This window comes from Apostichopus japonicus, chromosome 16, assembly GCF_037975245.1.
Source record: "Apostichopus japonicus isolate 1M-3 chromosome 16, ASM3797524v1, whole genome shotgun sequence".
Lineage (NCBI taxonomy): Eukaryota > Metazoa > Echinodermata > Holothuroidea > Aspidochirotida > Stichopodidae > Apostichopus > Apostichopus japonicus.
The window spans coordinates 18,446,114-18,505,520 of NC_092576.1; the positions used below are offsets into that span (position 1 = coordinate 18,446,114).

Here is a 59,407-nt window from a genome sequence, read left to right on the forward strand (position 1 = left end):
CAAGGACTCGTTTCGGACAAGAGTAGCGTATGCTCTTACGGAAATAACGACGCTCCTCTCAGACATCTCCCGGAGTCCAGTAAGAAGTTTTTTAGTCCTTTGGACGACGACTTCCTTACCTCTACTGGCGCGCATATCGAGCCTTCTGGGGAAGTCCTCTCGGAGGAGGAGGGCTACGAAAATTTGGTCTGTTAGCTACATGTAACTTCTGGGGTAGCTCACTTCCCGTCGTAGCTAAGCCCGCTAGGTGCTACTGGCTCAGAATTCAGGCTCCGGGGGACGAGGCACGACCTCAGCCTCCCCTTTTCTACACGTAGACGGAGAGTCTTGGGATCGGTTGACCCGCTTGGCGGAACAAACTTGCTCAGTGTATCTGCGTGACCTCTGCAATCTGGTACGATTGAAAAGAACAATACGACACCCTTATTCGGTGCCCCAGTGGGCTTCAAAACGCCTGATCCTTCGGGACAAGCTTGCATTTCTAATACGGGGTAGGGCGCTGCTCCGGCTTGTCGTTTATTGCCGCATTTGCTAAATGGTCAGAGGAGGACCTCAGAAGCTTCGCTTGTGCGGCCCTGTTTGGCCTTAAGATTTCGACACTTCAACTCTTTATCTCGGTGTTGCTCTTGCAAGCCCCTACATCCCGATATCCCTCTATGATGCAACTGATGCATGGAACACTGGCCCTCCTTGCGCACCGTTCGAGTGATCAGTTTTCTCCTGTGGCGCTCCGAACAGCTGCTCTACTACAACGGAACGTCTTTTCTTTGTTGTGATTGTCGAATATCGCCTGCGGCGCTCTTATGGGTGCCCATCTTTCCGGATCAGACCTCCTCGGAGGCTCATTACAGTCGGTTGTTAAGCAGGACGTAGTGAGAGCACGGAACCTATGCCCACGACCAAAGAACGCACCACAGAGTTGGTTTCAGCCTGGTAAGCGCTATGCCAAAAAAATCGTCTTCTTCTTCTTCTTCTTCTAGTACAGACGGAGACCGGGGAGGGATCATCTCTTTCGCAAATGACTAAACGCAGGGTGGGAAGAACCCGAGCGTTTGCCGACCTTCACATAACTCAGAAGAACCCAATTCTCAATATATGGCCGCGTAACCACTTCATCCGCCCATTGCGGTTCAGTGCAGGTTCTGTGGGCCTGCTCATTTGGACTTCGGGACGCATATCTTCATGTCCCGGTCTTCGTGGATCACAACCCATCCTTGAATTTCCGTTACAACAGGGCTTCTTACCGAATCATGGAACTTCAATTCGGCCTGTTCATGGCTCCCCGAGCCACCATCAGATTTTTTCGCGCAGTAGCAGCTTTCTTGTGGTTACTGGGAGTAGAGATTTTGGTGTATTTAGACGATTGGTTGATTGTGACGGAGTAACCAGAAGACCTTCTTTCCGACACCCAGAAAGCCGTGAATGTGACTTCAATATTAAGGTGGTTGATCAAACAAAGCGAAGTCCTCTTTGGTCCCGTCACAGCGACAGTGACATACCTGGGTGCGGACATAGACTACTGCCGTGGTTGGTTCTTTCCGACCCACGTTATGGTGCATGCAGTGCGGAAAGATCGGTCCATCCTACGCCGCCTACGCTGATTACCTGCCCGCGGGTGACAGGTTTTGTTAGTATAACTGACGAGCTTGGTGGAGCTAGTAACTCTTTGCCGGTTCTAACTTCTTGCCTGTTTTACGCCCGTCGTCACGAGCTCTGACGGTCCTAGTACGTCCCGCTCCACACTTGTAACATATCTTTCAACGGTGGTGCGACAAACCAACCTGTACAAAGGCGTAACGTTTCCAACCTACTCACCCTCCTTAACGCTCATGACGGACGAGGGCCTCTTAGGGTTTGGAATACATGTACAAGACGTGTCACTGGCCAATGTGTGGCAAGAGGAGTGAATAGGGACCCACATTGACGCCTTGGAGCTGCTAGAGGTGTTCCGCGCTTTGAAGTTCCTGGAGCACAGGATTTCCGATGCGAAAACACCTTGTCTTTATCTTACATCCGTCTCACTCTGGAGAGTGACATGGGACCTCATCGAAGAGTGCAGGATCCATCAGGTCTCGCTGAGGGCAATCCACTCTCCAAATCGATCGCAGACGCACTGTTACGACTCTCGAAGGTGCCAACAGAGTTATCCCTCGACACGCGGGTCGTCTCCGCATTCTTCTAGGCTTTCGGCGTCCCCGAGATAGAAATATTCGTGTCTGCTCTCAATTGCAGGTTGGCTCGCTTTGTAGCTTATGTCCGGAGCACCGGGGAGTGAGTCGAGGACGCACTGGCCATCAACTGGACCAATCTTTACGGGTACAATTTTTCCCTGTTTGTTATGGTGGGTAAAGCGTTGGAAAAGGCTTGGGTTCTTGCTGCCTGGTGATTCTGATCGCGCCCTTCTGGTCCTCACAACTATTGTTCCGCCCGCTGTTGAACCTTCTGGTGGAGTTCCCTAGAATCTGTCTCCCCTCACGTTCCTTCTGATCCTCACCAACGGAAGCATGTTCCATGATATTACAGTGTATCTTTACCTGGTTACGTGTAAATTGTCAGGCATGTTGGAGGAGGCTGCCTCGTTGGCGACCCATGACAGGCAACATTCCACTTTTCGCCTGTACGATTTCAGATTTCGAGTGTACCAAAAAAGGTGTGCCGATCGCCATTTTTCTCCGACTACGGCGGATGTCGGGTATGTGGCAATTTTTAACGGCATTGATTTAGGCGAGGCAGCAGGTCAATACCGTCAGGCGTTTTCGGACCGGTCTCATCCGTTACAACCCTGGATCTCCCGGTCTGTGCCATGGCCACGGCTTACGTTCCTGGTCCATTCATGGTATACGACCTTCATCCTCACTTATGAACTCTTGAAAAAGCCATCGTCAATAAAGGACACTCAAAAATCTACATGACTTATGAAATAATACTTTTGCACAGCATCCAAGTGGTTCCATATAGGATATCTTGACTTTTATACCCAGCAAGCCAAGTGCTGTTCTAGTAAATGACTGTTACACCCAGCAAGCCGGTGCTGTTCTAAGATATGACTGTCACACCCAGCAAGCCATATGCTGTGCTAAGACATGGCTGTAACATCCAGCAAGTCAATTTCTGTTCTAGTAAATGACTGCTACTCCCATCAAGCCAGGTGATGTTTTATTAAATAACTGTTACATCCAGCAAGACACTATGCTGGATCCAAAAAAACACGATCGACTCTACTAGATCTATTTTGCATGATCAATATACAGGAACGCTATGCTGGATTCACAACGCAAAATCCAGTATACATGATCGCTTATAAATGATCTTCTTTGCAGGATCAATATATACGATTCAATATGATAGATCCACGTTACATGATCCACTATGATAGATCCAATTTTCATGATCAACTATGCTGGATCTAATTAACACGATCCACTTTACTGTATCCACTATACAACCTATATAATGAACCATTATACACAATCCACTATACAGGATTCAATATGTACGATCCACTATACGTAATCCAGTATGATTTACTATACAGGATTGACTAAACACTACCCACTATACGTGACCCACTATACACGATCCAATCTACAACTAGGGCAAGGTGTTGAGGTTTAACCTAGTAATGTATATTGGTCATATTTAAGTCTTCATCTGAGACATCATCTGCCATCAGATAATTTATTCCAATGAAAATAGTTTCAAACACGTAGAATTGAATACATTCAAAATTTTATCTTTCCGATGCAAATTTTATTCCACATCAACCAATATGGTGACAGTTTCAAGTTTAAAAATCTAAAAACCATGTTTAAGCTTCAAACAATTGTTGTGCTTAAACGAAATCAACGGGGACGTTTGGATTGACAATGTCGTTACTTCCACAGCTCAAGAAAAATCAGCGAAATCACTGATGGAGGTTTACTTATTGGGGAATGTTATTTTTAACTACACTAAACCTTCCCAACACCAACACCTTATTTACTAAGTTCGTAAATAGCGACTCAAAGCCAATCGCAATCTCACTTTCATTTTGTGCAAATACCTGATTTTAAACTTGAATGATAATGTTCATGATGTATCCATTAGTATTAAAGGAACTTCTCTTTAGTTTCGGAGTACAATGTTTAGAGAGAGCTCAATAATAAATTGATATTAGTCCTCCCTAGTTGACAATTTTTTGGGAACATTTTTCATCGTTCGTTTTCCTCATTTTAAGTTATGTGAAGACTTTTATGATCATCTTGATATGCACAGAACTGGCCTAGATATTCAGATTACCGAAGAAAAGAAACTTACCTTCACTAATGCAAGCTTCCTGTATATCCTTTGATGAGAGTTATTAAACACTGTGTAATGTAATTTTCTCTTCAATCTCGTTGATCCACGATCATGAGAAGATCCCGGTATTGTAAGATATAACGAGTTAGTGTTTGTAAAATATCGGATTTTATAAGTATCCAACTGACGATGACGAATTCAAACGGAATATAAAAGTCATATAATCGTTTTCCAATAATGTCTTTAATATTGGGTATGCACTACCACAATATCTCAACTACTCGTATCGGCTCATGAAGACATTCTGCTGAATATCCGTGGTCATTTTACTAAGTTACATCTAAGAGTGTCTCAATTAATGTTATACTTACATATCCCAAAGCAAATAAAATCGTTTGTCAACCTGTACAAATTTATATGTTTAGGCAAAGGAAGGCGAAAACGAACAGAATTATTGTTAACAAGTAGGCTCACCGAGTTTCCAAAAAAGTTCCAAACATATAGAAACTAATGAAGTTTTTTGAGGTATATAAATATCTTGAGAATAGCAAATTTGACCGAATGAAGTTACGAGACAGATCCAGGTAGTGACTTGAGTCTCACCCTTACTGCCTTTCTGTTAAATAAGTTTCCTTCTATTCTAAATTCTGAGCACTACGAAAAGTACTATGGTTGTGTACGGTATATGATTTGCTACTAAAAAGATGCCAAGTATTGTTGTTATGCAATGGCGTGTGAACATTTTTATCATAAAAGGTGACCTTTTGTATTGCTCAGTGTAATGACACATATGGAATCTACCATTTGTTGCTTAGGGCACGTTAATATTCTCGTCGAATACTCCTAAGATTTACGATCACGAAATTGTTTGATATGACTACATCTAAATATCATTAACTGCCTCACGTGCGACCTCCAACAGTGATGCAGTAATTTTGTTGACAGTACAATAAAAACAGTTGAATACTTAAATTACCAATACACCTTTACTCGATCATTTGCTAATGGTGAGAACTGATTGAAACTATGCAAGAACTAGTCAATCGTAACGTTGATCTTTGTTAGGACTCGCAAACCTTAGTAGGACAGCTAAACCAAAGGCAGTTGTTGGTTCACCAGTGACCGCGATCTTTTTCACATACTCCATTTGCTTCTCTCTTACAAGTAGTGAAATAATTAAATCATATGAACTTCACAGCTGGATTTCAATAACACACAACCATAAGTTATTGAATTTTTATGTGGTCAAGTGCCTTACGTATCACATAACATACTGTGCGATGTGTTTGTTGCATACGGAGGGTTTTGTTACTTTTTTTAGAGGTGTTTGATCCAAGGTATCCCTGCCATATATCCCAGGTATTTACCAATACATACATAGATTAAGTTATAGTACACTGGTGCGAGACGTAGACTTTTAGATATAGCGCACATACAACAAACTATGAAACTGCGCTACCACCCTGCCTCCTCCCACACCTACAAGTGTCACTTTCAATTATATACCAGAAAGTTGGAATCGATTTGAAGTAACAACCTTACCCAAATTTTTTCTGTCTATTCTGAGTAGAGCGCTAAAGTGGAAGAGAACAGTTTCTAGGGGTTTAACACATACATCTAGTCAAACCAGGGCAGTATCTGGATACAAATGAAATCGGTCCTTGCAAGCACGACATTTTGATGCTGAACATCATGTAAACAAACTTCACGTGTGCAAACTTAATTGTTTTACCTACGAACACCTAGATAATCATTGTTCTTGCAATTGCACGATCCGAGAAAATATGACTATATCGGAGAGGGAACAATATATACAAATAGATACTAAAAATCTTTCAATTTATGTTATTCATTAAACATGTACAAATAAAATACCAAATGTTTTCAACTGAAAGAAGAGTTACGATATTCTATTTATTTAAATGATACATAATTTCTAATTACTGCCAGGTAATTGCTGACATCACTCATATCGAAAAACGTATGAGGGTGCCAATACTAGCAGAATGTTGGAAAGTTGCAACGAAGCAAAACTTAGCAAAACGAACTACTTTTTGTAGCTTCAATTGTAAGTACGATGGTTGTAGTGTTTAGCGAAGACAACATCAACGTATAATGGCAGTTATAAGTCATCATAGTTTTAGTTTAACCAACATTAACACAACACGTATATCTCCATTTTAATCTTACCATTTTCATTCATTTTAATTGGTAGATCGATGATAAGAGTAAATTCACGACTAACACGAATCACATATTACGTCCATAGACCAATAAAGAACGGTAAAAGTGCTCTATTCAAAACTTCCACCAGTTAAATAGGGTTCCTAGAGTGAGCGGAATCCTAATTGTACAGTAATATTTGTCCCACAGTTAAGCAGTAATGTGTACAGCAGGGACGTAGCCAGAAATTGGAAATATGAGGGAGTGGGGGCAGAATTTTAAAAGGGGAACTTCTCAAAAAAGGAACATTATTAACTTCTAAGCGCTATGAGGTACAAAGAAAATAGTTGCCCAAAATGCTTCCCATGTTGCAGGAACTGAACAATGATGAGAGTATTGTATTACGTATATACGCTGACTTAGCAGGAACCAAGGTGAGAAAAAAGGTGTCACAAAATCTCACAATTTTGAATTGCTATCGAATTGGTCGTGGTTAGCTGGGTTGTATGCATTTTTCGGTTTTCGCCGGGAGCGATCGCTGGGTAGGTCCATGTTAAACACTAAAGTATAGGAATATGTTAGGGTGGCATGTCTTACTATAGCTTGATGAATATTAATGGAAGCGATGATATAACCTATTGACAACGTCTTAACTAATGTACATCTGCTTTAACAATTCAGTGCATAGTTCTGTAATATTTTTAAATAGATTGAATAACAGCCAACGGGGAAAATATTGGTTTCAGAAATGTAACAGTAAATTTGTCCTTTAAAACTAATATTGCTTAAATCCAACCTCCACCTCTACCCGTCATAGTCATTTGAACTTCCTCTTTTAGTTCATACTATTAGTTTTACTTTGGAGAACCGCAACAATTCATACAACTTTGCTAACCACAATCAATTCCTTCATAGCAAGTACAGTTTGTCTAAGTCAATGATGTATGACGGCAGCAAGCAACAATGGTATTGAGGTGTTATTTATAAATCGGTTAGTTAAATAAAGCAGCACTGGCATTCATCGCCCAGGGTAACGGAGACAATCACATATAAATTATGTTATAATTATTCATTCGGTTGTGACGGTTTGGTAGATGTTACTTTGGCTGATATGGTTCCAAACTTGAACGTTATAAACAGCAATCCAGTACACGTATATATTGTTCATCGATAGTTAACATATAGTACACACATCACACACTGTGTGCTTCATTACACTGAACACCGATACGATTACATCAAGAAAACGATATATGCCAAGTCAGATTAATATAGTCATGAATCATAGAAAAAATTGGTTGTACTATGCTCTAGTAATTATGTGGTATTAAATAATCGTATCCATCAGTGATATTTACGTGATATAAGAACCATGATGCCCCTATGTTCGTAATAACTGTTTAACTTAATTCAATAGTTGTTTTGCATTATTTGATACTACCACCATGTTTGTTGCTAATTCATGCAAAGTGCCTGACAAGCCATATGCCCTCTGATGCTATATCGGTCATTTACCCACATAGGTACCAGAACTGTGAAAAGAATTTTGAGCACATTGTTAAAGCAATTGGTGATGAAATCGTGTACAGAATACTGTAAATATATGGGTAGCACTTAGAAAGTAGTAATTATCTGTAGAAAATTGGTAGAAAGCAGGAAAAAACATTTTTTACTGACTGTTATTGTTGACTGGCATGATGATTGGTTAGTTTCATTTGTTCTGCATTTTAAATTGCGTCGCCGTCTGACCTGAAATGCCATTGTAGGAATGTAGAGATTACTATACCACTGAAGAGTGCTTATTCAACTAGCCCATCAGTAATACATTATCCACAAGTCTATTATCATGCCTGTGGTTTCTCCATGTAAAAATACATGATTTGAGGTTAGGGGGGGGGGGTCATTAAGAAAGGTGAAGGTACCATATGTTGATAATATGAATATATATATATTATATTATATATATTATATATGTGATATATAAGATAATATATGCTTCACAACATACATTGGTGGCAAACTAATTGTGTGTTTGTCGTTTCCAAAACTGTGTTATCATCTAAAGGTTCAAACAATCCTAACAATATGTTTATACTTGAGCTTGCAGCAACGATTCAGTGTAATAAAACAAGACGCATATAAGTGTAAACACACTCTTTTTAGCAAAACGATTTCGAGCGGATCCGTCTCCTTTGTCTTGGTTTATTTCATTACCTCAGTGCTACGTGTGTCTTTGAATTTCAGTTGTTGTTTAGGCATGATGCGGTTCAGTAGCCAATCATAGTAACACATTGACGGTTATGACTACGGATTTCTTTTTACTGATTACACATATGTACAGTCTGCTGTTTTCAAACGTTCAACGGATAGTGTTACACCTCACCGTTGTCCCAAGTATTTTGTTTGCTATCACTCTTCTGAAGATCAAACCAGTTTATTTTGAAAACTAAATCACATCAAAAATCAAAGTTTAGAGTTCAAGTTCATACACTGAATACGTTCAAAACAGTTACAAATACCTTTTATTTACCAAAGATCAATTGAAGATGAAAGATTTACGAGACATTCTGATCTCTTTTTTTTTTAATTCACGAAACGAGTGGTCTGTGACTGGAATGTAGTCAAAATGGCCACACGAATAGTAGCATTGTATCCTAGTCACTAGATAATGAAATACATTGTAACATGACATTGTAACATGATATTTGACAACAATAGAGGGCTTCTAACAGTCTGATATTCTTGTTGTACAGTAGATTTAACAAACATAATCCGCTCTATAATCTGCAAACCAATTACAACCTCGTCTTAGGAGCCGAGAGGGGCACTACGATGTATGATAAATGTTGTCTAACTTACGTACCCTCAAGTTAAATGTATCACTGATTGATTATATTGATAATAATTGGTCTACTTGTACACTATGTGAAAAGAATGTTACCATATACCATTAAAACAAAACAAAACGTTTACTCCAAATTCAGCATGTTGTAGTGTTTTGTAGGTTAACGTTTAAAATACATAGTTCTACGTTCATTGAAATAGTGAGATGTACATCTTTTTTAGCAATAATTAGTTGTGTAGCCTTAGGTGAATATAAAACAACAGTATTGTGATGCTCTACAAAGTCATATATATATATATATATATATAAATGAAAATCGTAATGAGTTGGAAAATCAAGAACAGTGAAAAAACTTTCAGCCTCCACCGGGATTCGAACCACGGGCCTCCCGCTCTGTACGCGGACACCCTAACCACTAGGCTATGGACGCTGATTGTGTGTCCAGAGGTTCGAAACCGGTAAGGAAGATCGTAATTCCACTGTAGGCGTTTGTCACCTATATCGAACAATACTAGTTCTGTTTTTGGTGACATATTTTGCCCTACTCTAGAGATCAAATATATATATATATATATATATATATATATATATATATATATATATATATATATATATATATATATATATATGTATATATATATATATATGTATATATGTATATACATATATATATATATATAAATATATATATATATATATATATATATACATAGTTCTGTTATATTTTTAAATAGCTTGAATTGTAGCCGACAGGGTAGATATTGGTTTTCAGAAATTTCACATTAAATTTGTCCTTAAAGTCTAATACTGATGGAATCCAACCTTCACCTCTACCCGTCATAGTCATTTGAACTTCCTCTTTTAGTCCACACTATTAATTCATTTTTGAGAACCGCAATAATGAATACAACCCTGCTAACCGAGACTGATTCCTTCATAGTACGTGCAGGCTTTCTTAGTCAATGATGTGTGACGATAGCGACCAACAATATGTTGTATGTGTTATTTCTAAATCAGTTAGTTAAACAAAGCAGCAGTGGTATTCATCGCCCAGGGTAACGGAGACAATCGCATATTAATTATGTTATACTTATTCATTCAGTTGTGGCGACTTGGTAGATTGTAGGCTACTTTAGCTGAAATGGTTCCAAACTTGAACGTTATAAACAGCTATCCAGTACACGTATCTATTGTACATCGAAAGTAAACATATAGTACACACATCACACGCTGTGTGCTTCATTGCACTGAACACCGATACGATTACATCAAAGAAAACGATATTCACTATTACGGGTAGTGACATATCACATAATAAGTTAGTGTAATGCAGTATGAAGTTATATCCCCATTGGATCACTTTAAGCATGAATATTACTTTGTCTTAAGAGTGACTAGTACTTACCGTTCTCAAGTTTATTCACCCCTCGCCCACTTCATAGTCATACAAGATCCCGCTGTATTAATTCTCTGACATCCTCATGCTTGACTACAGATGACAACTTGTTGCATCTCATGTGTATTCAAATGTGGTTTGTAATATCTTTCTATTAAGTGGTTAGTAAATTATAAAAAAATATTTCAGACAAAGAGTCTATGTCTCAAAGAGGTTTTTGCCCCATCTCAGGAAACTAAATGACTTAAACACTGCATTATTTTTTAGAATGAGAGAAAGGCTAACATTCCAGACTTCAGAAAGTGCACTTCAGACACTATTCTGGATCTGCACTCCACCAACAAATCTCAGAATAAAAAAAAAGTTTATTTTCTACAATTATATCTGTGTCTGGAGATTCTCTTTATCTGCTGTCAATTCTACTTATGTAATAATTCAGCTCTGAACTTATTGAGCCGGGCACCCAACTTAACACTATAGGGAACTTATTGAAGGCAAAGTTTCAAAGTTTATTATATGTAACTGTTATACTATTTTTATCTAATCTTCAATAAAGGTACATTTTGATGTTTGGGGATATACGCTCTTAGGAAACACCAAACAGCCTTACTTATCGTGGTAATTGATTATTCCTAATATGAATTATTAATTTAATATACGGTAGCTATCATTTCTTTGCATTTAATGAGGACTGAAATCCCCACACTCTCCCCGAATTGCAGAGTGAAGCCCATACATTTCCCTTTTTGTAAGATACAATCGTCGAAATTGTAATATAATCATGCTTTTCGTGATTTATTCAAGGCAAAAGTTGACAGCATTAACAACCTGACCTTTAATCTTTAACTTCAGGTAGAATATCTGTCCTACAGATACAATGGAAATTTGATCGAATAATAGGTCGGCGGTTTTCAAATTTTTGTTATGAAGTTTACAGACATGAGGTGGATGGTAACGTCACAGACAGACACTGCCTACGTGCTGTTTGCTCAAATCGCAGGGATAACATGAATGGCATCTATCATCGATGAGACGTGTGTGTGTAAGGTATATATATAAATTCACTACAAGTAATCAATGATAAAGACAAAGCGTGTGTATTTTGCAATTGTATAGTGCAAATGTTTACATAGTCGTTAGCAGTGGCGTAGCCAGACTTTTCCATCTGGGGGGGTGGGGAAAGGGGGAAGGGTCTGATTGGTGGGGCAGACTAAGCTAGTACAAAAAGACATACCAAACAGTTTGCATGACAAACTGTGACAAATCGGGTATTGTGTCAGCAATGTAGGGTACAGATGGTCACTCTAGTTAGCTGACGTTTTATGTTATTTCCACATAGGTATTATTAACGATAAAATAGATCACTGAAAAAAAGTCATCGATAATTCTTTTTAAAAATCTGAATAGACTATGCTCTTTCTGTCAGTATTCAAAGATGATCAGCATGATATCTGACTTGCCTGGGAGCAGTGGCGTCGCCAGGGGGGGGGGGGGGCACGGGGGCACGTGCCCCCTGGAAAACCCAGTGCTCCCGAGTGCCCCCCGAGTGCCCCCCGAGTGCCCCCCGAGTGCCCCCCCCCCGAGTGCCCCCCCGAGTGCCCCCCCCCCGAGTGCCCCCCCCCCCGAGTGCCCCCCATCTGAGATTTGGGTTGGTAAAAAAATATATATATTTTGTTATATTCAGCTCCCATCATCTGAGTTGGTTTTTCATAAGGTCAAAGAAGCACAGTAATTCGTATTTTCTTCAAATGAGCTGCGAAAAAAATGAAAAAGTTTATCCTTGAACGTCGGGTATCGAAGTCGTGAACTGCGCCATCACAACAGGTGTCGATATTTACATTGAATGTACCAGTGCTCACGCCATACCAGCGGATATACACGTCCGCTTCGCGAGCTACATGACTGTGAGAAGGGAGGGTACTGCAATATGTTGCCTTGGTCTGAGGTTGACAGGTTAGGAGCTGACGAAATGTGAGAATGTGAGAGTCCGCAGACACCGTATTTGCCTATATTTGTGGACCCATATATTAACCCTGTTGTGTAGGGGGTGCAGAGGTCATTTGAGGTTAGATGCTTGTAGGAACAAATGGCGAATGTTCACACCTGCATACTGAGCCATACTCGATGTGTGATCAAACTTTGGATTGCATGGTGAGATCCCTGATAGGAGCCAATAACGATGCTGGAACCTGTTACATCATAACAGATAATGGGCGAAAACGAGAAAGACAAGAAAGGAGTCGGGGGTCATGCACACATTAATTAAACAAATGTAGGTTCTATCGATATAGAGTTAGGCATAATATCGACAGCATGTGGTTCATATCCTCTGCAAAATTCTGCCCCTTGTTAAAATCATTACCTCAAAAATAGCAATTTCTGGAGATATCTTCAGATCGAATTTAGCATCAAATGTGGCAGCATTTTGCATCTAGCCCATCCTCCGTATGCGAAAATTTTCCAAAGGGGAGGGGGCAGTGGCGGCGGAAAAGTGGAAGCAGTGAGTGTGAGTACCGGTAAGCGCAACACAACTTCCTTTGTCTTAGGACATTGACTTCCTTCATTTCAGCCAGTTCTCCAACATCCACTTACTACACTCAAAAACGTCTTTGCGAGTACACTACGAGTAATAGCTACTCTCCTAAAACACCATTGAATATACAAATTACAATGTTTTTACAGACTTTTACGTGCAATCTGAGAAATTGCAGGCTTGAGACCCATATTTTAGGGCTAGGTATTCGCAGCATAAAGCACTCGGGAAGTGCCGTTTCCGGCCATCTGGGGGTTTGAAAAACCCAAAAATTTCTTGTACGCTCCGCGCCAACCGATGGTGGCGCTCCGCTTAGATAGTCCCTACACATTACCCCCCCCCCAATAATTTTCCCGTTCTGCCGCGCCTAGGAACCCCCTCCCCTTAGACCCCTCCCCAGGGCGGCGATTCGTATCCACCCAAGTGCCCCCCATCAAATGCTGGTGCCCCCCTGTGCCCCCAGACTGAAAAGTCTGGTGACGCCACTGCCTGGGAGTGTAACCACCCCCCCGGTCAACAAAAGATGTTACACCCCCCCCCCCCTTTGGGGCCCTTCTTTGCACTTTCTAGGGCTCACTCAAACAGTCTAGCGAAGGTTAATTCGCCTATTCTGATGACTGTCTGCGAACTTATCGACCAATTTCGCGCCCTATTACAGACCTATGAGCACACTACGGAAACACAAACGTATATAGACTACTAGGCTGTTCTGTGTTCAATGTACCTAACCCACGAAACACATCTAGGTTGGTCGCGTAGGCGTAGCAAAACATGCTGTAAGTTTCAGTCAAAATGCAAATTGTTTCTAAATACTGTGATATTCATTCTGCCGTACACGTCACTCACGTGTGAATCTTTTCGGAACACAATCCAGGGATCAGGGATAACCATGTGAATATAAACTGAACGTAGCCTCCGCTTGTGAGTGCCACGGAGACCATTTAATTAAATTGCCAACCCGTTTCCACATTTGACAATACAGAGACAGTGGCGTTTTTGCGCTGCTGCTTGGGTCAAATTCTTTTTCAAGGGAATGTTCCCATGGAAGTGATTTTTATTTTGGCCACCCAATTTCGCAGATAGAGAATTAGGTAAAAGGTAAAGAATAAAAATTGCATAAAAACCATGGTAATATGCACATCGACCCAGCAACATATTTAGTGTGCATTCAATTTTTTTTTTCTCAGTCAATAATTCCAGGGGAAGTGGGGGCGAGCATTTCAATCGCGTGCCGGCTATCACCTTCTACAGGAACGGCGGAGAAGGGGGAGCTGAGGTGTGGATTTATCCGTCACTTTTAGTTTTCGAGAAAAGTTGATAGTTTGAGATTAAAATAGTCTGTTAAACTTTTGAAACATTGCAATTTCAAGGAATAAATCGAAATATTTGGGAGATATCAGGATTAAAATTTGTGTCATGAGTGTGTCATTTTGTTAGGTCATGATGACAAAGTGTTGCCAGGAGGTGAAGAAATGGCTCTTCTCTTAGCTATTCTTCTTTCTTTCTCTTTTTATTTTTCCTTTTTTTTCAATTTTCAAGCTGATTTTACACAATTGACACTGGAAACATTGAAAGCAAAAGTCATCAAGTACATGCTCAAAATGTTCGATCCACCGATATTTTGGGAAGCCCAACTTTAAAACGGGAAGGGAAAAAGGTAATGCAATAAATAGTAAGTCTATAAAAATCAATGCAAATGAGAATCGGTCTGTAATATTTGGATTTGTTCAAGCTATCACCTTTGTCTGTCAAAGAACTTTTAAGTTGATATTTTCCTGCAGGGTGGAATAAACATGTTGTTACCTAGACGTTGGGGGAATGTCGTTCATCTCTATCTCATAGACACCTGGTGATGGTTGGGTGTGCTTCTGCTACCTTAGCTAATACTTTTCTAAGAAGGGTATGTAAAGATATTATTAAAAAATTATTAAAAAATATATTAAAAAATTCCCGCCCTCCCTCTTTGAGCACGGTTGCCAGGCAACTACCCCCCGGACAAGTACCCCCGGACATATACACCCGGACTCGTACCCCCGGGACAAGTACCCCCTGACAACCGCCCCCCCCCACCCGGACAAAAAAAAAAGCCGAGGACGAAAACCTCCGAGGACAAATACCACCGGGACAACTATCCCCGGACATACACTCCCAAGGACAAATACCCCCGAGGATAAGTACCACCCAGACAATTACCCCCCGGAAAAGTACCCCCGAGGACAATTACTCCCCACCCCCGGCAATTACCTCCTGGAAAACTCCACCCGCCAAATACACCGGCACAGATACTTACCCAGGTTACTACCCGAACTTAACCAGAATACGCCTGATCAGTCCCCCCCCCCCCGAGCCCGTGAACCAAACGGACCATTAGCTGGTGAACAACGTAATACCAATGTGGCATGACCACGGCTTCATTAATATTCATATGGGCCGGGCTTGAACTCTATTTTAATAAAAAATGTTAATGAGGCAAACTCAGAATTGGTAAGTGGGATCATTCTCAGACTTAGTAGGTAGATTCCACCTAGTGAATTGATGAACCCCATTTCTTTTGTTGAATCTCATTCATATTAATAAGTAGGCGGGGCTTAGAGTGAATTCCTTCAAATATAAATATCTGTGTTACCAGTCATATTGGTTGAGACCTGGTTAGACACCCTTATCAAAAGTTGATTATTTTGCTGTAATGTCTTGGCAAAGAACCTTAGATGTTGTCATTTCTTTTTGTATGTAAGTTGACAAGTAAAATTTTGCCGCTTTCGATAATTTCGAGCTCATAATTCTGGCTGATTATTTTTACATTCAAATTTCAGTTTCAAAATCAACAAATCGTTAGAATAGGCTATTATACAGTAATCCAAAACGTTTCCACGTGAGCCACAACTGAAAAAGGCCGCGGCCGGCGCAACTTAAACCAATACGCTGGGGGGGGGGGATGGTCGAATGGTTCGGACGACCATCATTTCCTAATTGCCACCATCAAATATTGAAAATTAAGGGGGCCATCCCTCCACTAAGACTCCTCCCATGCACAGGATACAGATCAGTATCGTGATTTCGGTCCCTATGGCGAAATCATGCATGCGGGTCTTATTTACAAAGCAGAGTGGACATTGAAAAATGATGACGGTCGTGGGGAGGGGTATAAGAGAAAAGCGCATTTTAGTGTTATACAAAAATATAACTGGATCCATCCACTAACAAGTAACAAATTGTCAACAAATTTTATTTTTAGTATTCTATTTTTTCCCTTTTGGAACCCATGAAAGGGTTTTTTTCTATATAATCGTCCCTGGTCCTACCGAGTGGATACCATTACACGGTGCTTTTTACAGGGACGTTTGGTTTTCTCGAAGAGATCGAGTTTAATTTCCCAGATTGCGAATGAAAAATGCTAGCAAAGTTTATTTCACAGCAAAATGATAATAATGGATGCAAATGAGCCTCACATATTAATGTATATATAATGTCCATGTGCTTAATGTCTTTTCGTCGTTATATAGTCATCAATTGAACGCTTGATACGTGCTACCGGAAGCCGATTAAAACGCTAAACTTTCACTTTGAATTCTGCACTGCTCACATAGTGTAAACATCTTGTCGTACAGGTTTCATGCAGTAATATGAAAGCAAACTGCACACTTGAATGGCATTAATCTCTCTCTATTGTTATAAACTTGTTGCAAATAAGGAATGTGCTTCGTCAATGAGTATCGATAGAGTCCATTAACGTGTGCTACGTTTTGAGCATAACGGGGACTACTTGGTATTCCAGTAATGGCAGTTTTCTTCATCTGTACATTGTTCATCAGAATGTATTCCATTGACTTGTAAAACAAATTGAAAAAAGAACAAAGAATCGGGTAACATTCTTCCGAGATCAAACTACTTTTATCCTGAGACGTGTACAACGCACAGATAAACCTAAGAGTTGAAGACATCACAGAAGATCATGTGTATATATCTTCCCTTTTAAGGGGAATGGTGATACACACCTGACGATGATCACACAGTCACAGTCCCGATGCAAAGGGACTGGTGTTGAGAGCGGATCAGACGTTCGGTAGTTTGGTTTTCGTGCCCATGTTCTTTCCTGGGTGACTTTTCATAAAAAGTATACCCGGTATTCAATCATGGGAGAATGATCGACAGATATATTTTTCTACAACTTGATAACTAACTTAAATAATTAAACAATAAATAATGTAGAATTTTAGTATTGATAGTCTATGTTATAATACAAAGAAAACAGACAACTTTGAGTCAAATAATGTTTCTGTAGCTATTCCAGTAGTTTTCAAGAAATGTATCTTTAAATATACTTAATTTCTGGAATATTCGTTTAGGCTAACTTGATGGTGACGTCGGCTCCTCATTGCAGTTCTTATAGTTAATGTTAATCCTTTGTTTTTGAGGTCAACCAGAATACGTTCGTTAAAATCATATAACCAACAGAGCACCCTTCGCATGACATTCAACATTATTTGTCATTAACAATTTGTAATAAGTTATTAACATGTCATTTAAACCATATAATCTTAATTTTTTTTCATTGAGCTTTGTAGTGCAACCGAGGAACTACTCTGATGGGTTGTGTACTAAACTAAATGGTCCAGTCACTTAAACTAGTGAACCTGAATTGTTTAAAGGGTCATTCCAAAAACCAAAACCAAAATATGTAAATGTGCTAAAGGAATACAACCCTAGCTAGACTGAAAGCAGATGTTTTTAAACGGTCCACGGCATATCAAAGTTAATTTTGTTCCTGAAGTTTTCAAAACACAATACGGGGTATTTTTTTGGTGAATCTTAAAGCAGCAATTTGCGTCCTTTTCTATGATTTTTCTCAACCTCACTCACTTCACTATGCCATAACGACATACATAACTACCTTATCTATATAAATCTTATATCAAATAGTGGCGTAAAAATCGAAAAATTTGCAACTCTCAACTTTGTTTTTCTCCAAGTTATTTTCCGTTGGGATCCCAATAAACCTCGCCCATAATATGAATATTTAAACACTACGAATATCATTGACCAATGCGTACAGTCTATATGGCAGTTGTACCAGGGAGTTCCATAACAACTCCCTGGTTGTGCCAACGCAGAGTCTAATATATTTTTAGCAACGGCTCATAACTAAACCTGCATCTATGATTGGTTAAATTCAAACTAGCGGGTTTGGGGGAACTGTTTGCGATCGATTTTAAATGTGGAATTTGTCGTGGACACATTTCTCATTATCTGCAAATATCCTTAATTACTCGCCAATTAACTTTGTTGGCAGGGAAAAACTTGGCTAATATCTTAGTTTGCTGTTTTGTGATCGATATATGTAAAAAATCGATGGACATGTAAACAAAAGTAGAAAACGGCGACCAACCGCAAAATGCTGCTTTAAACAAAGTTCATAAGAATCACTCAGACTCCAAAAATACCTATACTATCCGCTATGAGAATTCGCTACAACAGTATGGCTAAGAATGGGACCATGTTGCCACTGGTATATATATACTTTGATTTTCTTGCAAAAGTGATATAGATTGAATTCTATGTATATTACAATTTTATCGCATGGGCTTGTTGGCTTTTATGTCTCTGGTATTGCAACGAATATAATGCTTGTTTTGGTGTAGGTTGTGTTAGTCTTTGCTAACATATTTATGTCAAACAGTGAGTTTAATTAAGTTCATGTAAACTTTTGTGAACCGCATGACTGTTTGAATGTTTGCTTGGCTTACCACAAATAACCCATAACAATAAAATGCATTCCACCTTCAAAGTGAAAAGAAAAAAACGGCTTTTAAGGAACTCGATGGCGCTCGTTTGAAACAGGGTGTTTTTTTTCAATATAAAATAATTATATGGCTCTTAAAGGCATCCGTAGACTCACTTTTAGGTGAATAGAGCCTCATCAGGCCACGTATTCAGTGGACGGTGGCTGCAAGCATGCCGGTCGCAGAGATGTCACCACCTCTGGCCAAAGGCAAGGATTCACGCACGCCACCTAGTACGCTTCAGGTCGATTTGACCGACCCTCTGCGCATCCCCCCGGGTTCTTTTGCGACAACAAGGGAGACATGGCACGGGATCCTAGGCCACAAAAAGCACCATACCTACAGCCAATGGTATTATCGCCAGAGGCCTGTCTTGAACCCTAGCCACGATTTACACGACCGACGAGGAATGAGTCTTTCGTCACCCTCTTAACCATATCGGCCATCACGTCGGCTAGTAATTTAAGTGGTTGAATTAATATATCAAGACTTCAGCGTCGACTACTGAAATAGAAAAAGAATTTTAAACGTGACCACTGATGGAGTCGAACTCAGTTCATTAGGGTTACCAGTCCACTTCTCTACCAACTGAGCCATTAGACGAGTTAACTTTCAACGAACTTAAATTTGTGTTATCGGTTGGCTACAATGTATTAGTAACTGTGAATGACACTGCCTTCAACGAAATCTCTATTCATCCTCTTTCACTCTCATTAGAACAACGGATCTGAAAATCTTTATTAACAAGAAGCTCGCGCTCCAATGTCTTTGTTTACATTGCAGCAAGCAGTAAAAATGCCGTTTCCTTTCATAACGTAAATGTACAATAGGCTTATGCCTCGATACTATCGAAGACTTCGAAGCAAGCAGTAAAAGAAAAACGGATTCCGTGAAATCTTCTTATTCACAAAAGGTTGCTTAAGATTAAGCTCGCAATATTCTATGCAGACGATCATGAACTGGGAATTAGCCTGAATTCTCAACAAACAATACTTATTCACATATCAGTACCATTTTGAATGAGGAAGTGACAATGCTTATCAATTCAAATACGTTAACTAATCTTATTTAAGGATCTGAATGGCTGGAAATAGCACGGTAACTAGAAACCCGAAACAGCATTCATAGGGTTTTCAGTTTATGCAAGTAGATTTGGGGAAACACAGGGATCTGGGTTTCGTCAACTACATGACTTTGTTTAGTCCGCAGTGACTTGATGTGTTTATTGATCCTCTGAAACTTCGGCATTTGCGTGTATAAGTCCACCCCCCCCCCCCCCCACAAATGACCGTGTTCCATAAATACAGAAGTATGTATTGAGCTTAATACAAAATATGAGAATCATCTTTATAAATATCAAATGTTGATCTATAATCAGCCAACGTTGTTTACAATTGTTGCATTTTGAAAGACTGAATTGTGTTGAGGAAGGGACGTTGACGGGGAAGGGGTTTGGATGTTTTTATAGCTTACATATGTGCAATACATTTTGTCAACACTCTCACATAGTCGACTCTATCAGCAGCTAAAATCTCTATAAAGCATTTATTATAGGAGGCAATAGCATCCCTTCCAAGGTCGTAGCTACTCTCCCCTCACCGCCGCCCCTCCAGTTTCATTTCATTTGCTGGTACGTTAGTGACTCCATGAAAATCGTATCTTACTATCTCTACGACAAAGAAATAAACGAACGGAATAAAAAAAAATAAGTTTCCTCCTCTTATTGATTGGCGATGCGCGCCTGGCACTGTTTCATGTCGTGGTCGAGATTTCTTAATTATTGGCTGTGTATAGAGGAGGTGATAGCTTTACTGAGACATAGTTGGGTTGGTGGTTGATCGATGTGTAAATCATTCTCAACAAGGTAACACATGCAAGCTATTGATCACTGTGTTGTAATTTCATCTGTGTGTGCTCTCCATCGATATATGAAGCAAAATGTTCAACTCTGATACAAATGAACACAGTGACCTACAATGCATGGAAGCACACAGCATGCTCTCCCCACTGGTGGTGGCGGTGGTGTGTTTGTTTTCTCTCTGACCGAGGACTTGAACAAAAGAATTCCAGGTCCTCGGTTGTAATTTCTAAAGAATCACGTCCTCGGAAGAATTCTATTGTATGGGGTATTGTTAGGGTACGTGGATTTGAACAATGGAAAATACAATGGGGTCCTCGTTTGGAATGTAATACAAACATGTGTGTGTGTGTGTGTGTTTGGGGGGGGGGGATTTCTCTGCTCTGCTGCCTGAATGGTGTTGTAGGACGAAGGTTTGGTAGAGGCTTGAGGTGTGGGTAGATGAGGAGGGGGGCGGGGTGAGAAAGAGGGAATGGCAAATCCCTCTTGAGTTTATAAAATGCAGTGCGGCGTACTGTAAAGACGAAGAGGACTTTGGAATGTCCTATGTTGAATACTGCTGCCGGACTATGGGGATAAATAAATACAGGCCATGAGGCAGTTATTTTTTGACGTTAAGCGACCATGAAGGTGGGAGAAGCCCACAAGAGTTTATGGATTACAACTTTAACATTTTAACTCAATTTTGGAATCTAAAACTGAAACTTGGGTAACATGTGTTACAACGGTGCCATCGTCGCTACACTCACATATAGGCGTTGTCTAGCTCTTATAATGAGAGCCGTTTCTTTCAAAATTTACTGTTTTAAGCCGTTTCCGTTAGTTTTAACAACTAAACTTAACAACTGTCATTTCAGTATCAAGTGACATATCTCATCCATGAACAACACCGGTGGTACATTGAAAAAGTAATATATCAAACATTATCTTATATATTTCCTCTTTTTTTTCGAAACGCATGTAATCACTTTACTATTGTCCAATGTTGGTGGAGTAAAATGACAAATGTGACATAAGTTGTGAAATGTGTGATTTAGCCTTAGGACACAGGATTTTGCGTGAAAAGTCAAATGAAGTGTAATTATACGGGATTTGACTCCCTATGGCTTCGTGTAGAGGGTACGTTTAGTGGATTTTACCGGGGTGAAAGGGGGGGGGGGCGCGGGAGAACTCCAGTTAATTCGTCGGTGATGCTTTTTATTTCCTTCTGTCAACTTAATAATGAAACACGATGTAAGATCAAAGATCAGACAATTGAAATATACAGCCGGCCCTTCAATTAAATCATTGTTAGACCCTTCTCATTCAATCCAGATCGGCCAAGCGTGCGTTATGACGAAATCGCTTTAGAATGACCAAAGATAAAGTACCACACATCTCAACAACAAAAAAACATTTCTTTTTGTTAACACATTGCTTCAAAGAGCCAATTCAAAGGTGTGACCGATATTTATTTTATTTTATTTCTAGGATTAAATATCGGCCACTATAAAACGATTGCTTAAATATATCTGATTATAATCTTCGGTATAAATAGACGAGTAAACGTCCTCCAGTGATGCCTTAACAATCTTGGGACTATCTATATATTAAGGGACTTAAAGGAGGTCTCACCAAATAACTTAAACATATTCCAATATGAGTTGACAATAAACTAGTAAACTGGAAGAGACGGAGTACCATCTTCTATCTCATGGGACGCCAATGACATCATTGGACGATGGGTTACGTTATACGGTGATGTTTTAATACATGTACATACTAACCAAAGAAGTGACAGGAGTATACATATGAGGAAAATAACATTTTTTTTTTATTATTTCAAATTCAAGTACATAAGATCAAAGCAGTAAACAGGTTAACCAAAAAGCCAAGAGGCTTAGTGATCCCCCCTTTTTTTGTATGAGAACATTTACTGTAAAATGTGCACGAACAGTTCTGATACTAAACAAGCTGGATCCACACAGTAAGTGTGAAGTTTATCTAACATTTACCTTTTGAATTATATTACTAACAAAGTTTTCAAACTTTGACCTCTGTTGATATCTAATGACAGTTGACCTCTACACAAACCATAGACTTCTTCTCAATAAGGTGACTCCACATACCACGAATGAAGTAAAGTCAAGCTGAGTTCTTGAGGTGAGAGGTTTTCACCTTTTGACCTTTGTTGACCTCAAACGACCTTTGACCTCTGCAGAAAACAATTAGTTTTTTTGTACTCAATAGGTGGATCAACATACCAAGTATCAATACACCTAACATCAGACTACTAATTAGGAGGATATGTCAGCATAATGAAGCCAATACTTCTTGTTTTGCGAAACACGTCACAAGACTTCTACAGATCCCATACAAATATCAGCTGTATCTATTTCGATTTAAATCAGAATTTTAGTATTGTTTTGTGTAACAAAAGTTATCAATGAATGCGTCACACATATATATTTTCAGCAATGGTAACTTTCACCAAAGATTATTCAATTCTCATTACAAGACTTTTTGCTGGCAGTGTAGGTAAGAACAATTTATGCAAACATTTATTGACAACACTTCTCTGTGGTGTTCGTATGAGAGGCCTATCTCCTGTTGTTGAGCCCTTACCCCCTAGCGCTCAACTTTGTAATTATGTGGAAAGGATGACCCTTCATGAAAACACATTTCACTTCCTTCACAATAATTGTATTTAAATTTCCATTCTCGAATAATTAATGTAATTTAAGGTATGCAATGGTACTGTTACATCATTAATTCAACTGATACGCTATTTTGCCAAGGATATCATCATCCAACTAAAACGCAACAAATGAGCGCATAATTTTCTTTTTTTATTGTCATTTATTTCAGTGTTTTCATAGCTGTATATTGAGTTGGGTTATGATGACTAAATATCAATCTGACATTATCTACATTTAATAATTCATACATCACTGTTAACTCCTCAGCAACTCCTCTGGAACCTGTCACATTTCTCCTTAATTCTATCATTGCTGGTGGCCTGCTAAAATTACAGATTGTGTTTCCATCTGAACGACATTAATTTTCCTTGAATGATTGCGCGAAGTGTCAGCAAGTTTATACAAATGCAATACAAAATAAAACAACTTTAAATTTCAACTTAAAATTGGAAAGAAAAAAATAATTCTAGAATGTCCTCCTCAGAAAAGGTGACTAGGCTTGTTAGTCTTTGTCTCATTATAATTTTTATTCCATTGTCTATCAAATGTTTCCATTGTTTATTGTTGTTTATTTTCAATTGTTTATTTAATTCCATTTTTATCAAATTTTTACATCTAACCGAAGGAGGCTTCTTAAACTTCATGTTAATTCCAGATGACCAAAGGCTCAAATGATATGCAAGATTTGTTATAAAATGTAAAATGTTGAGTTATTTGCGTGATGCACTAGACCAACTGTGTCTTAACCTACGTTTTAAGCAAAACCTGTGGTTGAGAGCTGGGATTCCATATGTAGGCTATTATTGATAAAAAATACTTTTAAAAAAATGAAAAAAAGTCAGATTATCGACAGCTGGTACGAAGCATTTCTTAGTTGCTAAAGCGTTTGGAAGTAGTGGAAAAGGATAAAAAAGCAAACTGGTAAAGACAAGCTAGCCACTTGGATTTATGATATCGTTTACTTTGTAAAACGTAACCTGCCAAAAGTAGTAACAAGGAAATTATTTTAAATCATTTTAAACTGATAAAATTTCTTTGGATGATTTCTATCATATAGAAAAATAATATTAAACTTAAAGTCATTTCTCTTAAATTTTGGCAAAAAAAGAAAAAAAAAAAATAGATTTGCTACAGTGTGATATTCCATATGATTCCATCCATATTTCATGACCATCAATTTATAAACTTTTGTCAATTAACATTGCACATTATGTAAGGAAAGAAATCTTTTACTCTATGAAAATCATGTATTTATTGATTTACGAGAGAGATATTTAAAAGTTGGATGTCTCATGTAACAACACATACACACACATATATATATATATTTATATATGATATAATTGAAACATGATGAGCTGGAAAATTTAGAGCAGTGAAAAAACTTCCAGCCTCCACCGGGATTCGAACCCGGGGCCTCCCGCTTTATATACGGACACCCTCACCAATAGGCTATGGACGCTAATTGTATGTCCAGAGGTTCGAAACCGGTATTGAAGGTCGTAATTGCACGGTAGGCGTTTGTCACCTGTATTGAACAATACAAGTTCTGCTTTGGTGACATATTTGCCTTACTCTAGAGGGAGGTCCAGGTTCGAATCTCGGTGGAGGCTGGAAGTTTTTTCACAGTTCTGGATTTTCCAACTCATTACTTTTTCCATTACATGTATATATATATATATATATATATATATTTATATGTGTGTGTGTGTTGTGTTTATATATGTATATATATTTTTTTTACAGAGAATAGGAAAGAAAAACTCAATCTCTGGTTATTTCTTTTTAATTAAATATTAAAAGAACAATACTGAGTTGCGTATCTCATTCAGCAAGATATATAAAGAGATAACATACAATCATGAAGATATTTAATATTATACACGAGATGGTTGGAATCATTGGGGATTAATTCATCATTTACTGTCGACGGCGTCAATTTCTTCTTGTCTGGCAAAGATTAGGGCTACTCTGCTTGGTATGTAAACCTGAAACAAAACAAAAATATATATCTTAAAATCTGCAAAAAAAGAACATCATTTCAACTTTTAAGTTTCTCTAAATAGGAGAAAAATGTGAAGCAAGAAAAGATAACTTTTCAGACTTCTGTAACTTCAACAGCAGCCTGAGGATTCAGACTTAACTATGGTATTTATAACATATAAGCATGACAAGGGTAACTTGTAGACTTCTGTAACTTCAACCAAAGGCCAAGGACTCATCAGACTTAACTATGGTATTTATAACATATAGGCATGACAGGGGTAACTTGTAGACTTCTGTGACTTCAACAGAAGGCCAAGGACTCAATCAGACTTAACTATGGTATTTATAACATATAGGCATGACAAGGGTAACTTGTAGACTTCTGTAACTTCAACAAAAGGCCAAGGACTCATCAGACTTAACTATGGTATTTACAACATATAGGCATGATAGGGGTAACTTGCCGACTTCTGTGACTTCAACAAAAGGCCAAGGACTCAATCAGACTTAACTATGGTATTTATAACATATAGGCATGACAGGGGTAACTTGCAGACTTCTGTGACTTCAACAGAAGGCCAAGGACTCAATCAGACTTAACTATGGTATTTATAACATATAGGCATGACAGGGGTAACTTGTAGACTTCTGTAACTTCAACAGAAGGCCAAGGACTCAATCAGACTTAACTATGGTATTTACAACATATAGGCATGACAGGGGTAACTTGCAGACTTCTGTGACTTCAACAGAAGGCCAAGGACTCAATCAGACTTAACTACGTTATTTATAATGCATATCGCATGAAAGTTATGTAATCCACACATAAAATAGTGTGGAGAAAGATGATGTAAAATGTCTGTTGAAAGGATCAAGACAATAAGACTTGTGCCATGTTATGACTAGATTACCAAAGTGTCTTTCAGTCAGTATGTTGTATTACATTAATACAGGCCTATGGTGGACACATTAAGTGGACGAGCCAAAGAAAAACAAGCCTTTCATCCCATATTACTAGCGTTTACTAAAAGTCACAATTAATCGGGATTGTCCAATGTTTTGGCAATGAAAATATATTGTCCACATATCTAAAGTAGTTTATGATATTAAGAAATATCACCATTTCCAGGATACATCACCTAAAGAGAAGTACGCATGTAGTGCTATTACACAAACAAGATTGATGGCCTTATATTAGCTCCACAAAAATGTAGGAGAAAGCTGTCTCAATTGGGGCTAAATAGTCCCATCAAGAAATGCAGTCTTTTTTTGCAATCATAGTATCACACTACTTAGATACCTTTTCCAGGAAGCAGTGACCGGCTCTTTCAACCACCCTTGACGTATAGCCACTCTTCAACCACCCTTGAAGTATAGCCGCTCTTCAACCACCCTTGAAGTATAGCCACTCTTCAACCACCCGTGAAGTATAGCCACTCTTCAACCACCCGTGAAGTATAGCCACTCTTCAACCACCCGTGAAGTATAGCCACTCTTCAACCATCCTTGAAGTATAGCCACTCATCAACCACCCTCGAAGTTAAGCAGTTTATAGATTTGTTTTCTGTCATTCTTAGGATTGACAGATGAAGAATCACTATAATATCATTCCGTGTTCTTTTAGTCATATGAGTACTGCTAATTCTCTTAAACAGACCACCAGCAACAGTATCATACTATCATCAAGCTACTACTTTTCAAACATATCCAAGGGATAAAACTGACTCAGGAAATGAGGACAAATTCTTAAAGGCAAAAAGAAATTTATCGCTTGCATGGCATCCAATGACCTGTGGAGTTCTGTCCAGTTGGTGGGTAACACTAACTATGGGAGCAAAGCACTCTAAAACCACCTGTGACCTGTGTGAACTGTGAACCTTGCGCACTTTGTGACAAGGGATCCACCCCCACTTTCTTTGATACTTAACTTTGTAAAACGGTATAAGATCTTCCGAACCTGATACTCCATTTTCTATACACAAAAGTCATTGGTAAATTTATTTATTATTTCTTATATTATTATTAACCAGCATTTAGAACACTATTCACACCCCAAAGAGTGAAACCCATAGCGTGTACAACTTATCCCTGGTCATTGGTAACTTGTCACACCTACACACCAAAGTGTGCACAATTCAATCAGTCTCTCCTGGGGCACCACAGTGCACCATAACCATGTGTCCCTGGGGGACTTCCCATAGGGTGCAGCTACAAATCGGCGCACACTTATATATTTACAAGTTACCTCTCTCAGGTCCCCATTTATACACCTGGGTGAAGAGAGGCAATGGAGGATAAATTGCCTCGCCCAAGGACACACACAATGATCTGGCCAGGGCTCGAACCTGCAATCCTTACAGTAGATCACAGGTCCACCGCCTTGACCACTTGACCACAACGCCCCCACTAAATTTTTGAAACATAAGTGATTTTCGTTTGAGACAACCTCAGGAAGTGCATGAATTAGGTTACTGGTCTGTTCAGTTAACCTGTTTTATGTGCATTTAGAAAATATGGAGCTGGCAGTATTAATCTCCTTTGATAATACAATAACAGCTCTCAGGGAATTGGCTAGGGGAAAATCAACAACAGAAATATGTTGTAACCCATCCAGTCTGCTACATGTAAAGATTAACTAACTTTGTTACCAACATGGATATATTACATGACATGGGAAACCAGAACATTAATGTAAATGTTACATGTGTATTTGCCATACTAATGCTGATAAAATCATATCATGAGTAGACTCCCAAAGTAAACATATATCCTTCTTATATGTTTTCTGCTACCAGTTTCTCAGACCAATCAATAGAGCCTTGAGAACCATTTAGTGGGACACAGAATATTTACCCACCAGCCAGACTTTTCCCACCTGTGATCAAGTATGAAACTTAATCACTCCATAATAACATTTCTGGACTTACATGCATGTGGTTTGATCTCTCTGCCCAGGGCTCTGGCTTGGTGAAAAAGTCTGTTCCATGGTCGAGCCGTTTATGCCCTCCAAATTCCTCAGCGTCCGAATCCAGAATGATCTTGTATCTGGGTAATTTTGTTAACAAACAATGTAACCATATGGCATTGCAGAAATATATAAACACAACAAAAGAAGGGAAAAATAAAGACTGTAACAACATCAACAACAACAACGTTGATTTATATAGGGATTCATACCAGCAATAGGACTCAAAGCGCTTTACAGACGTTATATTACCCCAAGTTGATGATAACCTGTCCCAGAGACAATCCCTCCAGTCGGCAGCAGTTATATACTGCCTCAGTTACCTCACAGGTACCCATTTAACCCCTGGATGGAGAGAGGCAATTGAGATAAAGCATCTTGCCCGGGGACACAATGTGATGAACCACTGTAGGCAGGAATCGAACCAGCAATCCAGCCAATTGGCCGCCAAACTCTCTCACGCTCTGTACAGCCAGATAGTAGTTTGAATGTTGGATACAGTATTAAAGGTAAGTCTACTACCACTATCAGCTGGCTGAAAATTATCACAGCACCAAATGTAATTTCACTTTTATACAAACTGTTATGGTTTGCAGTGTTTTCAAATGTTGATTTATGAGTAAAGTCATGACCTCCTTTGTGTTATACATGTATATTTACATTCAACTTACAGCAATTTTATTAAAACTGTATTGTCTAGGGAGAGGGAATGCAAACAATGTTGCACGACCCAAAGTGAATCACATAAATTGTTGTTGCTGCAAGATTTTTATAGAAGTTGAAATATTTTTCTGCGGTATATCTCGGAGCTTGCTGACGGAGATCTCCATTACCGTCAGTTAGTGATCTCTTTAAAGCAGCATTTTGCATCCTTTTTTATGGTAATACAACAGCTTGATTTGTGTAGGTTGTCTATGGCAGTTGTACCAAGGAGCTGTTAGAGTCCAGCTCGCTGTTTGTACCAAGTTACCAACTTGACGTTTTGAATCTATTTTTAGCAACGGCTCATAAATAAACCTGCATCTCTGATTGGTTGAATTCAAACTAGTGGGTTGAGGGAACTGTATGCGATTATTATTAAAGGTGTAATTTGTCAGTAGACACTTTTCTCATCATCTGCAAATGTCATTAATTACTCGCCAACTAACGCTTTTGTCAAGGATAAAACTTGGCTAATATCTTAGTTTGCTGTTTTGTGATTGATATATGTAAAAAACTTGATGGACTTGTCAAAAAAGTGGAAAACGGCGACAAAACGCAAAATGCTGCTTTAATGTAAAGTCCATAGTCAAAGCTGGCTTTCATGGATGTCGAATGTTGATTCTGTGGGGTCTGGTAGGTTGCAGCTCGGTGCTCATGCGTGAAAATCCTTGAATGTTAGACTGCTGGTGTACAGTTTTACAGGATATTTAAGTAGAAGAAGTTATTAATTATGATACAGACATTTTTAAAATTATTGAAACAGCAAAGGATACTTTCCGGGTAGGTCAACTCCGAGTCTATAATCCACGAAACTCTTGCTCGCGTGAAAATTGAAGACAAACAGAAGCTTTCCCCTCTCGAAAGCGATAACTTTATCGTCTTCACGCTTTGAGGTGATGTATGCCTGAGGAAAGGAATAAAACCGAGTGATAATAATAAGAAAAATAATAATAATCATAATATTTGCTTTTTATATAGCGCTTTATTCCAGCGATAGGTATATTCGAGTCACTCCAAGATTAATTGATGTCGTCCAGTTACAGAGTTGTTGACAATTGACAATTCATCATCACGGATGTTAAATATGAATCTAAGAGACTGACTTCGGTCAGTTTGCGGCTTTGATAAGCCAATGATGGCTTCTTCCCAAGTTCCTGTTTGCAGGAGAATCTAAAATAAATACATACAAGGCCTCCACAAATACGGTCGCCAACTTGTCAATGGCGACTAGAATTTGCGACTGGCGAGCAAAAAATGCATTACACTCGACATTTTGGCGAGTGGCTCATTCGCTCACTGCCTTTATACAATAGGCTTACTATTAACTTGTGAGCCAATCAACAAAGGCCTTTTGCCTAATGTTGCACATCACAGTAGAATTATCAAGTACACTGTTACAAGTAGGTCCTAAGGAACAGCTCTGTTCACCAGCTCGAAACTAATTTGATACAAATCGACTAAATGATGCGATAGGTGTAACCAAACTGGAAAACTACAAACTTATATAAATGCGTAACAACAACGCAAACAGGGGTAACGCATGAATATCATGTTTTCAACACTTTTGACGCAGCACAATTTAAATATATCGTTTTTGCTGTAAACAACTAACAGTAACACTAAACCACGCTATCCTAAGTTAGTTAGGCCATACTACCTAGGCTTATATCACACAAACACTTTGTGAGAATAAATAGCGAGTAAATTTAATGTTTTGGCAAGTACAATTCGGTCGCCAGTTGGCGAGTAGTTTTAAAAATTTTTGTCGAGGCCTAATACATACATACATACATATGGAGATTAGATATGGAAGTTAGGCCATACTACCTAGGCTTATATCACACAAACACTTTACGAGAATAAATGGCAAGTAAATTGAATGTTTTGGCAAGAACAATTCGGTCGCCAGTTGGCGAGTAGTTTTAAAAATGTTTGTCCAGGCCTGATACATACATACATAAATATGGAGATTAGATATGGAAGTTAGGCCATACTACCTAGGCTTATATCACACAAACACTTTACGAGAATAAATGGCGAGTAAATTTAATGTTTTGGCAAGTACAATTTTAGACTCGGTCGCCAGTTGGCGAGTAGTCTTAAAAATGTTTGTCGAGGCCTGATACATACATACATACATATGGAGATTAGATATGGAAGTTAGGCCATACTACCTAGGCTTATATCACACAAGCACTTTGCGAGAATAAATGGCGAGTAAATTTAATGTTTTGGCAAGTACAATTCGGTCGCCAGTTGGCGAGTAGTTTTAAAAATTTTGTCAAGGCCTGATACATACATACATAAATATGAAGATTAGATATGGAAGTTAGGCCATACTACCTAGGCTTATATCACACAAGCACTTTGCGAGAATAAATGGCGAGTAAATTTAATGTTTTGGCAAGTACAATTCGGTCGCCAGTTGGCGAGTAGTTTTAAAAATTTTGTCAAGGCCTGATACATACATACATAAATATGGAGATATGGAAGTTAGGCCATACTACCTAGGCTTATATCACACAAGCACTTTGCGAGAATAAATGGCGAGTAAATTTAATGTTTTGGCAAGTACAATTCGGTCGCCAGTTGGCGAGTAGTTTTAAAAATGTTGTCAAGGCCTGATACATACATACACCGATATGGAGATGACATTACCTGAGCACTAGACAACCAGCCATATTGTTCTTCCAGATGGTTCATGGCAGCGTCAAACTTGTTGAGGTATTTATATCTCAACATATCGTCATCTAACACATTCCACTGTCTTCTTGCATAATGGTAGCTATCATTGTTTCCGGGACGGGGGAAGTCTAACCACTCCGGGTGGCCAAACTCGTTACCTTCACGAAGAGCAAAATATTAAAGAAATGTTTCTGTGAGAACGAAGACAAATCATATCCGTATGTTAATCAGTTTACAGGGTTTCATGCCTTGACCTCTCGGGGATTCAAATGACCTTTGACAACTACAAAAAACATTAGGACTCTTTGTTGTTGCTTCCTAAAGTGGACCAACATACTGCAGCAAGTTCAATCAGGCCTTTATGTTGCGATTAATGGTGTTTACCAAATTTCGGTCTCTGATCTCTGGGGATTTCAAATGACCGTTTTTTTGTACTTACTAAAAGTGAATCGCATTTTAAGTACAGACTTCATCCACTCTTTACATTTAGAGTTACAATATTTCCTTACTTTGCAGAACTATGAACTCTGATGACCACAAATGTCCTTTGACCTCTACAACAATATGAATATAATCATAGGGATATGGTCCTTCTTTAAAGTGGATCAACACACTAAGTAGAAAGTCCATCTAATCTTTATTTTTTGACGTTTTCATACTAATCATATTATTTGACCTCTTGTGACCTCAAAGGAAGGGTTGGGAATGGGGTGCAAGGGTAATGGACATTCACATGTGAGGACACCAATGTACTGAGTCACCTTTAACACAAACATACTATATACATGTGCAGGGATGTGTCCAGGGTTTCCTGAGTGCCGGGTATACTGATCGCCGTCCTGGGGGAGGGGTCTTAGGGGGTGGGGGTGTCCCCCTTCCCTTTGAGAAATTTTTCGATTTTTGAAGGTGCTCAGATGCCAAATGCTGGCTTTTGTGTAGCTTTTTAAGCACATACACTAGTTTTGCTAACAATTTACATTTTCTAAGTTTTTTTTAGTGAAATATATTACGTACCTGGTAAAAGTTATTATTTTGTTTCAAAGAGATTTTACAAGAGACCGATTGAGAGCCGTAAGTAATGTTTCTCGCATGCGTAACTGATGCATTATTAGTCTGCATGATGTTGGCATAATTTTTAGTAATTTTTAGTGCTGGGCAGGGCCACCCAGCGTGGGTACATCCCTGCATGTGAGACCTATGAAATCCACCATGTATCAAATATCTGACATAGCAGTTGTTATAAGTACATGTCAGTAATATCCTCTCTCTTCATAACTAACTCTTCCCAAAGCTATGAGCTTTAGATCATTATGCTTAAAATCTCCCACGACTTCACGTACCGATGAAATTGAGCCAAGCCTCTCCTCCAAGACTCTGCGTCAGTAGCCGTATCATCTTATGGAGGGCCAAGCCTCTATCGATTACTGGAGTCAAGTGCGACAAGACCGACATGTTGGTGTACATCTCTTTGTCCATGAGCCAAAACGCTAGAGTTTTATCGCCGACCAGAGCCTGGTCGTGACTCTCCGCGTAGCAAACGGTCTTCTCTCCGTGACGTCTGTTGATCAGAGTCCAGACGAGATCGCCGATGTTCCAATCTTCATCCTTGTACTCCTTCAGAAGCTACGAGAGGAGAGTATAAAAGGACTAGTTATGAAAAAGAAAATGAGTCCCAGTCATGTGTATCTAGACTACCTGCAACCGTAGGAATAGAGTCCTGCTATGGGACCTACCATACACAGGGTAACCATAGGAAAAGAGTCCTGCTATGTGACATACCATACACACTGTAATCGTAGGAATAGAGTCCTGCTATGTGACATACCTGTACCATACACACTGCAACCATAGGAATAGAGTGCTGCTATGTGACATACCATACACACTGCAACCGTAGGAATAGAGTCCTGCTATGTGACATACTATACATACTGCAACCATAAGAATAGAGTGCTGCTATGTGACATACCATACACACTGCAACAGTAGGAATAGCGTCTTGATATGTGACACACCATACACACTGTAACCGTAGGAATAGAGTCCTGCTATGTGACATACTGTACACACTGCAACTGTGGGAATAGAGTCCTGCTATGTGACATACTGTACACACTGCAACTGTAGGAATAGAGTCCTGCTATGTGACATACTGTACACACTGCAACTGTAGGAATAGAGTGCTGCTATGTGACATACCATACACACTGCAACCATAGGAATAGAGTGCTGCTATGTGACATACCATACACACTGCAACAGTAGGAATAGAGTCTTGATATGTGACACACCATACACACTGTAACCGTAGGAATAGAGTCCTGCTATGTGACATACTGTACACACTGCAACTGTGGGAATAGAGTCCTGCTATGTGACATACTGTACACACTGCAACTGTAGGAATAGAGTCCTGCTATGTGACATACTGTACACACTGCAACTGTAGGAATAGAGTCCTGCTATGTGACATACCATACACACTGCAACCATAGGAATAGAGTGCTGCTATGTGACATACCATACACACTGCAACCATAGGAATAGAGTGCTGCTATGTGACATACCATACACACTGCAACAGTAGGAATAGAGTGCTGCTATGTGACATACCATACACACTGCAACCATAGGAATAGAGTGCTGCTATGTGACATACCATACACACTGCAACAGTAGGAATAGAGTCCTGCGCAAAGTTTGTAACGAATCAACACTGAAAAAACTGTGAAGTAAACTGTAAGCGTATTGGAAGAGCAATATTTAAATTTTATGTTTATGATTTCCAGGGTCGTGCCTGGAAAATCTATTAATGCTCCAGCACCTTTCAAGATTCTTTCAAGAGCAAGGAGTCATATATTACTGAGTCTTACCTTGATCCATTTGTCTGGTATGGCCATACCGAGTCTGTAATCAAATCCGACGCCTCCAGTCTCTACGGGAAGACACAGAGCAGGCATCCCGGAGACATCCTATCAATAAATCAATAAATAAGACATCTTATCAATAAATCAATAAATCAATGCACTGAGTCAGGAATCATTGTTTCAACCTTGAATTTTGGGTCATATAACAATATTACTCTGATATGATAGGGATTAATTATTGTAGTGCATGTGCCTGCTACAAATTGACATTACAGGCCAAGTGAACGATACCCTCATGACTGGATGTTGAAACTTAAAGTTTCATATAGTCTCTGTACATTTGCAGTTTCAGAGGCTAGCTGCGTTGCCAAATTATTCTGAGCCTGTCACAGCGCTCACAGGTACCTACATAGTACATGACTATACTCCCTGGTGTGTTTTCCGCCCAAAATTAACACCATGAAAAACCGAAAAGTTCTCCCTAATACTGCAAGCACTACATGGGCACTGCAATACTGCGTATTTGCAAAGTTCTTTGTTATACTGCAAGCAATCCACGGGCCCTACAATACTACATATCTGCAAGTTCTTCCTAATACTGCAAGCAGTACACACGCATTACAATACTGTGTATTTTACAAAGTTCTTCCTAATACTGCAAGCACTCCACTCACACTACAGAACTGCGTATTTGCAATGTTCTTCTTAATACTGCAAGCAGTACAGTACATGCGCACTACAATACTGTGTATTGCAAAGTTCTTCCTAATACTGCAAGCAGTACCCGCCGCAATACAATACTGCGTATTTGCAATGTTCTTCGCAATACTGCAAGCAGTACATGCGCACTACAATACTGCGTATTTGCAGGCAAATGCAGTTCTAGTATTAATAGAGTTTTGACAACACTGGGGGTATCACTGAATTTCTGTGAGACCAGCCTGGACTTTGGATATCTGTAATAAGTTCCTAGCAGGTACCAACCTGAGGATTAGAGAATCAATCCACTTTTAGAAGTATTCTGGATAGGTATTTTAGACAAAGAGTCTGCCACCAATTGTGTGGCCTCCCTTGACACATTTGAGATTCTGCTAAAAATATCATAACAAATATCACAACCAGTATATAGATATACAGTATGTTAGTAATGCAAATATTTTAATCAACATATTTCCTTCCTTGAAACGTTATTCACTATGTACAAATCTGAACGATGCAAATCGTGTCTGTGAATCTAGTGACTGTACTTCTCTCATACTGTGGAATGTATCCGAGGTTCCAGCCCTCAATATTAACAGAACATAGGCCCCGTGTAACTTGTCAGCAGAAAATATTTAATCATAGTCGAATGCTCTCAAAAAGTCTGTCCATTGAGAACTTGAATTTTGCTACATGTATTCTAGCTTTTTTTTAAGCACTGGCAATTTTTAACCGATTGGCTGAAAACGTTACCAAGTCTGCAAACTTTCAATATTTTAACCCTATCTAGATGCTTTCACTTTTATCGAGACCTAAACTGAACAATCACGAAAATCTATTTTTATTTTACTTCTAGACAGCCTGATTGGCAAGTCTTCAGCTGGTAACTGTAGCTGTAGTACCAGGAATGTGCCCAGGATTTCCTGACTGCCGGGTAAACTGATCACCGTCCTGGGGGAGGGGTCTAAGGGGAGGGGGTATCGATTTTTGATGGTGCTCAGATGCCAAATGCTGGCACTTGTGTAGCTTCTTAAGCACATACTCAAGTACTAGTTTTGCTGACAATTTACCTTTTTTAATTTTTTTAGTGAAATATATTACGTACCTGGTAAAAGTTATTAGTTTGTTTCAAAGAGATTTTACAAGGGACCGACCGAGAGCTGTAAGTAGTGTTTCTTGCATGCGTAACTGATGCATTATGAGATTTTGGCATAGGCTAGGCCCAATTTACCTTGAATATATTGTTAGGAATGTCAGGATTTTAGATGAAAATAGTGCTTTGCGGGATTCACAATTTTTAAGACAGTGCTGGGCGGTAATTTTGAGCGTGGGCACATCCATGTGTAGTACTCTGGAAAGGGTTTAAACAATCACAGGAAATTGTGAGTTTCACAGAAGGACTTTGTCTCCATAGTAAATGGAAATACTACCAGCAGATTTGGAATTCCCTATCTGTCCACTTTGTAAAAGTGTATGAATCAAGAGTAAACCTTGAAAAGCAACAAGATACTTTGATCGATTTTGATATCCTTTGGCATACTAAACTTGACTCTTTCTCAACAAACTCTTACGTGGGGCTTTCTTGAAAATGGATCCGTGTCGATTCCCAACCAGTGTTACTGCAAGCGAGGGGCTTACGGTAGTCTTACATCAACATCGCTAACAAAGATAACAGAAATGTTGACATCAGACTTACCTCAGCGATGGTGATTGCAGTAGGCAGGACTTTGTGAATCATGTGATTCGCTAAGGCGAGGTACGTCAAGGCTTCTGTGTCCACAGACAATCCAAAATATTCATGATATCCACCACTGAAACCAGTTCCTGGAAGAGAAGAATGCTTTTTGTAAGCAGCCACAAGACTTCTTCTTTAACAAATCAAAACGTTTTTTTTTTCAACTCTGCACGGTCATGCTATCAGTAGGAAAGTTGGCTTGTGTACGACAATTGATTGCAACCAAGTTCTAAGCAGGCAAATTACATTTCCATGTAAAACAGATACTCTATAATAACAAGGGTGAAGTAAGCTGCAGTAAACCCAGAATACAAACTATTAAAGGAAGGTTCCAAGTTTATAAATGTTTGAGATTGATGAATCTAGCTCAAACAGAGTCATAGCTTTAATAATGCTGACAACGTTTGATTCAGATTACCTTTCTCAGTTTACACCAGCATACAAAACTGCAAACAGAAACATTGTCACAAAAAGATGAACAGCATGACACTACAATAACCACAAGCTATCAGAAACTAATCTAGCACACAATACATCAAAAACTGTTTAGCCACATGAATAGATATCATTCACAAAGGCAAGTTAAGTTTTAAACATATCTCTTCCTTTCAGAGATAGCATACAACTACCAGTACCGATATCTAAACATCACCAAGCCATCCTTTATATTGTATGCCCATCAAATAAGTCACAGTGTACCTATATCTATACATCACCAAGCCATGCTTTATATATTGTATCCCTATCACACAAGTCACAGTGTACCTATATCTATACATACCAAGCCATGCTTTATAGATTGTATCCCTATCACACAAGTCACAGTGTACCTTTATCTATACATCACCAAGCCATGCTTTATAGATTGTATTCCCATCACATAAGTCACAGTGTACCTATATCTATACATCACCAAGCCATGCTTTATATATTGTATCCCTATCACACAAGTCACAGTGTACCTATATCTATACATACCAAGCCATGCTTTATATATTGTATCCCCATCACATAAGTCACATGGTACCTATATCTATACATCACCAAGCAATGCTTTATAGATTGTATCCCTATCACACAAGTCACAGTGTACCTTTATCTATACATCACCAAGCCATGCTTTATATATTGTATCCCCATCACATAAGTCACAGTGTACCTATATCTATACATCACCAAGCAATGCTTTATAGATTGTATCCCTATCACACAAGTCACAGTGTACCTTTATCTATACATCACCAAGCCATGCTTTATAGATTGTATCCCCATCACATAAGTCACATGGTACCTATATCTATACATCACCAAGCCATGCTTTATATATTGTATCTCCATCACATAAGTCACAGTGCACCTATATCTATACATCACCAAGCCATGCTTTATATATTGTATTCCCATCACATAAGTCACAGTGTACCTATATCTATACATCACCAAGCCGTGCTTTATATATTGTATCAGTATCCCCATCACATAAGTCACAGTGTACCTACTGTATATATCTATACATCACACCAAGCCATGCTTTATATATTGTATCCCCATCACATAAGTCACAGTGTACCTATATACATCACCAAGCCATGCATTATATTGTATTCCCATTACATAAGTCACAGTGTACCTATATCTATACATCACCAAGCCATGCTTTATATATTGTGTTCCCATCACATAAGTCACAGTGTACCTATATCTATACATCACCAAGCCATGCATTATATTGTATTCCCATTACATAAGTCACAGTGTACTTATATCTATACATCACCAAGCCATGCTTTATATATTGTATCTCCATCACATAAGTCACAGTGTACCTATATCTATACATCACCAAGCCATGCATTATATTGTATTCCCATTACATAAGTCACAGTGTACTTATATCTCACCAAGCCATGCTTTATATTGTATCCCCATCTCATAAGTCACAGTGTACCGATATCTATACATCACCAAGCCATGCTTTATATATTGTATCCCCATCACACAAGTCACAGTGTACCTATATCTATACATCACCAAGCCATGCTTTATATTGTATCCCCATCTCATAAGTCACAGTGTACCGATATCTATACATCACCAAGCCATGCTTTATATATTGTATCTCAATCACATAAGTCACAGTGTACCTATATCTATATATCACCAAGCCATGCTTTATATATTGTATCCCCATCACATAAGTCACAGTGTACCTATATCTATACATCACCAAGCCATTCTTTATATTGTATTCCCATCACACAAGTCACAGTGTACCTATATCTATACATCACCAAGCCATGCTTTATATATTGTATCTCCATCACACAAGTCACAGTGTACCTATATCTATACATCACCAAGCCATGCTTTATATATTGTATCTCCATCACATAAGTCACAGTGTACCTATCTATACACCAAGCCATTCTTTATATTGTATTCCCATCACACAAGTCACAGTGTACCTATATCTATACATCACCAAGCCATGCTTTATATATTGTATCCCCATCACATAAGTCACAGTGTACCTATATCTATACACCAAGCCATGCTTTATATATTGTATCTCAATCACATAAGTCACAGTGCACCTATATCTATACATCACCAAGCCATGCTTTATATATTGTATCCCCATCACATAAGTCACAGTGTACCTATATCTATACATCACCAAGCCATTCTTTATATTGTATTCCCATCACACAAGTCACAGTGTACCTATATCTATATATCACCAAGCCATGCTTTATATATTGTATCCCCATCACATAAGTCACAGTGTACCTATATCTATACATCACCAAGCCATTCTTTATATTGTATTCCCATCACACAAGTCACAGTGTACCTATATCTATACATCACCAAGCCATGCTTTATATATTGTATCTCCATCACATAAGTCACAGTGTACCTATATCTATACATCACCAAGCCATGCTTTATATATTGTATCCCCATCACATAAGTCACAGTGTACCTATATCTATACATCACCAAGCCATTCTTTATATTGTATTCCCATCACACAAGTCACAGTGTACCTATATCTATATATCACCAAGCCATGCTTTATATATTGTATCCCCATCACATAAGTCACAGTGTACCTATATACATCACCAAGCCATGCTTTATATATTGTATCCCCATCACATAAGTCACAGTGTACCTATATCTATACATCACCAAGCCATGCTTTATATATTGTATCCCCATCACATTTGTCACAGTGTAATAATGCAAATACCTACTATTACCTACATCATATATTGGTGGTAAGTCATAGAGGTAACTAGTACGTACACGCTATGTTTCTTCTACAATGATGGTGGTGGTGAATTAGATGTAACTTATGATATATTTACCTCTGGACCTATAGCATGTTGTTTTTATATCACAGATGACTAATATCTCACTATACCATGATGGTTTAAAATAATAGTTCTAAGTAACCAGCTCATACCCTAAATGTTACCTTCACAATCATGGTGCTAACTCAGAGGATATTAATGCACATGATACATGTTAAAATATCATGATTGTTGTACATCATAGAGGTAACTGGTACATACACGATCTGTAACCTTTGCAATGATATTGTGGTATATCAGAGATAACTAATATATATATTTAACTCTTGACTTATGTTGGTGGTACGTCAGAGGTAACTAATATCAAACTTTCCCATGACCACTGTTGTATTATAGAGGTTACTAGTACATCCACTAACTGTTACCTAGTACACAATGTTAGTGACTAATTCTGAGGTAACTACGTCATCCTATTCTTACTATACCATGACGGTTGTAAATCATAGAGGTAACTAGTACACAGATCTAAACTGTTACCTACACATATATCCGAATCTTACCTATGCCATGGCGGTTGTAAATCATAGAGGTAACTAGTACACAGATCTAAACTGTTGCCTAGACACATATATCTGAATCTTACCTTTGTACCATGGTGATGGTAAATCATAGGAGGTAAATAGTACACAGATCTAGACCGTAACCTAGACACATATATCTGAATCTTACCTATGCCATGGTGATGGTAAATCATAGGAGGTAACTAGTACACAGATCTAAACTGTTGCCTACACACATATCCGAATCTTACCTATACCATGGTGATGGTAAATCATAGGAGGTAACTAGTACACAGATCTAAACTGTTGCCTACACATATATCCGAATCTTACCTATGCCATGGTGGTGGTAAATCATAGAGGTAACTCCATCAAAGCGAAAACCGTCAAACATGTATTCATCTAACCAATACCTCAGATTGGAGAGGAGGAACCGCAGTACTTCCCAGCTGTAGAATAAATGGAAATAGAAGCTCATTCTCACTTCTTGTCTCATCAAGTTGTGTGTGTTTCATAACAACATCAACATAACTACGAAGCTCTAGAGAGGACATGGGGAAAATAATTTTATCACCTACTTACGTAATAATACTACGTACGTACGTATGTAATATTTATTACGTACGTATGTGATAAGTTTACGTTCACTACCTAAAGAGTAGCAGTACGTACATACTGTAACATATTGGCCGACATGCAAGATACCTGCATATACATGCATAAAGTATACTGCACTGTTATACTATATTTTACACACTTAATTGATTCACTGGTTCAGAGAGCAGGCCTGTGCCATTCATTACATGCTACTAGTAGTACACAAAAGCATGATAAGGATTAAATAGATGATATACTCTTAAGAATAGCTGTCTTTGTGACTAGACAAAAACAATCTGTTGACTGTTTGAAGTAAACTGCAATGTATTATTTTTGGTACTTTAGAAAGAGACAATGCATTTCTCTGCATTTTGAAAGCTTTGGAATGATTATGTGACAGCAAGAAAAACTGTTCGCATCTCACTGAATCAAAAATATCTGCAAATGTACAAATATCATTACAACCTGCAGACATGTTGTTACCATGGAGATCATGACTTTGGATTGTTTCTGTATAGGAGGCTATGGCAAGCCAAATGGACAATAATTAGATATTTGGCTGCTTAACCTGGAATATCGAATTATTGGCCATTTGGACTGCCATAGGAGGCTAGACAATACTAACCCTGTATGTCCACTGTATGAGAGAATGCTGACATTTTTTTCATTTCTTTATTCCAGTATAAATTTACCGAGGAATTTATAAGGAAAAATACATAACAATATCCTGAGATTATTGTTGGCAACAAACATTATTCTAAACCTTATTGTTTCTACCTTTGTACCTCTGCAGAGGAAACGCTACCCTACCTGTTGTAGTCAAATAGTCGGCTATCCCAAAGAGAATGCTGCCCTCTACTTCCCGAGTGAAAGAAGCAGGCATCTGTGCCGTCAAACTGGTTGAGTCCATCCAGTACGTTCTTCGCCGCGTGACTGTGCACAATATCCAATAGGACTTTCATCCCAAGACTGTGAGCCGTGTCAATAAGCCTCTTCAACTCTTCGGGGGTGCCATAACGACTTGAAAATATAAGAAGGTACATGAAAGATAAGAACATGAAAGATCAAAGATTGTATTGCATTGCTTCGTCACTCTAAGAATGTCTGGAACAGCTTTCAGTATTCTAGTAGACTTACTCCAGCATTTCACTTATTGTAATGGTTATCAAAGAGAATTTGTTAAGAAAAGAGCATTTTCCTAGACAGGCTCACTGTAAAGCTTCATACTACAGCACAATCACAAAGGGAACAACAGGAAGGACGTTTCCTACTAACCTCGAGGGTGCAAAGAAGCTAGTCACTTGATATCCAAAACTAGCATAATATGCATGCTCCATTATGGCCATCAACTGAACAGCATTGTAGCCCTGTTTCTTAATCCGTGGAAGAACATGATCCGTGAAGTGGTCATAACTTGAGACTTTCCCTTCCCACGATGCGATGCCGACATGGGCTTCGTAGATACGGAGAGATCGGAAACTCTCTGGCCGAGGATGCCTAAACTGGTACTTCTCCTCGGCGGGTGGATCCCAGAACAAACTCTGGAAGAGGAAGGTGTCCATATCCTGGTACGTGTAGAAGCAACGCGGAAGAATCCTCTCCACGGTTGAACCATCGCTGGCCACGACAGATAACTGAGAGATATGAACAGATTTACCAGTAGTTACAACCGTTTTATCAAATAGCTGAGATTAACTAAAATGTTTATTATAATTTAAGCAAGATTCTTTGCCCTTTCTAGGCTCTGTTAAATCCACTCTAAACTTTGAAGATTAATATAACCGACAGGCTGTTGTACAGTAGTGCTATCTTGGAGATGTATGACTTTAAAAGTATTGTACAAGAGTGAGACAATTTGCTGCTGTCTTTTGGCAAATTTTTGATGAAACACTGCACTCCCCACGTCATTCATCTCGCTCTTACCGTAAGCTCCGTCCAAGATACATGAACTGTTTATATACTCAGGCGGTCCAACTTTATATTACTGACATTCCTCTCAAAGCAAATAGTCCTTTATAATCAATCAATTAATCAATCAGAAGACATTTATATAGCCCCAAAATCAACAGAAATTGTTCAAAGGCGCTAACAAGCCTTGGTCATTGGTTACTTGTCACACCTTCACACCAAAGTGTGCGCAATTCAATCAATCTCTCCTGGGGCACCACAGTGCACCACAACCCTGTGTCCCCCGGGGGACTTCCCATAGGGTGCAGCCACAAACCTGCGCACACAACTATATTTTACAAGTTACCTCGGAAGTCCCCATTTAAACACCCAGGTGAAGAGAGGCAATGGAGATAAAGTGCCTTGCCCAAGGACACATCGCAGTGATCTGGCCAGGGCTTGAACCTGTAATCCTTAGATTACCAGTCCACTTCCGGGCAGGTCCAAGCTATTGTATCCCTAGAAGCCAAATTTCAAACTTTACTGAAGCACCCTAAATGTGGTGTCATGTTAAAGCTGAATTATTGAAGTTTCAGATTTTCATAATTTTTTAAATTTTTTTTGCCTATTCGAACAATTACAGCCAGCTAATTTGCATAAATTCAAGTTGCAGTGTGACGTACGGGACATTTGGAATCCTATTTCCCTGCCAGCAATATGAACTTATTGAATATAAGTTATGTGGGACATGATACACCCTTCCTTCCAATAATTTTGACATATTATGTTTGGGGTTCATCAATTAAATATGCTAATTAGCTAGTGTCCAAATACTGATGTCCCGTACGTCACAATTTTCAGCACTTTTTTTCAAGTTTTGATATGGACGAACAATTTTTTTTGGGTGATATTCTGTAAAGTTCTAATTAAGAACATTGTTCAACAAAATCCATCCCCAAAAAATTGAAAAAATATTCACAGCAAATCTAATTATCAAAATTAAACATGTGACGTACGGGACAAAATGTGACGTACGGGACATAGTGTGGGGGAAACCCTGTATTTATGCATAATAAACATGCATGGGCTCCAATGGGGACCTCTACTGGAAACCTTCCAATGCTTAGCAATTTATTTTGTTGAAAGATGGTAGTTGCAACTTATAATCCCTGCATGCCTGAAGAGCACAACATGGCTTCAAATAAACCATTGACTGATGACCACCAACAGCCCAGGTGTTGTTCAATATACTATCGGGAAGTCAATTGTGTGTGTGTGTGTGGGATACAGAATCATCTACAATGCTATTCAACATTGACGTTGAATGAGAATGTTGAGTTTGCATTTCAACATTTCGTAGGCCTATTGTGAAGTGTGACTATCATGACTGTGCAACAATGTTCTTGTGTCCTGAACTTAGATAGTGGACATTGAGATTTTTAGTTACAAGTGTAGAGTTTTGCTCGCCCAATTTTTGCAGAGGACAATCACTCATGAGTTTGTTCAATAATCAGTATTAGGTCTATAGAGTTTTCTTTGTTGTACTAGTTTCATAGATGGATATTACATTGACGTTACTGTGGACATTTTGATATGTTTTGAATGGGATGGATCATATTTCAACTTCAGGGTTAATAGTGGGGAGTATGATACAGTGTTGTACAGTATACAATATACCGAAACACTTTTGCATCAAAACTTTGCATCTTGAATCATTTGTGGTCTAACAAAGCTAGAATTGATGTTATGAGTATTTGGTCTGGTAACCAGTATTAGGTCTGTAGAGTTTTCTTTGTTGTACTAGTTTCATAGATGGACATTACGTGGACGTTACCTCGGACATTTTGGTATGTTTTGAATGGGATATGGATCATATTTCAACTTCAGGGTCAATAGTGGGGAGTATGATACAGTGTTGTACAGTATATACTGGAAACAGTTTTGCACCGAAACTTGCATCTTGAATCATTTGTGGTCTAACAAAGCTAGAATTGATGTTATGATGAGTATTTGGTCTGGTAACCAGTATTAGGTCTATAGAGTTTTCTTTGTTGTACTAGTTTCATAGATGGACATTATGTGGATGTTACTGTGGACATTTTGGTATGTAATGAATATGATGGATCATATTTCAACTTCAGGGTCAATAGTGGGGAGTATGATACAGTGTTGTACAGTATATATACCACAACAGTTTTGCATCAAAACTTTGCATCTTGAATCATTTGTGGTCTAACAAAGCTAGAATTGATGTTATGAGTATTTGGTCTGGTAACCAGTAATAGGTCTATAGAGTTTTCTTTGTTGTACTAGTTTCATATATATGGACATTATGTGGATGTTACTGTGGACATTTTGGTATGTTTTGAATGGGATGGATCATATTTAAACTTGAGGGTCAATAGTGGGGAGTGTGATACAGTGTTGTACAGTATATACCAAAACAGTTTTGCACCAAAACTTGCATCTTGAATCATTTGTGGTCCAACAAAGCTAAAATTGATGTTATGAGTATTGGATGAATGTGTAGAGTAGATTTATACTTTACGCATTCCATGTTTTATGTAGTGGAATGATCTCACAAGTACAGTCACTGCTCTTTTCGATCCCCGAAAGAAGGAAATATGGCATTAAATTACCAATGACATTGTTCTGGCATATCCAAATTAATGTTTTTATGTAGAAATCAGCTTGTTATGGTATATTCAGGAATAAAAATATGAGTTTTCATAGTCAATTCTATTTGGACAAATTGTCCCGTACGTCACATGTCCCATACGTCACAGGACAATTTTCATTTGTGTAATCACTGAACTGGAATGGCTTCATATTTTTTTCTAATATGTTACAGCTTAGCCCTTGGAAGGTTAGGCTATTCACTAGTTATAACAGCTTGATCACTGCCCTCCTAATTTCAGACGGATTTCAGCATTGCTCTTTAGCAAAAAAAACACAAAATTCTCTGGTCCCGTACGTCACACTGTACATTAATTAAGATGGGACCTAATTAAAGCAAGTGTAGGAAATCTTCATGAGTTTGTAATAAAGTAGCAGCAATAACAAATATGAAAACCTGAAAAAGTTTCTGGAAAATAGATTTTTTATAACTTTTAGACACATTTAAGTCTCTGAAATGTCCCGTACGTCACAGTGCAAATAGCTTGGACCTGCCCTTCCCTAACCACTTGACCACAATGCTCAATGACCATAGCAAAATAGTCCTTTATACAATACATGATTTAACTTATAAATCACACTGAAAAATATAGAACTGACCTCAAAAGAACACATGAGGTTTTTGTTTCTATATAGATATTGTACCATATGAAATGTTTCCTTACCTTCACAATAGATTTATGAGGGATAGGTGAGGTGCCATCTTTTTTTGGTGGTAATTTGATCTCCCAACATCCATAACCAGCACTGTTGAATGCATACTCATCAGCCTTCCACCCATCTGTAAAATGAACCATGAAAACATGATAAATAAAATGACATTCGTCAGCTTCAACATCAGCAACATCGTCAACATCATTATAATTATCACTAACATCGTCATCAACATCATCATCATAACCATAATCATCATAATGAACAACATCGTCATCATAGTTTACATCATCATCATTATCATCAACATCGTCATCATCATCATAATGATCAACATAGTCATGATCAACAACCTCATTATCATCAACATCATCATCATCGTAACCATCATCGTCATCATGAACAACATTGTCATCATTTATATCATCATCATTTACATTGTGATCAACATCATCATCATCATAACCATCATCATCATGAACAACATCGTCATCATCTACATCATCATTATCATCAACATCGTCATCATCATCATTATCATCAACATAGTCATCATCAACATCATCATCATCATCATAACCATCGTCGTCGTTGTCATCATTATTATTGTGGTATCATCATTGTTATCATTAACATTGTCATCATTAACATCATCACCATCATCATAAACATTGTCATCGGTGTCGTCGTTAACACCTTCCTCATCATGAACAACATTGTCATCATCACTATCATCAACAAACCAGGTAGTCGATAATTAGTGCTCAGCCATGAGTGTGTCTTAACAACTTCATGGAACAGTTATTACCATGTACGAACAAATCAGGCTACTGTACATAGCTACAGTACTACTGTACTGTATATGTAGGCTCTAGAGGTACAACACTGTTAAATGTTCACATTACAATTCATAATATATTAGAGCTACAGTATGTAGTTACTATTAAGACCCTAAATGTACAGTGGCGACAAAATATGATTACAAATCCTTTCAGAAAACATGGACCTTCACAGATTAAATATCTACCCTAGAGCTTTCAAGCTTTGTTGTATCCAACTAGCTATGTTTAGGATTGTCCTCTTTATTCATATTTGAACTTGCAATAATCTACAAAGGTCCCTAACGCTGAGAACGAATGTGTACTTTACGCTAGATACATTCAATCTCCTAAATACTCAATCCACGGCCCAAATCATATCTAGAGTGAAACATAATGTGTGGCTGTGATGTCACACCTGTCTTCTTCAAGCAGGACAACCAGAGCAGTTCTGTAGATTTCTCTAAATTAATTACAAACCGAAAAATCTGAAGGTAATGAAATTACTGACTTCACCGGGATGACATATTACCGTATTTTGCTTCTGTAGACTATTTTAAGAAGTCCCCGCTGTTATCATCAGCTGTGCGGGTTAGTTCTCTGTACCGTATATGTTGAGACAATTAGGTCAGTTCCTGAGATACAACACACAACTCAATGGGGAAATATATTCTTTTAAGGCCTCTAATGACATGTTAACTATCACCTGTACAAATTTGTCAAAGGACAAATGGTGCTGAATGTCATGCAAGGGTGAGCACTCTTGTAAAGTAAAAAGTGTAATATGGGTCATTCCGTGTCAAATCAACCAGTGGTCCCAAGGTGACCCTCTCAGAACTTGATGAAACTTCACCCCAGGGTCAAGAAGGGAGCCCTCTTTTTGACCTTTTTCTGGCTGGAGCCAACTTTGAGCCTATGCCATTTCTTAATTAATGCATTTGTGAGCTTATGTTTGCTTATGGGTATAGACATGCAACCATAGATAATACCCAAGGAATATAGGATTCATGTGACCCCTCGTGTGGGCACAGGGTACCCTAAAAATCACAAGAAACATTTTTGGCAGAATAAAGTGCCTACTTTGGGTGATCATAACCAGAAAAATAAAGGAGAAAAAGTTAAATTGATAGAATACCAAATTTGAGCTCTCTACCTGGTACAAAGACTGAATTATGAGCTTCCAAAGTCGGAAAATATCACAAAAGTCACTTTTCGCGAATCGAGCAAGTGCAAAATGGTCATTTCGACCAAATTTCAACGGGCCATATCTCGAAAACGACATGGAGTATGATTTTAATTTTTTGCATGTGTTCATTTGGGACATACTCTATCATTCTTGTGAAATTTCATCTAAATCTGAGAGGGTCACCTGGGAACTTTTCAGAAAATTGTTTGATTTGAGGCGGAATGACACATACAACTTGGACTGTGACAGCAGTGTTTTCTTAACAGTCTACAGCAATTATCAAAATTATTAAGTTTGTGCCCAAAGTCATCCTCTGAGATTGTAATCTTAAATCAAACTTTAATGCAATTTAGATCTTAGTCATTTTCACCAAATGAAGGAATTCTGTCATTTTAGTCGGCTGAAAATGTGACCAAGCATTACTCAAATTAAGATATTGATCAAACTAAGACAATCTCCTCTAGAGCTGTTTCCACCAGGTGAAGGTCACCGAATGAGTCTTCAATGAAATTGACCGGTTCTCGATGTATCATTGCCCAGACCATTAATTTTCATATTAACCACATTTAGTTGATCATTAATAGTTGAAATGACATCTGATTACCGTCAACAAGCGTTCTAACCAGTTATGAAATGGGATTTCGACATTGAATACAGCCATAGGCAAATACAAAATACAAAATCTAAATCAAACATAATTTTTTAAAGAAGCTGTGCGTAAGCCACAAAGATAAGAATGATCATGACTGATAGAAAGCAAGCAAGCATGTCTTTTAATTTTAGACTTACTAAAGTCTCCTTTGAGATACACTGCTCTAGCCCCCGGCAACCACTCTTTGCATTTGATCCCGCCGTCCGGCGTCCTCTTTAATCCCCATTCACGATAGCTTTGACTGAAGGCATCGAGACCACCGTGGTCTTTTTCGATTTTGTCCAGCAACTGTTCGAAGCAGCCATACCTGTAATATTTAGAAATCAAAATCAAAACCTTTCTGCCTTTTTTTAACATAAATGTGAACAGCAACAAAGTATCAACGATTACAGGTCTTAGAACAAACATTCCAACAAAAGTTTCATGGCAAGCCCTTTGGTACGCACAATCTAGACCTTTAGGTGGCACCTGTTGCTTTAACAACTGGTGAAAGTAAGTTGTAACTATAGAGCAAAAGAAAATTAGCACAAAGAAATTAGCAGCCATATTGATGGTAGTGTATTCAAGAAAATGACTTCATATCCCATCTTAGTTGTCATATTAGCGAAACTGTCCAAGAACTACTAACATCCGAGGTGTCCTGATCTAGCCCTAGATATTTCAAGTACATTTCTAAGTATTGCAAGTTAAATCAAGTAGTACTGTTTATGGGCAGGGTCAAGGGAAATGTAACATTTGGCTTGAAATTGAAATGTACAGAACATGGTCAAATGTGGTATGGCTAGATAGTTAAAGAGTTATATTTTACCACTACATGTGCTTGCAGAACAAAAATATAATAATTTAATAAAAAGTTATCTAGACATATATAGCACATGCCAATTTGCACAGTTTGTGTTATGCCAAATTCTGGTGATATTTTTAAAACCAAATTTTTCCTAGTACAAAGATGACTTAGAAAGATGACATACACAACCTAGTAGTCATGGTCAATATTATGCATACCACAGGAATAATTTTCCTTCAATGTCTGTAATTTGTCAATTAGCAGAAAATGCTAATTACCTGATTTGTCCCTCCGTTACCTGTCCCTCCGTTACCAAAGAAACACATTTTTTTTTTATTTCTCAGTCATTCAATGCTGGAAAAATTTCATAATTTGTATAAAACACTTTCTTAGGATTCTCCACTCAAGAAATGTTAAACCAAGGTGTTAGCTTCTTTTTATGAGCAAAGAAAAAGTGAACTAGTGTCCCTCCGTTACCAGTAACGGAGGGACAATTGTTTACTGCTCCTGTGCACATATTCCTGGGAGGTTGCTTGCTACTTGTTGTGTTCTAAGAATGGAATTCTTGACTTCCTGTTAATGTGAAGAGAACAACAGCTTGAATAGCATTAATTAATTCCTCAGAATGTGAAGTCATGGAGTCAAGAAAAGCTAATTTTGATTTAGAAAAAACCACACCAAAAACACCAGCTGGAAGGTACAGAATGGACGTTATCATTCATACACTGCTGATGCCAACCAGTTCAAAACTGTGAGCAATATTTCAGCTGTGAGAATCAAGGACATTTTCTTCCATTTGCAAGAGCTTCCAAAGCCACTTTTCTTCAGCAAGAGCAAAATCAAAATTTGTTGATTAGGATTAAAAGAAAGTACTAGAATACTGTAGTTGCAGACATGTTCAAAGCATAGTTGTGATTGGAATATTGGTTTTTATTCTTATGATATTGTTGTTTTGTTTTGAGTTTTATCAATATCGCAGGAAGTTAATCCACAAATATTACATTCAGGCATACTGAACCTTTCTGCAGTACAGTAGCTACTGTAACTGTATCATGTTATGTCTCAAAATGTTTTTGTCTTATTTATTGTTGTTAAATTGTTTTAATACCACTGCATTATTATGGTTTCATCATTAAAGTTAGAAGTTACTTCAGCATTTCACTTTTAAGCCCATTATCAATTACTGCACCAATTGGTTTCTACAAAGTACTAGTAGTATTTGGAAGACAAAATGTGGCTGGCATACTACTGTAATGAAATTTCTGCACACGGTACAGTACAGTACCTGTGAACTGTCTAAGTACTGTAAATATGTCATTTACTGACTTACTTTGAACTGCACTAGCCACCCCCCCCCCTCCCATCCCCCAAACAGTAGCTAATAATGCAGTTAGAGAGTGCTAAATGATGAGACTGTTCTGTTTAAACTTGTTCTTTTAATCAATTTCTTACTATTTTTTTCTTTTTTCTTACATTTTTATTAACCACTGAAATTGCTAATGTTTTGGTAAACATAGCTGTTGGTTTAATGTTCTTATCCTTGTTTCCCTAAGAGTAATATAACTTTTAGTCCAATAGCAATAAAAATATTGAATCTGAAGCAGCAAAAACAGGCAAAAGGCTACACTAAACAACACTGAACATTTTGTGTCCCTCCGTTACCATCGGAATTGTCCCTCCGTTACTGTACAAAATCAACTGTAGATTTGACAATTGATGCCTGTTCATCTAATTTTTCCTTGGTGTATGTGAAGCAATGTACCAGCCAAAACACCTGATATAAGTTACATGGTCAGTGCAACTTAAGAACAGTGAATTTGACATCTTCAAAAAAAAGTGTGAAAACACGTGTTCATTTGGTGTCCCTCCGTTACCATGATGTTTTTCATGCCATATTTTTCCTACAGTAACAGCCACAAGTATTAATTTTATGGGTATGAAGCAAGCAACTACAGTACAGTACCTGTCTAGATAGGGCACACAAGAAATTGCAACATACTCCCTCAAACTTATGCAAAGAGAGACAAAATGTGTAAGGAAAACAGTCAAATGTCCCTCCGTTACCGCTTTACCCTGCCCATATATGTGAAAATTTGGAATCATTTTGGACTAAAATCACTTAATGACCATCAGCTAGCATATGTACTAACAGGTTGCAACCTATAAATTTGAAGCTGCAAGTTTGCATACAAATAAAGTTCTCACATTGATTATTGATGAAATATCAGGCACTGTTATCAACAACATCATTTTTTTTTATATTATTTTATAAGGATTGGGAAATTTCTTCAATAATCACTGAGAATTTCATCAAAAAAAATTATGAAAATAGATTAGCACATTGCATAACAACTGTTTTACCCTGTAAAGTTAAAACCACTACTGTAGGCTTCTTTTATTCATTTATTTTTTTGCATTACTGTTACAGTAGTCAATGGTAGCTGCATAACCCGATCAAATGCAAGTGTATTTTTAATACATTATGTATTCATTAACAGCATGTACACAGAGACCGTGTTGAAATGGACTCGCACAGCAGTGGGCAGTCAATGTGGTAGGTATACAGGTTCCTATGTATAATATGTGGTTTGATTGGACGACTTGGATCAACGAAACAATCTATTTGATGCGACTACCACATATAACTTGAATATACAATACTTCACTCACATTACTGTATATAGCTAGTCAGATAATATAACCTGCCCAAACAAAAGTGAATCTCAAGCTCATGTTGTCAAAAAGCATAGATAACTATTTCATTGGTTGCTGTGTGGTTAGAGAACACAACTGATCAGACATATGTGTGTGTTGTACATTGCAATAATGTTACATACAACTTAAAAATGTCCTAACTCTGGAAAGTATGGTGAACAACATTGAACTGAATTAAACAAATACAATACATTAAGTCACAGAAAATTTGTGCATAATGTGAGGGAAGGTGGCATAATCCATATTCATGAATCATGAGCTCTCCCCGTAACAAGTTTATATCTGACCTGTGACCCGACAAATTGCCTGTATCTATGCGTGTTGCACAGTGGACTCTATTGTTTATCTGTCATACAGTATTACTCACTAAAACAGTGGTCCCTATTGTTTTGATGTGGAGCACCCCTTCAGTTTAAGCTATATATCTTTAGTGTTGCTTCCGCACACACGCCGTCTAACCACTGTTAGAAGAACTTGTATCTTGAATCTCTCTAAACCATTATGATATAATTTTAGACGTAACAATTGACTTCATATTTGAGCAAAACAATCGAGTTTGAGATGTGAGAGCTATAAAGTTCTCATGGCTAACAAATCCGTCTGCTGGCCGTTGTAACACCGTCCTCTTTTACGTCTTCTATTATGGGCTTTCAATTACTTTACTGGCTTTAATACCCAGTAATGGCCCTGTAACCTCAATTAATTTAATCAGAACGTACAGCATCACATTAAGATTGGGCAATATATACCCAATGGACAAACAGTACTGCCAACAACAAAAAGTCGCAAGCATCAACTAAAGTTTTGTATTCAGTCGGCATGTAACCCTCAAATTAAACTAGACCTAAGTTGAAGTGGATTCTACCGACATCACACAAATCTTACAATCCATCAAGCTGCAGTGTACAGTTAGATCTCGAGATGAGAGGATGTATTTGCCACCTCCTATTCTCTGGAGCTTTGGAAAATCTTGTGTATAAGCCTATTGTGTATGCTTACTGAACGGGTACGTAGTGCGCAGCTGATAGCAATATAAATTCCAAACAGTATTTGGCTGATTAGAGCAAGAGATTTATGCTACGCAGTAGTGACTGACATTGGCTTTAAAGTGAATACAAAAATTAAACAAGGCTTCGGACTTCGGCAGAGCCAAGAAGCAACAGCTGAACATCCTAAAGGTATTCGTTGGTCAACTATATGTTGCTTGAGACTGACTGGGCATCTGGCCTATTTCAGCGTCAGTGATATTACATTGTTCGAAAACCTAAACAGGCTTGGCATTTGGCCCTTTCTTGCCAGGAGTCCAATACATCAATCATATACTGTAGGCTACTTTGCCTGTGACATGTTGTTTTAGACTTAGACTCTCTCGAGGTCTAACTGTACACTGAAGAATGATCGATTGTGCAATCTCATGTAATTCCGAAGTTTAGTGTGATGGAGGTAGAATCGCACGGTGGTATAACTTAGGCCTAGCCAAGGCCTAGCATTGTAATGATACGTACTCCCGTTATCAATAGCCTAGCCACAATAAAACACATTATACATGTTAGGCTCCAAAACATGAAATGTGCAGTGTTTACCTCCGCCTGAGTTCCTTGTCGTGATCTTTTAAATATGGATCAAGCTCGTATAGTTTTTCACTAGACGGAATTTTCACCTTCTCCGTGTCGATGAGCATGCCTTGAACTGCCATAACTATGCAGAAGAAAGCCACATAACCGAGAATAATCACGAACAGGCGGATCAATGTGAACAAGGGTGCATACTGAAAAGACGACAGCTTTACCGTGTGATTATTTGGGTTGAAGGCCAGGTCACTGATATCATACGTGCCGTGCAGCATGCAGCTGCCCGGCCCTCGATAAAGATGTCAACGACTGATGCAAGGGCCTTCTATTCGTTTAGTCAGTGACGTACACAAGAATCTGAATAAAAACGATGTTAACCCTTCAGACGTCACATGTAACCCAGTTGTTCATCAGCTGTGTCAAACTGGGCTCTAAGTCACATGAGATTGCTAGCCCATACAAGAAGTTGTTACTATTTTCTAGGGAAAAAAAGTCACCCACTTTAGAGCCAGCTAGCTGGGCACGAAACAAAAACACCATCCACTCCAAACGCGGATGGGCCCGGATCCCTAATGTTGAGAATGAAACCATGCTGCAGTGTATTAAAGACATAAACTTCACGGATGCAGTCTCATCTGTAAAGACACACATCAGTCGAAAATGATTGAAAATCCCTTTTTGGCCTCCCTTGCTTGTTTCCTTTTCCATTTTGTTATCTTTCCCAATTCTCTCTGTCCCTTTTTTGTCTATTTTTTCTTTCTTTTTCTTATTACTCTTTTTTGGGCTACTTCTTCTTCGTTTGCCTTTTCTTTCGACTTTTCTCTAGACCTCTCTTTTTCTTTTCTTCATTATATTTTTCTTTCTTTGTTCTTTTCCGTCCTCGTTCTGTGGTTCATATTTTCATTTGTGACTTATACACTAACATATCTTTTAATAAAGTTGGGACGACTTAAGATGTCTTCTCCAACATACTTATATATTTACAAGGGGTCGGACACCACTAGAAGCATTCCAGATCAGATCGATACTAACAGTCTGGAATGATGTAAGTCAAGTCCCATCTGAAACCCCTCCCTGCAGTTCTCCTATAAACGTTACCCTACCCCAGTCGGTCCACAACTTTAGACTTCATGATGTTTCTGACTACAATATGGATGTTATTGAAATATATATCTATATCTTATCGTAGATAGATACAGGCACGTATCGAGGAATTTGCCAAGGGAGGGGCGAACCTGTAGGCAAATTATCGGAGCCGTAGATTCGGCATTGGAAACTTTCAGAGCCGTATATCTAAGTATACGGCTCTGGAAACTTTCTAAGCGTAGCGCCACCATACCTCCCAGATCGCTGGAAATGGCAATTCGCAGGCCTTGCAAGTTGCATCTAGGCATTTTCTAATTAAAATTATTAGCGATATGCATAAAAACGTACACAAAAAATATGCTCAAGGGGGGGGGGCGGTCTCCCCCTTCGTCCCACCCCCCCTCCCATGGCTACGCGCCTGGGTAGAGATTGATAAAATTTTCTTTATACCGGATTATTCATAAACGGATAAGACAAGTGCATAACGGTACCAATGCCATGATTTTCATCTTGTGGTCAAGGGCCCGGAGTTCAAGGCCCAGTGACAACGTGTCCCAATGTCAAGGGGTTCTCGCGATCAAGGACACAGCGTGTTCAAGATGCTTCCTTTACTTCTATGGACGACATATCAACTTTCTGTTCTCGGTATGTGCCAGTCAGACATAATCAAAGGGAGGGTATACTAAATGGGGTATAACCTTGGTAATTATGAGATCAGGTTAACGTGTAAAGGTGACGCGTTTGAGTCCAGCTAGATAAAACATTCCCTGGAAATTATAAATACCACAGATATTTAGGTAAACAGGATCATATCTGTGTAACTAAAATATTTCTAGAAACAGTTTGATATAATTTTAATAGTCATCTGCTTTCGCTCCTAACTATGTTTGGAATACCAAAAACATTGGACAATCGTTTAGCTTTAAGAAGTGTGAAATATTTTACTGTAGACATCAAGTCATATTTATTGGGCATTAAAGCCTTTTTCAGTGAAATCATCCAAGTGAGAGCCGGGACGCGAATATTTTTTTCCCAAACTGAACTGACACTGAAATTATTTCCTCGATTCTGATTGGTTATCAGCGAGCACGTGATATACTTTAGTTTTCAACATGGATCCTCCATAATCTGTCGATATCAGTATGATCAACACAATCAAATTCAAGATATTAACATTAGCAACCTTCCAGAACTTTTAGTAGGTATATTTGAACGAAAGTATAGAGTGAAGCAACTATTCCCAACTACTGCGCCCATTATAGGCAGTCCTCGATCGTTTGTTTACTCGCTTGACTCCGCTCTACACAGCACATACATGTAATGTAGCCTATTGTACTGTGTATAGTATACAACACAATAAAACACAGTGCATTTGTAATTGTATACATGTAGCCGATGAACATATGTACCGTGGTGTTTGGTTGCGATACTTTTATAATCATAAATTCAAAATGTATTCAGTCAATGAATCATGATAGGCCTAGTCGAATATGTAGTGGCCATGAACAGGCGCGTATCCAGGATTTTCTAACCCGGGGGGCGCGAATTACTATCTAAGCGGAGCTCCACCATCAGTTGGCGCGGAGCGTACAAGAAAATTTCTGGTTTTGATACCCCCCAGATCACCGGAAATGGCACTTCTCGGGCTTGAAAATGACCGACCAGATGTACCCTTTTGCCTGAGAACCAAGTATTTCCCAAAAGTTTTTTTTTCCATCCTTTTTGACCTTTTTGACCTCATTGCATGTCCTGTGGATCATTGCTTTTGTAGGTGATTCTACGTCACGGCCCACAATATCCGAAAGCCCCACTTTTGAAGGTTTTAAGCCCATTATTTGTTGAGAATTTGAAAATTCACATTTCCCGTGAATAAAAATCACTTGAAAACATATCCATAATGTTGCACAAAATTCAATCTATGGACAAGCAATATAGAAAAACCTCCTTGAACCCCTAAAAGACAGGTCAAAATTGCACGAGTAGAGGAAAGTATGATGAAGAATGTTGGTGAAGAAATTTTCGAAAATTCAGACACAGTTAATTTATTGGTGTAGAAATATTGCAACCTCTTTTAATGGCTATTATAAAACTTGGTTGAAGGAAATGAAAAATAGCAGATATTTCCGACATCAGGTATATCGAAAGCGAACACTACATATAGGCGTAGGTCTCGTAGGAGGTGGGGGCTGCAGCCCCCCCCCCCAACCCCCAACCCGCAACCAAATTTTTCCCATTTTTTTCGGACACCTACTGAAAGAAAAATAAATCTCAATGAATAGCTTAAAAATGATCTCCTTGGTAATTAAAATAAAGTTGTAAGCTTGGCCGACATTTCTACTGTAAAAGAGAGTTTTGACATAAATAGATCTGTATGCTTTTTCTCCATCTACATAAGACATTTGGTTGTTTATATTAGCATCCGGCGGTATACTGTGCAACTTTGACGGACCGTGCGGTACCCGATGCCATGCAATGTAATGACCGATGCTTGCTTATATGATATTGGCATCGTTACGTTGAACGCGCGCTTCGCGCGCGAAAAATTTTGGCTTTTTTTTCGGGCAAGTCGTTACAGCCCCAAATTCAATTGGGCTCCTACGCCTTTGACTACACACATAGACAGTTTTTGAGGCTGTTCATCGTGGAACATGCATTTCAATGCTCACTGATATGATGTTATATCTGCTCTTTGCTTTACAAATTCGAACAGGCGTGTAGCGAGTAATTGCCAAGGGAGGGGCGAAGCCTGTATTCAAACTATCTAAGCGAAGCGCCACCATGCGTTGGCGCGAAGCGTACAAGAAAAATTTTGGCCGAAAATGCCTCCCAGATCGCTGGAAATGAGACTTCCCAGGCCTTGTAAGTTGCATCTAAGCATTGTCTATTTTGAAATTACTAGCGATGTCATAAAGAAAATTTGCTCGGGGGGGGGGGCGGTCTCCCCTTCCCGAAATGCGTCATGTTCCCCGACGACTCGGTCGAGTGCAAGACCAGCCACAGTTGGTTCCATATAGCACAATTGTACAATGTTTAAGGCGTCCATACACACACGCGTTATGATAGACCGTATATAGTATTTATATAGATACATTAGTGAGAGAGGAAAAATGGAAACGTCAAAAATGGAGTTGTCGGTGTAAGGGGTAGGGTGAGGTGCACACCCCCTCCGTAATCCTTGATCTGTCACTGGCTACCCTGTGTATATAATAGGGATCAGCGCTTTAACTATGACTGTTCCTCTTTCTCTTCCCGAGGTCTTGGCTATCTTCTACTCCCCCCTTTTCTCCTTTTTCTCTCTTTTCTCTTTTTCTTTTCCCTTCCTTTCTCTCCTCCTTTTCTTTTTTCCCCCTCCTTTTCCCTTTTTCTTCTCTTTTTTTTCTCTCCTCTTTTCCTTACCCGGGGGGCGCGCGCCCCCAACGCCCCCCCTGGATACGCACCTGATGAAGACGCGCGAGCGAGTGTGTGTCAGCCAGTGAGTGTACACAAACATGGCAATTGACGATATGTCTGTCTTTTGACTTGTTAACTAGTTGTATATAGCATTATAACCTATACGTACGGAAACACATATGTTTACCTCCACAATTAGAAGTTCTTATACATGGTGACATAGTAGGCCTGCATTAACCGTGTATACGTATTCGTACTAGTTCGAGATCTCAAATTCACTAATATAGGCCCTACCGCCCTTGCAGTAGCTCTTGATAACTGGAAGCCTCACATTGTAT

General features: G+C 38.6%; 1 protein-coding gene across 1 annotated transcript; it reads right to left on the minus strand.

The window, feature by feature from the left end:
* Window positions 1-22,047: 22,047 nt before the first annotated feature.
* On the minus strand, window positions 22,048-54,805 carry LOC139982791 (1,4-alpha-glucan-branching enzyme-like). The gene is made up of 13 exons (XM_071995889.1): window positions 54,606-54,805; window positions 49,658-49,827; window positions 46,876-46,991; window positions 42,923-43,281; window positions 42,458-42,667; window positions 41,384-41,499; window positions 37,132-37,259; window positions 34,743-34,841; window positions 33,210-33,492; window positions 31,843-32,027; window positions 29,958-30,088; window positions 28,445-28,562; window positions 22,048-25,519 (listed from the first exon to the last, which is right to left on the minus strand). Exons 1-13 carry the CDS (start codon window positions 54,716-54,718, stop codon window positions 25,448-25,450), a joined length of 2,100 nt encoding a protein of 699 aa, XP_071851990.1. The 5' UTR covers window positions 54,719-54,805; the 3' UTR covers window positions 22,048-25,447.
* Window positions 54,806-59,407: the final 4,602 nt, after the last annotated feature.

Excerpts from the sequence above, each read along its gene's own strand:
- LOC139982791 (XM_071995889.1), bottom strand. The coding sequence starts at position 54,718 with ATGGCAGTTCAAGGCATGCTCATCGACACGGAGAAGGTGAAAATTCCG. Across the intron at positions 42,668-42,922 it reads AGCTTCTTTGCACCCTCGAG|TCGTTATGGCACCCCCGAAG; the intron begins GTTAGTAGGAAA and ends TATATTTTCAAG. Across the intron at positions 34,842-37,131 it reads CTGCAATCACCATCGCTGAG|GATGTCTCCGGGATGCCTGC; the intron begins GTAAGTCTGATG and ends ATTTATTGATAG.